Source organism: Paroedura picta, chromosome 8 (genome assembly GCF_049243985.1).
Source record: "Paroedura picta isolate Pp20150507F chromosome 8, Ppicta_v3.0, whole genome shotgun sequence".
Lineage (NCBI taxonomy): Eukaryota > Metazoa > Chordata > Lepidosauria > Squamata > Gekkonidae > Paroedura > Paroedura picta.
This window is the reverse complement of record NC_135376.1, coordinates 63165265-63237353: the sequence shown is the minus strand read 5'-3', so window position 1 is coordinate 63237353 and position 72089 is coordinate 63165265.

Genomic DNA, 72089 nt, shown 5'->3' with positions numbered 1-72089 from the left:
CACCATTCATTGTATTTTATATGCAAACTCTGGGGCCAAGTAAGAATGCAGGCATGCATTTCACTAACTTTTTGTCATCCCACAAAAACTCTTTCTTCCTTTCAGCCTTCTTTGCATCCTTTTCAAAGTACTGCTAAACTGTAAGGGGACAGGTGTTCTGAAAGAAGAGGAAACGTTTCCAAAGCAGCTTCCTCATGAATTGTTCCCCAAGGGGGTCACAGCACGCTCCCCTAGTGAGGAGCTTCCCCATGACATTGTGCTCTTTCCCAGCAAGGTTCATGGCATTTTCTATTTTAAAAGCTCAGTGACAGTTCAGCTGTGAGCCATGGCTTAGCTGTTGGGAGCGCTAGACCACGAGGGGGAGGGGGGTAGGAAATCCTTGTCAAGTCAGCACTTTTGCTCAAGCCCATTGAGGAAGAAAGGGATTGGGAGGGGCAGTATTGGCAACAAGAAGTACAAGAACAGGACATGTGGACACCATATGCCTCTATTTCACTTGCTGCTGCATTCACAATGGGGGTAGATTTTCCCAACCTTATGTGGAACTCATCCCTCACATGCTGAGAAAACTAGGATGATTCTACCTCTTTTCTGTTCAGTAACTCTTCCTTATTTGTAGATATGCAATTGGATTTTAATCAAAATGTGGTTCTCAATTCAGCGCATTATTTTTGATAAGGTGTAAACTTTATGAATGTGTAAGTGTGCATTCCCATCTCATTTTGTCACAACTCACATCTTACGTCACATTGGAGCAGGATAGAGGCCAGTATCTAACCTTGCAGTGTTGTTAGGAAGTGAGTGGCCAGTGCAATGCCACAAGAGAAGCAAAATCCCAGTTACCTTGGCCTCAGGAACACATTCCATCTCCCCTTCCCATTCAGAGTGGGGAGGAGTATGTGAAAGCTTTGTTTGTCTCCAGTGATGTCATCATGAACTCAAATCTAATTGCCGGCATCTGTGTGAAAACATTACATTTATTATGTGATCCCTGATCAGCTTGGATTACAGGGAGATAATGGTTTTTCTAAGTTTTTTTTTTAAGGTGTCAAAAGCTCCAGCAGATCTGGAGGAGAGGGGAATATTTGCAAATAGGCTTGGGGAAAATGTCCAAGTAGATGGTGGAGGAGGGTTTGTAAACACTTTCTCTGATTGAAAAGGCAATTATCTCATCAAAAATCAACCATCACAAAAAAAATCGGCACAGTACCAGTAACAACTCATGTGTGACTTGGTGTTAAATTACATGTCAACCAGACAGCAAAATTTTTAATACAGCAGGACTGCTTTGGACTTTGGACTTTAACCAAGATGAATACCATAAATGGGACAGTACTGACATCATCATACAAAGATTTACCAGTTGTTGGAATGAGTAGTAGCAGCATTCAGCTTGGACTTGTAATGACAGCAAATATTATGCATTTGATTTTTAAAATGTATTTGCTTCCACTTACCTGTATATTTATCAAGAATCCTGGTATAGCTTCAGGGACGCATGGCACATGTCTGCTTCTGCTTCAAACAACCACAATGAATCTTCAACAAAATGGATGAAAAGTTGAGCCAAATGACTCATCCTCCTGTGACAGCTTTTAGAGATCAAAAGATAATCTCAATAAACCAACTAATATTTTTCCAAAGCAAAGTAAATTCTCCCAGCAACAAAGAATGACATCATCTTGGACAATAGACTTTATTATTTCCATATCACTTTCATTGTTTTCCAACAGTATTAAGTTTGGGATTTTGAAAAATCTGTATTCCCTCACCAAAGTCTGGCTTTAGCAATATCAAACATCTTCTAGAACTATGCTTTGCAATTCTGTTGGAGACCTTCAACTTATTATTTCATTAACTTTAAATATTGATAGTTAAAGGTTTATATCCCAATCAATGACCCTTGTTCAGATCTCTAGAGCAGTTTACTAGTATGTTTCAACAAAGTTATTTTCAGTCCTTGCAGTGGTATCCTCTCATGCACGGATCATTCAGAGAAGAAGACATTAGCGCTATGAGCAACTAAACAACCCATCTAAAGCTTACACCCTACAGACTTTGTCTGTTTTCCTGTATGGTCATGAATGAGCTTGCAGAACCATGGATCTTGGGCTGCTGTTTAACCAGCATAACAGGTACTAGGCTAGAATGGAGCTTCCATTGAAAGGAAGGGTGGTGATTTCCACAAATTTCCCTCTTCTATTATAGACCCACATGTTACCTGAACAGAATATCAGAGCACTTTGTAAACTGGAGCAGGCCTAGGGAGATGAAGAAGTCTTCATTCTGCTGGTGGTATTTTAGGTAGGGAGCTTATTTAAAATTTTAGAGCTTGTAGGGTTTTTTTGACTTCACATCCACTCCCCTTTGTTCTCTCCTCACTTGCTGTACGTTGCTCCTGCCCTCCTTGCCAGCTCTCCTTTTTCCCTTTAGCAGCCAGCCCCCATATTCCATCCTTTCTCCTTTCTCTCCCTGCTTCTTCCATCCTAACTCACCTCCTTCTTGTTGTGGCCACAGTGTTGGCACCATTTGTATTACTTCATTCAAGCTTAAATGGGAAGTCTACCTTCTCTTCACAGAAGTCATGCATTGAAAAAAAATGTCTTCCCACAGTCAATTTCTATACTTCATATTTTCAATGTGATTGGGGGGGGGAGAAATAACATCCTCTCAAATGGCATAGCTTCATGATTGCTGTTGACATTCCTGGAGTTCTGAGTACCTCAGGTATGATGGAGATTCTCTACCTTCTAAATTGGGATTCTCTATTCTCATACTTAATTTTCCTTTGAAAGATGATCTCACTGGAAGATGATGTTCAGAGGGATTGGAAAGACAAGCATGGGATCCAGTAAGCAGATTTTTCTCTAACTATACACATCATTTGATGTTTCCTTTCTTTAGTTTGAACTGACTTGTTCCAGAACATCCCCAGAGGTTCAGTACTCTTGCCAAGTAATGCATGACATCATACATTTTATTAATATAGTTTATCCACAGATGGATAAACAGATGGACAAAGGTTTCTCCTAAGCTGAAGGATATTCCTCCATTTTTGTCCCTCTACAAGTGCTTGGCTCAAGAGAGAAACAGACGGATGAAATTAAGAGGTCAACATAAGAAAGCCTCAGGATTATTTGGAACCTTTTTGTCTAAAACAGTACACACTCCAGAACACCAACACCAACACCACCTCACTGAAGCCGTTGAATGGATTCAGAATTCTTAGTATACTGAAACAAGCTCTGTGTCATGCATATTCTTGCTTTATATTCAAAAAGAAGAATCAGTTCTTCTTTGCCACTTTTCTCGACCAGGAGTCCCAAAGCAGCTTACAAGTGCCTTCCCTTTCCTCTCCCCACTATAGATACCCTGTGTGGTGGGTGAAGCTGAGAGAGCCTTGATGTTCCTGCTCAGTCAGTGCTGTGGCGAGCCCAAGGTCAACCATCTGACTACATGTGGGGGAATGGGAAATCAAACCCGACTTGCCAGATTAGAAGTCTGCTCTCTTAACCACTACACCACTATACACAAAAGGATCATAGAATGATAGAATAATAGTGTAGGAAGTTACCTCCTCGGTCATCTAGTCCAATCCCCTGCACTATGCAGGACAGTCACGACCCTAACCATCATCCACTTTAACCTGGCACCCCCTTGAACCTTCTCATCTCCAGACTAAACAGACTAAGCTTCCCCAACCTTTCCTCATATGTCATGGTCTCCAACCCCCTCACCATCTTTGTTGCCCTCCTCTGGACATGCTCTGGTTTGTCTACATCCCTCTTCAACTGTGGGGCCCATAACTGAACATAGTACTCCAAGTGAGGCTAAACCAGAGCAGAGTAAAGTGGTACTATCACCTCCTGTGATTTGGACACGATACTCCATTTGATACAGCCCTACATCCCATTTACCTTTTTAGCCACTGAGTCACACTGCTGACTCATGTTCAATGTACGGCCCACTAAGACTCCTATTATTATTATTAGTAGTAGTAGTAGTAGTAGTAGTAGTAGTAGTAGTAGTAGTAGTAGTAGTAGTATCATCGTCGTCGTCGTCATTATCATATTTCAATTTATTCCCTGCCACACCCGGGTCAACTCATGGTCAGTTACAAAGTCCTATAAACCCCATTAAAAGCTGGGGGAAAATCCAACCAGTGGTGGCGCCCAGCTCGGCATTCCCATGTGTGCTGGGATTTGACTGGCTGCATAAGTATGACTCCAGCGACTGCTGCTCCTATCCCTGTTAACGTTGATAAAGACACACACTATGAAGTAAACAAGATCTTGGACTCTCGCTGGCATAAAGGGAAGCTGCAGTACCTGGTGGACTGGAAAGAGTTTCCCATGGGGACAGGGAGTGGGTGGAGGCGAGTGATGTCTGGGCTCCCAAATTATTAAAGGAATTTCATCGAGAGTTCCCTCACTGCCCATGACCCATTGACGGTGGTTAAGGGGAGGGGGAAGGGGCTCTTGGAATGGCGGAATGTCAGGATCAGTCCCCTGCTCTCTGCCATGTCTGAACCAAGCGAGCCAGAGAGACTCCATCTTTTTGTTCTATTGCTTCAACCATGTAACCATTATTCTTATGACTCTGTAGCCTTCCTTTTGATCCTCTGTCCTCCCTTTGATGTCTCAGCTTTTCACACTGCATGTTCTCCCTGCTGTGATACTTTGTTACCAGTGCCCCTGTAAACATCTTATCTGCAACTGGAGACGCCGAGCTGACCAAGGACGCCCCAACAGACACACTTTGGCAGGAAGCCCAGGATGGCACCTGGGTGGGGGATGGCATCCCTCCACTGGGAACGGGTCTGGGTTAGGCAGGAGAATTGTATTGATAACTGCTTGCTTTCCCGATATCGAACAGTCTTTCTTTCTATAGAAGCCTTGTTGTGAGTTTTGTCTGCCTCTGACAAAAGCCCTGTTAAAAGGTATTTAAAAAATCTCAACATGGCGGAACCCCCCCCCATCCCCCACTACAACAGCGGTGAGGAAGTAGGTCAACAATGTACTACTCATCCCCAGAATGGGGAAGGGCATTGATCTACCTTGCCGACCCCAGCCTCAACCATAAACATGGCGGAAGAGCTCCTAGATCCTTTTCGCACATACTACTACCAAGACAAGTCTCCCCCATCCTATATTGGTATAGATGGTTTTTCTTACCTAAATGCAGAACTTTACATTTGTCCCTATTGAATATCATTTTATTTAGTTTAGCCCAGTTCTCTGGCCTATCAAGATCATCCTATATTCTGTTGTGTCTGCTACCCCTCTCAGTTTAGTATCATCTGCAAATTTAATAAGCACCCCCCTCTAATCCCTCATCTAAATCAATTATAAATATGTTGAACAACACAGGCCCCTGGACAGATCCCTGGGGCACTCCACTTGTCACTCTTCTCCAAGAGGATGTTGAACCATATACAAGTACCCTTTGTGTATGATCTGTCAACCAGTTCTCAATCCACCTGACAGAATTAGGATCCATACCACATTTTATCAACTTGTCAACAAGAATATCTTGTAGAACCTTATCAAAAGCTTTATTGAAATCCAGATAAACTATGTACACAGCATCCCCTTGATCCATCAAGGTAGTCACTTTCTCAAAAAAAGAGATAAGGTTGGTCTGACATGACTTCTTGCAAAACCAGTGCTGAGTCTTATAAATCACAGCTCTCTGTTCCAGCTGCTCAAGGACTGACTGCTTGATGATTTGTCCCAACATTTTGCCAGCTACAGATGTCCAGTTGATGGGTAAGTAGTTACCCAGATCCTCCTTTATCCCTTTCTTGAACATGGGGGCAACAACTCCAATCATCTGGCACCTCACCTGGTCTCCAAGAAGTGTCAAAAATACTAGACAGAGGTTCAGAGATGACATCTGCAAGTTCTTTTAGTACCCTTGGATGCAATTCATCTGGCCCAGAAGACTTTGTTTCATTTAAAGAAACAAGGCGTTTATGGACTTCCCCCACAGTGATCCTAGGCCACCATTCCCATTCCCCTTGTTGTGATATGTTTTTGCCACATTAAGCACTATTTACCTCACTAGAGAAGACTGAGAAGAGTTAAGCAGTTCAGTCATATGACAGTTTGCTTGTCACTTACTCATCTAGGCTACAATTAATCTTACCAACTCTTAGATTATCCCAAAACTGTCTGCACACTTTGCAGGCTAAATGCAAAACCTTCCCTTTTCACTTAGGTCTTACATACCTTGCAGCACAATCTTAAATATCAGAAGTGAACCCCTACTGTGTTCAATGAGATTTTCTCCTAAGTAATTGTGCATACTATCACAGCATTTGTCCCATGTGACAGCAGGATTCCTTTTAGAAGAGGAGCAACTTGTACAGCATCACTAAAAGATAATGAAATTTAACTTTTGCATGGCTGCTATTCTGGCCAGTGAGGTAGGGTGGTAGCTATCTCAAACTGAGTGGAAAGAGACACAATTTAGAATTCCTGCTCAGCCATGAAAAACACACTGGATGAACTTTGGGCATTCTGTCTGAGCCTAATTTATTTCACATAATTGTTGTAAGAATAAAAGGGAAGAGACAAAAAAGCAGTCCTCTCCAAAAAAGTACAGAATAAGCATGTAATAGATAAGGTAGATTTTCACATCACATCACAACATAACATAAAATGGGATAGGTGATTAAGTTGTCAGGTCCTCCTCACCTCTGACATTCATGAGGTAGTGATATCATCTGGCAAATGGGTCCTGGTGATGTCATCTGGCAGAACCTGATGTCACATTGAACTGCAGCACTAAATGTAGTCCTACCTATACCACTCAGAAATGCACTTTAGGTCATCCACAGGAGTGTGTGATCACTGTCTTGTATCTTTGATGAGATGGACTACCAACTACACAACAAACAAAAAAGGATATGGAAAAGAACTCTACACGTAATGTAGTTAAGCTCTTCATGCTAGATTATTGCCTCCTATTTATATGTTCAGTGGCTGCTGCAAGCAGCAGGAATCAATGTCCCAGGATCAAAATACATGATGCAGAGAAGGATTATGAATGATAGGTTGTTGGTGGAGACGTCTCAACCCTATAATGATCCTGATGCCATAACTTGTAGGAAAAGGGAGGCCAAATTCAGAATGGAGCCCAAATTATAATGAATTACTTAAGAATTTGCAAACTTAAATGGACTCCGGGGAATGGTAGAGGACAGGAAGGCCTGGAGGATCATTGTCCATGGGGTCGCGATGGGTCGGACACGATTTCGCACATAACAACAACAACACTTAAGAATTACACAACTTTAATTAATTAATTAATTGTGCCTTTATGCTGCCACTCCTAGCTAGTTAGCCCATGGCAGCTCACAACATAATTTTTGTATGTTTTTTATTTGGATCCTTTCTAAATTGAATAGAATGTAACTTTATTTATCACTAGATAAGCACTTGAGAGCCAGTGTGGTAGAGTAGTTAAGAGCAGTGGACTCTTATCTGGAGAACTGGAGCTGATTCCCCAATCCACATAAAGTCTGTTAGGTGTCCCTGAATCTGACTTTGAGTCAGACTCTCCAGACTTTATCAGCTCCATCTGCTTCAAAAGGTGCCTGCTGTGGGGAGAAGAAAGCTTTGAGACTCCTTAGGGTAGAAAAAAGTGGGGTATGAAGACCAACTCTTCTTCTTCTAGATATGGTCAGAGATAGAAATTTCAGCCTTCAATTTTTTTAAAGTTTCACAGGTTGAAGAGCTTCTCATAAAATTTTCCTTATTGCTTTTGCAAAAAAAAAGGATTTGTTCAGAAACCATATCTCACTTTTTTAAAATACCAAAAAAACAGCTAGCCTTGAGTTCACCTTGGCTTCCTTTCCTTGCATTTATCTTTTGCCTTTGACACTGCGCAAAATCAAACATGTATATCTTTATACTTCTTAAGTGGACAACTTGACAAACTCTTGGTCTTGACTTGACAAAGCTCTTTCCCCCTCGTATTGATAAGCAATCATCATTTATCTCAGAAAAAGGCATTTGCCCTACCACTCCTGGTGCATCTTATATCCACTGAGACTCAGAATAACAAAGAAACTTTTTACCAGCTTTACAGACTTCTGACCTAATCAGTGACAAAGCAGTGCAGTGGACATGATATTCTAGCCAAATATAGGAATTTCAAAACAGACACATCCATTTCAATTTTGGGTGGACATGACTCTGAAAACACAAGCAATGTGAAGAAGGTACACGTGTTGTTGTTGTTTTAATCTCACTTCTACATATCAGAAAAAAATATGGATGCTTTACACTTGAAAGTGTAGAACAATTATATTTTATATGACTATGATAACTCCTTCCACACAGGGCTTCTGTTTCTTTTCTGCGTAGAGAAGTATTCAGAAAGCTGTGGAGATTTTCCTAGTGGAGACACAGAATTTTCCTGTTGGTTTCTGTTTATATGCATCTGAGCCCTCAGTTATTCAATGAACTCATTGCATTGGGGCCAAAGACAAAATTACATTGGTCGTATTTCTGATTTCCCCCATATCTGACTCTTCTAGGGGCATGTTCTACAGTTTGTTTCAGGTCATGTTATCCCAAACAGACAAGTTATTTTCCTCTGTGCCCAGGACCATCAATTTTGTCTGCTTGCACCATTCCTGTAGGGAGAGAGATTGGCATGATATAGCCCAGTCTCATCAGATCTCAGAATGTAAGCAGGATCAGTACTTTTCACGTGCCTGGAAAGCCCCTTGCTGGGGCCACCAAAAGTTGGTTGTGACTTGATGGCACCAACAGACATACTTATGTACCATTTTTGTTGTGAGCCCATGCCCAGGGAAACTGCATTTGATTCTGTCATTCTATTCCTTCAGTCAGTTCTAATTATAAATACTTTGGGCCGAGGACACAGTTGAAAATCCTTATCCATTGTTGTTCCTCTATAGTTGAAAATCCTTATCCATTGTTGTTCCTCTATATATTTCTGAAAGAGCCCAGGGGGTGGGACATGTCCAGCTGTCCAAGTTGGAATAGGGCCTATCAGGGTGCAGCCAGCTTTGCCCTGATTGGCCCTGCCCCTGCGGCTCCCGCCCTCTGCCCCTGGATTCTAGCCTCTTTGCTCTCAGATGCCTCAGTGCCTGGAGCCAGCAGCAGGTAAGGGGAGAGGACCCTGGGCAAAGGGTCATGGTGGAGGGCTTGCTAACGAGGGCATCCTGGACTGCTGGGCTGGTCCTGCTCATGAGGACCTCAACGCCTGCTGACTGCCTGCAAAGGAGCTCTGTCTCAGCCCTGCTAACGAGCTGCCCAGCCCCTGCCCATCCCACTTGATTTGGCTGCGAGCTGCGGCCCAAATCCACCTTAAGCTGCCTGGCCAGGAGCCAGGGGAGGGGACCCTTTCAGGGCCCGTTCTTAGGAATGTTCTTTGAAGCTAGTAGCTTAATAATGCTGAAATAATATTTGCTGAATATTTGTGCATCTCACAAGAAACACTCAGGGCTAACTTTTCTGTATACTATTACCATGTATGGTACTTCTTAGACATGCTACCTGCATGAATTATCTGGCCTCCCAAACCAGAACCAGAATAACAACAACAACAAAAAGTGAAATGTAGGAAAAAATGTCTCTGCTGTTCTTCACTTCTATATTGCTCTAACATGCAGCAAGACCAAATTTGTACTCAGATTGCCACATTGCATTTTAGGAATCTATGAGAAAATGATGGAACTGCTTTAAAAGTTTTTGGGGAAAAAACTGATATTTGATTATAGTAGTAAAAAAATAGTTTAATTGAATGACTATCCCACTATATTTATGCAGCAAGAAAGATATCAAGCACATATAGAACATAAAATGCTAAAAAAGGAAAGGCGACTGTAAGCCACTTTAAGACTCCTTCAGGTAGAGAAAAGCAGCATCTAAGAACCAATTCTTCTTCTAAAATAGAACATACTCCGCTGCCCACAAAATACCCATGTTATGTATAAACTTAGGGGAGAAATTTAGAGAAAGAGAATGCAGACTTGAGGGAAAACAGGGAATTTAGATTAACTCAGGCCCCACCTACATATTATGAGATCCTCATGTTTGTTTGGGAATAATGTGAGCACTTGTGTTTCACGTACAATGGGAGTTTTGTTTTGTTTTGTTTTTTGCCTCCCAGACACACACTGAACCTTCTCTGTTTGTGACCAAATCAAGTAGGGAGAAACAGCTTTTGCCTTTCCTCCTGCTGTTTCCACATCTGCAAAGCACTATTTGGAAACACAATTGGCTCCATTGTAAAAACCACATTACTTTCATGGCTATAGGTAAGCTTCACAATGGACCCCATCGCAGCTTAATTATAACACAGGAATTAATCTAAGAGCATTCAGCATGTAATTCAGTTTTATCTCTGGCTTTTATTTTCTCAGGGAACATCTCTCTAGGTTTATCACACTGCCTGAGAATGCTTCTGTGAGCTGCCACTCAGGGTCATGGTTATGATGGGCTGAGTGTCTCTCTTCCTACCTATTTTTTTGGATTTCTCAACATGTGTTTTTCTGAGACTTGCAATCCAGGCAAAAGACTGGCTGACCAGGCCTCAATAGTGGAATATATAGGGCAGACTCCCAAAAAGTGGCGGCTGAAGGGCCTACATGTGTTACTAAAAAAGACTCATCTCTGGTATATAAAATGGGAGAAAAAGCAATTCTGGGGCAGACTGTGTGTGCTGGGGGATTTTGTTCCCCATGCATACACCAGAAGCAGTGGGGCATGCTGCCCTACCACGAGAAACCCGCAGCAGCCCGTACAGCCACCACCATGCATAATCAATCTGAGTGAGGCTGGATGAATGTTGTGGATCGAAAAGCAGCACACACAAGACTGGTTATGGTATGGTATTTAAATACTCAAAAATATATCCTAGGGCCAGGTTTGTATAATTAGCCCCTAAAACAATGTCTGGACTAAACGCAAACCCAATTTTGTTGCATATGAGCAGACATAACAAATCACATATGGCCAATTTGTAAAATACAACATTTATGCAAAAGAAACGTACAAACCAGGTTATTTCCTAAGGAAGTTACATTTCCAAGTCACCTTTGTGATTGCAAGAATGCTATATGGTTCTCTTTGCACTGAATTGCTTCTTACCCCCAAACAATGGGGAGAAAATATCCAGTCTTCATTGTCTACATGGTGACTCCTCTTCATTATCTACATGGTGACTCCTTTGCACTTTAGGCAGCATCTTGCAACAGCTTAGTACAAGATTGGCTCAGCCCAATATAAAGTATTTATTCAAGAAGCAAACTTGATTCTATGCTCTCATTTTCTTTTAGCAGTTCATTTTATTTACAGGTCTATTCCTTTTCCCATACAATACTGGTATTCTTCAAATGACCTGTGATTTATTTCTGCTGGGTTTTAGTTTAGTTTTATTTTCGGGTTATTTTCTGTTTTTTTTACCCACAATTCCACACTTTTCCTAAGCTGATATGGCCAACTTCATGTGCATACCTACAAAATAATTATAAGTAATTATCTCACTTGCAAATCAATGCACACATAAGTGCACAGAATAATCTATATTCCCCAGTTAGAAACATCAGACAGATGATAATATGCTCTTGACTCTGAAAATAAACCCAACCAGCTGTAGAGGTAAGGGCATATCACTTTGGTTTTGATAAAGAAATTTTACTGAAAGAAACAATGATAACCTTCTGAATCTGGAAAAATGTTAAAATGTGATTAAGCAAGAATTCTTGACTCTCTTGTTTTACCTTCTGACTCTACAGTTCAAACCAGGAAAGATTTTTCAAAGACGGCTGAGTAGACTGTGATTTTGGTGAGTGATCATAAGTTTCCCTGAAGTCTGTTTTATTCATCCCAATGGGGAGAAGATCACCAAGGGCAGCTCTAATTGGTCGAGGGCCATTTATATTAAATACAGATTATCACTTCTCGGTGTAAAAAAGGAAGTCATTGGTTTGTTCCACGGCACTGAGATACAGTAGAAATTATAGGTATGAGGATTCTGAATTTTGGTATTTATATATTAATCCATTCACAGACAGTAAAATAATTACTTAACTAAACAACAACATCTGAAAAACAACAATGTATCTGCAAAGATTCAAATGAGTAGCCGTGTTGGTCTGAAGTAGCACAATAAAATCAGAGTCCAGTAGCACCTTTAAGACTAACAAAGATTTATTCAAGGCGTGAGCTTTTGAGTGCAAGCTTATTGCTGGTCTTAAAGGTGCTACTGGACTCTGATTTTAATGTATCTGCAAGTTATTCAGTTCTATATTAGCCCATAGTCTTAATTGATTACAAGAGTTTAACACAATACAACTTGTTATCCACCAGGTGAAATTCAGCCACAAACCATTAGAACACCATCCTTCCCACTGTTTTTTTGAAAATCTAGTCAAATTCTGTTTATCTAATGAGCCAGGAAACATAATTGGGCCCTAGTATGTCTTGGCTCTACTTGGCTTCTACTTGAACAGGACAGCTTCATCATATTTCAAGTTGCAGCTTTTCAATCCAACTAAAATAGATCAGGGAGCATTTCTTGAATGAATGACAATTGGTAGGGTTCACTGGACAGAGCATGGAGATTAGCCTGATCTGTGTTTGGCCATGGGTTTGCTAGAGGTCCTTAGACCTATAGTGAATGAAACTATAGTAATGATTTTGGATCTTTTGACGCAATTTGCTATTTTGTTTTAAAAAATTGTTCATTTTCACTTCTGGATTTGATTGCCTAAAGAGTAAAATCAAGTTTGATGTCATACTCTAAAGTAACCTAATAGGATATGCATAAACTGAGCTCTGGTGATTAGGATTTACCATGCATAAGAATTAAGAATTAAAATTAAAACAAACCCAAAGCGAAGCTCTTGATTCAGGTTATTGACCCTGGATCAACAGCCTGTGTAACAGTCTCCTATTGTATTTTATAAGCAAGCCTTCACATTCTTATCAAACACCATACTTCTGATTTCATATGTTTTGCTCAGTGGTTAAATTTACTATACTGGTGAGCTTCCATTATCGTATGCACCATGCTATCAACTTTGGGGCATTTTTTTTGGGGGGGGAGGGGGAATTACAATAAATTTGCTTTCTTCTGAATATTCAGATGTTTCAAAAGGTACCCAACTACCCACAGGATGCAATTAGACCCTAGGGAGGTGCACCACTATGTGCATATATCATGTTCAGCATAGACTTTCCATCATCTACATAATTTATGTTTTTCTGCATAATTTCCCCTTTTAATGTTTCCTGTGTGTGTGTGAGATAATACAGAAGTCAGCTTCCTACCACCAAAAATGCAGACAGAACTTAAGTCAGTTTTCTTCCTTCACCCAATCTGCTTTATTTCTTGCAAAATGCTAAGGAAAAAAAAACCCTTGAGGGATCCTTTCATATGCACCAAACATCAATGTGCGAGGGAAAATATGGAAGGTTCAGGAATCCTTCTGAAATTAAGCACAGCCTTGTCCATTCTCACATTCATCTGGGTATTCAGTAGAGTCTCTAATGAATAAAGTTAAAATGTTAAGGCTTTTAAACTGTTTATAATCCCTTCTTTGGTTTGAAATAAACAAAAATAATGCTTAAAATCCTGAGTGGGTTTTTTTTTAAAGCTTCCAATGAAAGTAGCTTAAATATTAGTTTGTCTTTAATTGTTAAAAACAGAAGGATTCGATTAGGGCATATTAAAGGTTTATTTGAACTTTATCATCATTACTATATTGCAAACAGGTTTCATGGGGAAGAGAATGTGCTACTTCACTATTTATTAACAGCTGCGGCATGGAATTGCGGGTGGCCCGTCAAGGGCCTCTGTGCACCAGCCCTCAGACACAGCGACTGACTCACTTCAGAGTGGTCTTTATTTATTTATTTATTTATTTAACCATTTATGTCCCACCTTTTGTCTTGATTCAAGGTGGCTGCTCTAGTTGCTTTACTGCTGCAGTAAACATGGGCAGAACCACTTACCTGGATAGGGGGGAAAGGGGGAAGGGTGTCCTAGGCTCCGGATTCAGAGTCAACCCCCATATGCAAGTAAAACAAAAGGTACAGATTTCCTCATACTGTACCCTTCTAGACTATAGAGGGCATATGTCTTAGCATTCCCCAGCATGAAGTTAGTCTCGCTATCCCATGGGAAGTTGGTCTAGCTGTCCCCTGATAAATTAGCTTCCTATGTGCATGGGACTGACAAAGGGAAATTGCTTCATTTATACCCCACCATTCTCGCCAGTGGAAAGCCAAAGCAGCTTACGCTGTTATTTTTTCTTCAGTTACATCCTGAATTCTACCCTGTAAAGTAGGGAAGGAGGGATAGTATGTGACTCACCCAATATAATTCAGCAAGCTTCCATGGAAGTGTGACAATTTGAAGTTGGGATCCCCATATCCTAATCTGATACTCTAACCATTACACTACATGGCCTGCCCCAGGTATTCTGCACTATTGGTTTTATCTGAATATGACGATTAGCTGCATGTCCCCTTCTGTCCTAGTCCAACAAGCGACTGAAGATGTCACAATAGAACATGCTGATCTAGCAGTTTTGCACAGCCCTGAGCAATGATTGCAAGGTGTGGAAGATTCCCTGAAGCATCATGCTTTAGAACCCTTAGTTCACATCCAGGAAGGGAATTCAAGTGGAGCAACCTGCTTCTGTATGTGGGGATCATCCTTGCTGGATTGGCAAAACTTTTTTTTTTATTGTTCCACCAATTGTTTCACCAGTGTGAAAATTTCTCTTTGTATGACAGTGGCACCTTGTGGTGAGGACTGAACTGTATTTCCTGCTTTTGTAACTCTAAATTATCAGAATTCTAAGGAAGGGAGGATACTTTTCATCCCTCCTGATATGCAATATCTTTCCAGTGTGTTTTGTATGAACCCTTGAAATACAGTCTGAATAGTCTGAGAAAAAAATTAAGTAGATGTCATATCTTGCTTGTCATTCCTTCATATGAGAGAACTAGCAAGAAGAAGATTAGCTGGGCAAGAAGACCTACAACTACACAAAAGCAACTACTGGTTGTGACTATGGCACCAAGGGCTGGAAGTCCCTTGAGCACACACAGCGGTAACTTCCAGAGATGCCACGGAAAATTGCCTCCCCACAATTAACAATGCTGTCCACCCCATAATATTGTCAGTCTCTTGCTAGGTGACTTACACCCATCATACAAAGGTTTTCTGTTTTAGGCCATCGTGTCCCAACAGAGAAGCGGAGCAGGTGCAGGAAACACCCACCGTGATGGAGATTAGATATATACATAGAGCATATTTGTAAGCATTGTAAGTCATGCAAGGATCACTCATTGCTACAGTGCCTCTTTGGGCAGTATCCCAGTTTTCCAAAGTAAGTTTTCCATGCCTAAGCCAAGCATATATATATATAGGGATGGAAAACTGCTGTAGTATGTTATATATGAAATGTGTGGGGACTCTAGGGAATAAGAAAAGCAGTTACTATGGGCCTGATTGGAAGAATTGGGAAACTGCCGGAAAGGATTAAAAAAAAAAAAGAAACAAACAATTCCTTTCCTAGGCCCATTATGCATGGGCCATAATGCCCGCATTGTTGGCAGCAGTGCTTCGGGAGAAATCACAGATAACGATCGCTGCCGCCGCCAGCACAGGCATCTCTGGGCCCAGGGTTACGGAAAGTCCACATTAAGCAAACGTGGGATCTTCCATAGCTTCCTGGGTACGCTGGGGCTGTGACGGGCTGGCATTGTGCATAATCGCTAGGGCCTGGTCTGTCAGCCCGCCCAGCCCTGACCTTACGGTGTCCCTGTGGTCTCCGCAGAGCCCCGGAGCTGGCAGGGGCAACCCCCTGCCCACTGGGCATGCGGAGGGGGACTGGGCCCCCCACTCCCCCTGGGCCATCCAAACCTCCCCCCCCGCTACGGCTTACCTCCTGGCCCCAGCGTTCAGCGTGCGCACACTATGCCAGGGCAGCCCAGCATGCCCCCTGTGCATACACGGGGAATGGCATGGCAGCAGCGCACAGTAGCTGCTGCCGTGCATAAAAGGACCTAGTGTTCCAGCTTGATCCACACTGGGGCACCTCATGGCTAAATGATACATCAAGGGATAATAGGTCTCTAATGTCATATGTACTTTGGCACTTAAAATATAAGTATAATGGCAGTAATTAATTGCTAGCTCAGTCATAAGGGAGAATATATCAGCAAGCCATTATTTGAGCAGAATTTAAGCCTGGGCATTTGGTGAAGTGGGCCTTTTGCACTTTGCTCCGTTGCTACAGCCTGTTTTGCCTAGATAGCTGTTCCAAGAATGGAGAATCACTGACTGTACCCTACCTGCTTTTCAAAAGTAGCCAGATTTCCAGTTAGAGTACATATTTGGGCAATTCCCCCCATAAGAAGAAGAATAGTTGGTTCTTATATGCCACTTGTCTTTACCCGAAGGAGGCTCAAAGTGGCTTACAGTCGCCTTTCCTTTCCTCTCCCCACAACAGACACCCTGTGAGGTGGGTGAGGCTGAGAGAGCCCTGAGATTACTGCTCAGTCAGAACAGTTTTATCAGTGCCATGACGAGCCCAAGGTCACCCAGCTGGTTGCATGTGGGGGAGTGCAGAATCGAACCCGGCATGCCAGATTAGAAGTCCGCACTCCTAACCATGACACCAAACTGGCTTTCCCTCTTCCATACACCCCCGGATTGCTTTCTACTAGGATTCCAGGCTGGGTCTGGAGTTCTCCAGGAATTGCAGCTGAACTACAGACTACCTAGATCAGTTTCCCTGGATCAAGTGGCAGGTTTGGACAGTGTCTTACCCCTGAGGAGCTCACTCCTCTTCAAACTCCACTCCTAAATCACAAGGAATTTCCCAGATGAAGTTAGCAACTGTATTTCCCACAGTACTGAGCCCACAATCTGTGATGCCAGAATCTTGTGGGTTGAGAAAAATTCAACTGGTTCCTCATCCTGGGAACTCAAGAAACTGGTCACCCTTGAGCATTCAGCAAAGCAAATCCAGACCTCGAATTGTGTCTTCATATTTGGTTTAACAAATATAACAAATCTAATTGTATAAAAAGCCCTAGACCTTCAAACTGCCCTTTAGTTTTCACAGGCCACTGCTCCATGACACCAACCCAGACATAATAGGCAGACATAAGTAACTGCCAATCCCGTCCAAGTTCTGTACCTTTTTCAGCCGATAAAGAATTTTTGAAACTCTTCTGACTTTTGTATGTGCCTTTCCTCACCTGTATTTTTCCTACTTATATTTAATTGAAATACAATATTTGAATCCAAATCCCCTTTTTGTCCCAGGACTTAGTGCCAGATCTTCTTTTCAGTTCCAAGCCTTAGTCTGAAGTGTTACACAGTAATAGCCCTGAGTAGTGGTTAGAATGTCAGGTTAAGATCTGAGAGACTCTGGATTCAAATCCCCACTCTTCCTGGGAAACCGGATAAGTGATCTTCAGCCAGGCATATGCTCTCAGCCTATCCTACCTCGCAGGGTTCTTGAGATACTAAAATGAAGGAACGGAATATGGCATAAGCCACTCTTGGTTTAGAAAGGTAGGGTATGAAAGAAGTAATTAAAATAATTAAGGAGAAAATCCCAATATTAGCCTATTGCAAAAAAATAAGTGAGAACCTAGTGGCATCTTAAAGACTAACATATCTTAATCCATTACCTGGTCCATAAGCTTATGTTGCAGTACAAACTTGTCAGTCTTTAAAGTGCCACAAGACTCCTGTTTAAATAGTGAAGTTGCTTTGAACATGATCAGAGCATCTACTCACAGACCTCACAAGCATAGTCTGCTTTACTATGAAAATAATTCCACTGGGATGGGGGGAAGCAACTGAGATAACTAAAATTGTGTGCAATGTGAACAGAATGAATCAAATACACAAATGATTCGTAATTATCCACAATACTGAGAGTGAATAGATTTATGATGAAGTGATTCCCACAATAAAAAGAAAAGAAACTTATCTGTGGGATACTCTGCTAGACAGTGGTGTGATTGTGAACTGAGGGGCAATGGTGGGCACAATAACATAACAACACAACATAATAACACAACCAGTTGGGAGGGGACTCCATCGCAGCTTTATTGAATACAACCACAGGACCACTGAAGCAGCATGGGGTTGATCCTGCCTCTGGCAACCCACCAGCCACCCAATGTAACCCATCCCCCCAGACATCCTGTTAAGGAGGAACCATGGAGTGGCAAGCCCTGGGATGCACATGGGTGCCAATGCCACATTCCTAAGCAATTTTTAAAGGATTGAAAAACTGAATATTCCACAACCCAGCATAGTTGATCTTTATATCAACATGCCATTCCTGTTTGGGCACTACTAATGGACATCCCTATGTTCACATGGACATAAATGAACCTCAGCTCAAAGATGCACTGATATACTTCCTGGACTTGGAAAATGCAATAGCTGTCTATGGGAAAGGTGGAGCAGACAACGAGAAATGGTTATCACAGTTTACCATTTGAGTTGTAGATATCCCTGAGGCTCACAACTGGTTGCTGACTGAAACACAAAGAACTCTATGCATCCATTGGTCCAATCTATCATATATCCTTTGGTGGTCACAGATATAAACAGTATTATTCCCTAACTTCCTAAAGATCCCCATGCAAGCACAGCAGTGAATGTATCTGATGTCTTGCAATATTAACCCTAGGATATTGGACCTTTCACGGTATCATGTGAACAAGGGACTTGCATTCAATGGTAAAGTTAATTGGATGAATAATTATCCATATGATTTTTTTAATGAATTGAAGGAAAGGAAGAAGCTCAGAAGGAAACTGGAATTTTGCCTCTAAGGTGCTATTGAAGCTCATCACAGGTTACCTTTCATCTATTAACCATCTTCCGTCTATCATCCCACATAATAAGACTACTGGGTCAAAAATAATGTGCAGCATCTGAATGCCGAAAGCAGAATATTTTAGCATGTGCTTTCAGTAATTTTGGTTGTAAATGATCCTTGTTGCAGTTTCTACCATATTACACAAATGATTTCAAAACATATGTCAATAGACTTTACAGTGTGTGATTCTGTTCTGATTAATTAATCATATACTTTTTTTTCAACTTCTGATGAACTTTCTAATGAAAAGTGTTCATTATTTCTTCTCTGGTTTGTTTATAATGCATCTGCATGCTCCATGGGTTGAACATTAATTATGATAAATAAAAAATAAGGAGAGTAGCAGGTGTTCTTCTATGCAGTCTGAAAAGAATTTTATTTCATAACTTTCCCCCCCAGATTTGTTTTTTGTCCCTGCTGTTATGTGCTATAGATTTTGTAATATAAATATTTTTTATTTAACCATATTCATAAAACATAGTTCCATTTTTGGGCAGTAATTTGGAAGACATAATTTGGGATAGTATGAAATATGTCTCTGTATTTCAGAGATGCCTGACCTTTTTACAGAGAAATTAATATATGTTATGTAGCAGCCTTATTCTAAAGAGATAGTTTGCACCAGTGCAGCTGAAGCTATAAGCAATGATGCTGCCTTATATTGAGTCAGAATGTTCCACCGTCCACTCGTGTACATTCTGCTCTGAATGGCCACAGCCCCCGAGGTTCTCCATCAGTCTTTTGCCGGCCTTACAAGCTGAGGTCCTTTAAACCGGAGCTGACAGGTTTAAATTGAGACCTTCTGCGTGAAAAGTGTGGCTCTACTATAAAGTTGTGATCATTCTCTAGTAATAAAACTGTGGCTCAGAAACAAAGCATCTTCTTGGCATGCAGGAGATCCCAGGTTCAATCTTCAGCATCTCCATTGAAAAAGATCTGGTAGGAGGTGATGGGAAAGCCCTGTATCCAAAATGCCAAAGAGCCACTGGCAGTCTGAGTAGACAGTACTGGGACCAGTGGTCAGATTGAGTCAAAAGCAGCTTTATCTATTCACAAATTCTGTGGATAAGATACATGGTCCTCACTTTTGGTGAGGGTCTCTATCACTTATAATGACAATAACAAAAAACAGATTGTAAGAAATACAAGAAAATACAAGATTAAAATGACTCACTACTTTAAGTTGTGCTGAGTTTGGACTACTGAACTGGAGACTCTTGTATTTAACTTTCTGTGTATATAACATCACCTGGAGCCTGAATAAGTACTTTGGGACAAGGGTACCAAATTATGCTATTCTTTATGCTATCCAAAAGCAAAAAAATAGAGATGGCAAGATTCCAAACGTAATCACTGATCCTTCACAAGGCTTCAAAATCTCAGCTTGATGCACTAACACAATAATAACCAGTTCCTTTTTGGAACCCTAAGTCTCTATGGTACATGTTCTGTTTCCATAGTCTTGAGAAAGCCATGATAATTAATAGGTTTCTTACTATTCATTTGATGCTGGCTTTTCTTTTTTCCCCTTAAATAGTTAATTACATTTTCAGTGATTCCCGTTATGCCAAAGCCTATTCCATTTTCCACCCTTTACATTACTATGTGAAGCTGATTGTCCAGGACATGTGGACTTCTTCCTGTGGTTCTTCTTCTTGCCTACAGAAAGTCCCATTCTTCTGCGGAACATTAGGCACTTGCTTCATTTATTGCAATCTACAAATGCATTGTTACATTTCTTGATCTGAAATGTGATCTTAAATAACAGCTTGTACAATAATTAAATGTAACCGTGAGAACATTGTTAAAGTCAATGACCCAGTGCATTAGCAGTTTAAACACATTTTAAGTTAAGTGGATTATGGGGAAAGTAATTCAAGAGATGTTAAATAAGCAGAAAGCAATGTACATGGATGTCCAGAAGCAGTCATTTCATTGTTTGCAGTAACTGAAGAAGGTTGAATGCCGTATAATGAATCCTATGTTGGGAACATATCATGGTGGCCTGGGTTCAGATGGTGAGGGGTTTGGAGACCAAGACATATGAGGAAAGGTTGGGGGAGCTTGGTCTGTTAAGCCTGGAGAGGAGATGACTGGGAGAGGGTCTGATAGCCATCTTCAAGTATTTAAAAGGCTGCCATGTAGAGGATGGAGCAGAGTTGTTCTCTATTTCCCCGGAGGGATGGACCAGATCCAATGGGATGAAATTAATACAAAATAAATTCCATCTAAACACCAGGAAGAAGTCCTGACAGTTAGAGTGGTTTCTCAGTGGAACAGGTTTCCTCAGGAGGTGGTGGGTTCTCCATCTTTGGAAATTTTTAAACAGAGGCTGGATAGCCATCTGACAGAAAGGCTGATTCTATGAAGGTTCAAGGGGGTGGCAGGTTAGCATGGATGAGTGATAGAGCTGTGCGTGTCCTACATAGTGCACTAGAATCAGTGGTCTCCAACCTTTTTATCACCGGGGACCAGTCAATGATTGACAATCTTACTGAAGTAGTCTTTTGCTGAGGGACGTCGCCACCGCTGAGTGAGTCCCTGCTCCACTTGCTTTCCCGCCAGTGCCCCTGACTTCCCCCCCCCCACTGGGGGGCGCTGCCAGCAGTACCTGCACAGTGCCATGCCTAGGGGGAGCCACAGCCATGGCAGCCACCAGAGAGCTCCAAAGGTGAGCTGTGGGCAGAGTGGCCGGGCAGCCCCCAAGGCAGCAGCCAGGAAGGAGGAGCTGCAGCCTGGTATTGACTGATCCATGGACCGGCACTGGTCTCCGGACTGCGGATTGGGGACAGCTGGACTAGATGACCCAGGAGGTACCTTCCAACTCTATGATTCTATGGCTGTCAGGGTATGAGGAGGAATGACTGCACAAATTGTGGAGAGGCTGAAGAAGTACAATTGGATGCAATCATTATCTCTTCCACCAATACATATCCACTGAGGAAACAGACTGGTTTCATACTCTCGTCTCTCCTTACTTCAGCACACCAACCATGGCTATTCCTCCATACAAACATTTTTCTCAGGGGCTTAAAGGATCTGCAGGAAGGGGCATAAAACAAGAAAATTCTGTGCTTTCTGTACACAAGGGCTGGAAACATGCCAACAACTTCAAAAAAAACAAATTTGTTCCAAGCATTTTCTTAAAAAAGAAAGAAAAGAGCATTGAAAGACTAACATTATTTTATTAGCTACATGCATGTGTGCAACTGTGAAATTCTTGGACCAAAGATGGAATATACATTTGAGAAATGAATGAACGAACGAACAAACGAATGAATGAATGAGGATCTCTGCTGTTAGTCCAATGGAAATGAAAGAAGTTGCAGAATGGCAAAGTTTGTGTGTCACCCAGTTCAGTGGAATTTTCTTAGGGAAAGTTCTTAAATAGTTGTGTTAGTACCAGATGGTATGGAGTTCTGTAAACTTAGGAAGATTGTGAGTGGGTGGGCAGGAAGGGTTGTGTCATTGCATGGCTCTTGTGGCCCTTTCTTGCATGTCCAGGGAAATGCTGATCAGAATTTTGGGTTCGGAGGCAAATTTCCTTCAGACCAGACTGACCAGGGATTTTATTTTTTTGGAGGGAGGAGAATCATCTCAGCATGAAATTGAGATCACTGCGAGTGGACAGGTAGGTGTGAGTTTCCTGCATTGTGCAGGGGGTTGGCCTAGATAACCCTGGTGATATCTTCCAACTCCATGATTCCATTCTATCCACTCTGCTTGTGCCATAGTAACTGAAGAAACGATGTGTTGAAGGTGCCTATCCAGACTCTGAAAACATTTTTTAAATGTACATGACAATTTTGTACATGCACAAATTATTAGCAGTCAACTTATTACTGAGCTCATTTTAATAATGGAAAGTTAAAGAATCAAAATGAAGCAGCATCTTGTTCCACGGTTGTACAAACTCACCTGATGGAACCAATGAAATGTTGCAGTACAGAATCTGAAATGTTAGAACACCAGGGACATGGTTGATGGTACCACAGATCTGTAGTTTGCTGCACTTGATGGTCTAATCATCTGAGAGCCAGTTTGGTGTAGTGGTTAGGAGTGCGGACTTCTAATCTGGCATGCCAGGTTCGATTCTGCACTCCCCCACATGCAGCCAGCTGGCTGACCTTGGCCTTGCCACGGCACTGATAAAGCTGTTCTGAGCAGTGAATATCAGAGCTCTCTCAGCCTCACCCACCTCACAGGGTGTTTGTTGTGGGGAGAGGAAAGGGAAGGCGACTGTAATCCACTTTGAGCCTCCTTTGGGTAGAGAAAAGTGGCATATAAGAACCAACTCTTCTTCTTCTTCTTCTAATCCTAAACAGACTTAAATCCTTCTAATTCTTGGAAATGCCCTTAGGAATGCATGGTTAATTTATAAACAACTGTTATATCAGTGTGTCTGATTGACCCATTGTTCTGGATAACTATACATAATAATAGCAAATAGTATTTCTAAACTGCCCTTCCATAGCACTCAGGGTGGATAGCAACAGTGTAAGAACCTAATATAATCCTCATAAAATTATTAAAATATTCGTAATCCAATAAAGCCCCCTGAAAATCCAGACAAAGGATTAAAATCAGGAATTATTTTCCATCTCTCCTCCTACTCCCCCCAGTGGGGATATCATCATTTCTGGTGGATGTTACTTTGGGCCCTGACCATAACCTGGTGGAACATCTTTGTTTTACTAGCCCTGTGGAACTGACCATGGTCCTGCAGGGCCCTGATCTTCCTCAGGAGCACATTCCACCAGGCTGGGTCCAGGGCCTTTTTGGTGGAAGCCAATTTCATCTCTTTAGCTTGGGGATTCTCAGCAGGTGTTGATCCAAAGAGCATAGTGCTTTTCGAGGAATAAAGGGGAAAGATGGTCCCACAGATATGCCAGTCCCAGACAGCTTAGGGCTTTAAAGGTTACCACCAGCACATTGAACCTGATTCAGTCTTCAATCTGCAGCCAATGCAGCTGGAACAGCACTAGTGTTATGTGTGCTCTCCAGTGAGTTCCTGTCAGGACTTGGGCTGCTGCATTTTGGACCAGTTGTAGTTTCTGGAGCAGTCACAAGGGCAAGCCCCACACTACTGAAAGCAGGAGGAAGTTAGCTTCATTATGAATGTAAATACCATGGGGTGGTGGTGGTGGTGGTGAAGATTGTTGATATAAACTGGTGAAAAATTCCACTGGGCGAGGGTACAGTAAACCAGGACACAGGCATGTTTCACTCAAGCAATGTTTTCTAAATAACAAGATCTTGAAAGAGACTCCTCTAGCAGTACCCAAAACCAACAGTACTGGTTGTGCTGCATTAATACATAGTTATTCAATACTATTGCTATTTCTTCTTTTCCTATAAAGTCAGCTTGGTTTGGAAGTCTCTAGGATTCATACCAAGTATTCACTGTGATACATTTTTATCCTTCTGGGGGGGAAAGACCTTTGGCAACCCTGTAGGTTAATTAAGGAGCCTCTGGCAACTTTACCTGGCACTTGAGATATGCCAGAAGAATGCTGACTATTCTCATTTTTGTCTCATGAAGGTCTCGAGGAAGACAGATGTCAGCATTAGGGCTGTGCCAGATTTTCAGGATAGAATATTTTCTGTGTAAAAATCCCTCCCAAATGGACCACTTTGAGCCTGTTCACAGTAGTCACAGCATCTATACTGTCACCATTCTAAAAACAAAGCAATGTTATTCTTGCTATCAATACAACTCCAGGCAAATAGGGATCATATTGTCAGGGCTGAGACTCTGTTTGGGACAGCAAAAGTGAGGGGGCACTGTTCCACTTTAGTGTACATTTTGTTTCCAGGCCCAGTCCAAGTTGGGATAGGACAGTCATTTGAATTGGGCCCCAAGATCCAATGGGAACTCCTATTTAGAAACTTGCTGGTTTTGTAGCATGTGAGAAGTTTCACAACTTGTTTTTATGTGCATCTTCATCAGACCAAAAATGACACACTACCTCAGCTTAGAGTTGCAAACAAAAGGTGTGATTTATTAAGAGATGTTCTTCAATTATTTAATGTAGATTTTGTCATATGAAAAGATTTAGAATGTATGCAAAATATTTTTAAAATCAATCTGTTGTTATGGCTTAGGGGCCTCAAATGCTAGTGGTCTAGGCCACTCTGAATCTCTGAGAGGTCCCACTTGTGTTTCTTTTTTTGGGGGGGAGGGTATTCATATAGAGGAAGCCCAAGCAACTATCGAATTTATCATGATCAAAGGTGGCAATTATTTCGCCTATTTGGTTTGGGCCGAACAGATGTGAAAACCTGCCAATTCCACTAGCACTAGATTTTCCCAAAACTGAGTATGTACAAAGATGCTGCCTCTTCAACCTGATAAGTGGGCAATAAAACTGCTCAGATGACTACCAAAGGGTAAGGTTTTATTGAAGCCCATCATTTATTGATGACTGATTGATATGATGGGTGAGGGAAGCAAGAGTAGTTGAACTCTGTTGGGTTGTGTGAGAACACACATGCATGAAAAGCCAAATGCATTCTACTACATAATTAGTAAGGCCCATTATGCACGGGCCATAAGGCCTGCACTCGCGGCAGCAGCACTTCGGTTAAAATCACCGAGAATGCACGCTGCTACCGCAAGTGTGGGCGCCTCCCGGCCCCGGGCTCCAGAAGACCCGCGTTAAGCGAACGTGGGATCATCCGGAGCTTCCCGGGTAAGCCGGGGCTGCGGTGGCCCGGTGCTGTGCATAATCGGCAGTGCCGGGCTTGTTGGGCCATCCAGCCTCGACCCCCTGCCACCCCCCACTCCCCCAGCCCCTCCCCACCTCCCCCGCCCACGGCGCTGCACTTACCTTGGCTGGGCCTCCTAGCCCCGGTGTAAAGCACGCGTGCGCTACGCCGGGGCAACCCAGCATGCCCCGCTCCTGTGCGTTCATGGGAAACAGCGGGGCATTGTACCCTGCCGCAATGGCATGGTGCCAGCGCGCGGAATCTGCAAAATATTTTAAAAATGAAACAAGCAAAGAAGACATGAATTTATCCAGTTTGGAACTCAAGACCCCCTACTGCAAGCGTTGTTGGCTTGGATTCTTACCGCTGCCCTTGAAACACGTTTGGAAAACGTCAATCAGAACAGAATGCTGCAGCCAGGATGTTGACAGGAGTGGATCAGAGGGACCATATCACTCCAGTCTTGGTCCACCTACACTAGCTCCTTATTCGTTTCCAGCCACAACTCCCGGTGCTGGTCTTGATCTTCAAAGCTTATGTAGCTTGGGATCAACATATTTGAAGGACTGCTTACTGTTTTATGAATCCATCAAACTATTACAGTCATCTTCAGAAGCCTGCTTCCATTTTCCCCACTTTCTGAGATTAGGCAAGTGGGCAAACAACCAGTGGCAAACCACCTCTGAACATCTCTTGCCTGGTTATCAGACAATCCTAGGATCTCCTGGCTAAACTACACACATGTAGCAACTAACACCAAATGAATCCATGCAGATTCAATAAACCGTTTAATGAGGGAATCTCCTAACAGGAGAGGGTCTTCTTGGTTACAGCATCAAAGCTATGGAACCCCCTCCCCAGGAGACTCATCTGTCCCCTTCTGTTGCCATCTTCAGCCAATGGGTAAGAACTTTTTTTACTCATTTGGCATTCCCTTGATGATCCCTCCTTCCCAACCAATGTTTTTATGCTTTGTATATATTTTAGCTATTTTCTAGCGCTTACAAAATTGTTTACATAATGTATGTTTGGGAGTTAATTTTAATGATTTCATAATGCAGTTTTGTCACATATATTTTTAAATTGTTAGCCACCTTAGTGACCTTTGTAATGGCAGAAAGATGGGATATATATTTTGTAAATCAATTTGTAAAGAAAAAAGAAGGGAAGGTAATTTTCACCATTTCCTCCTTCGTACTGCAAACTTTTAACTCCCTGAACTTCATGGGGATCTCCTTTACCTCAGGATTAACCTTTGGGGGTGATTTGCAACTGCTGTGCAAAGAGGGAAGTCCTTCTCCATGGACAGATAACCCTTCCATCTTCATAATGCCTAGTGGATCCAGACTAATGGTTTCAGTAAGATATTTAAGAATGTGTTTCTTCCATTGAAATTAAACAGAAGTGCTTGGCTGAATCATGACTTTGGTATACACTGAAAGTGGGGAGGTAATGTGTGAATCATCCTTAAGGATTCAGGTAACCTCTGTGCCTTTGACATGTATCAATACGAGTCCTGTATTGGTACTTGCAGCAGTCTTTACTCTTCACAGCAAAGTGAATGCTGGAGCTGGCACGTCCACGATAGAGCTGTACCAAGAGCATCCACTGCAGCTGGCAGAACAAATAATGATGATATTTGGCATATTCATAAGCTTCTTATTCATTTCACCCATTTGCCTTTAAAATGAAGTTTGATGCTGAACCCAGTCCATGTTCATTTTCTCTCACTGATTGGTGATCATATTTGCTCTCTTGGCAAGCACATCCATGAATGGGGGAGTGTATGTGTGTGTGGGGGGGAGGGGTGAGAATGTTTCTATCTGCAGTCCTTAGGAATTCAGTTCCCTGAAATGAGTGCCAAAATGGATGTTCACTGGCTCAAGCATTGCTATGGTAAATAATAAACATTCGGAAAACTCGTCCATTTTAATATTAACAGCATTCAAGAGTCCAAAGCAAACCAATCAACCAAAAAAGCTCCAACATTTGGATTGGAAATCAAATTATGACAGCCCTCGCTCACTTCTCAAATGCACCATGCTGGGTTATTTCAGTGAATGGCATTTAAAAAACACAGACCATTTGCTGGCTTTCTCCACTTTGGTAGATAAAGTTCCACGCAGATGTTTAATATGCTCGGAAAGTCAGCAATTTTACCTTAGTCCTCTTCTTGGCATTGACCAAAACAGTATCATAAGCCAGCTGTAATAAATGACGGTGGGGTAGGTGGGCGGAAGAGATTCTTGTAATTGATTATTTAGTGCTAAAGAGGAAAAAAATTATCACAGGTGGTGATGGCAGATGTGACAACCCAGGATACTTGGCAAAATACAGTGCATATTTGATTACTAAGATACAAAGTTGGATTTGGAGCTGACCATTGAAAATCTACTTTTATTTGTCCTTTGCATAATAATAAGTTTTTAAAAAACTTTTAGAAATAACGGATTCAGCTAACTTTTTTGTTCTCTCTGTGTTAAATCACTGGCATTGGTAACATCTGCTGTGTGAAATTAGGTGACTGTAAAAATCTCTTTAATGCAACAGTGCCAGCAATTAAATGTTTAAAAACTTATCAACATTGTCAGATCCCCAAATTTCCATTAGGGCCACATGACAGACAAACACCACAGATACATGGTTTGGCACAGGACCACAACTGCTGCAGTTCCAGGCAGGGATTCAAAACATTATCATCATTACAGATAATTAGCACGTACTAATTATTTCTACAATTTTTCCTCCCCCTTTTTAGGCTTTCCCCAGTATTTTTAAATATTTTAGAATCATAACAGGTGTATAATATCACCAGGATCATCTAACTCAAAAAAGTGGTATTTAATCAACCATCGTTGGCTTCCAATTTTTTTTTTGGGGGGGGGGACATATGCAAGTGTTTATAAAATGATAGGTACCCATTTCTGAACAGTTTGTGACACCAAGCACAGATTAGCTACCATGTTCAGCAACCTAGTATGTACTTGAAAATGTCCATTTTTTCCTGACTGAGGTAGGTAGCCAAATTAGAAAATATATTCAGTCCAAGGTTTTGTTGTTCTCTTTGTTGTTCTCTTTGTTGTCAGCCATGCTTCCTCTTTCAGATCTGATATACATTGAAGCTTCTCCCACCCCCCACCCCCCACTCCTGCTGTGTTGCCACCCAAGCAAACATTGTGATTCCCACCTACTTTTTGTGGGTGTCTTTGCAGCATTGTTTAGAAATAACACAATATCACTGTCTTGGTAGAACTCATCTACATGGCACTAAGAATAATGCTCTTCAGGAACTCTTCTGTTTGCTCTATTACTTCCATATCCTTTTGCATTGACCTGCCTTTTCTGCCATTGGCTCAAATAGTTCATTTGCAGAAGCTTTGTTTCATTTTTGAATCACTCGTGTAATAGGTGATGATATACTCAAAGCTACAATATGGGTGGGATGTTTTTTTCCCCTCCCTTCCCTTGATTTCTTCTACATGAACAAAATTTGAGTCCAATGACACTTGCTACTTCAGACCAACACAGCTACCCATCTGAATCTATTCTTCTGCATGATTGAGGTTGTCAACAATATTTGTCAAGGGAGTTTTGAGTACTCTTTCCAACATAAAAATGTGGACCCAAAAGTGGAAGGTATTAACTTATCATATGCCATGCCTGGCCCATGTCAGCCAAGATGTTTCACCCAATCAGGAGTTGGTCGCCACCCTCCGGCCTCCTGTAGCTGCCTATCCTCCCAACCCCCGGCTTTCCTTTGCCTTTTGCTTCAGAGGGACTTTGTAGTGCAAACACTTCTGTCTTGGTTCTTCCTGGCATGCTAAACAATCTTGCTGACTGCCTTATGTTTTCACACTGCATTGGGGATCAAATGGACTGACTGTGGGAATGGAAAATTGGCACTTAAATCTGCATTTGAATCAGGGAGGCTGACTGAGTATATCTCCCCATGTCTTCTATTGTTCCTTGTCTTCAACAGTGCCCATATGTGACACTGTCTACCTGCTGATACCACTTAATAAAGACTACCTTAGGTTTTCCCAGTGCCTGGGACTCCTGCATGTTTGTCTTTAAGGGTATGATTTGGGACTGCACCCCAGGGTTGTGACAAACTAGTCATCAATAGGGAGAATTTTCCTATATATAAAGATGAGCCTTTTCCACATTCTCATTCTCCTGGTTTGTAAATTCCTGATTCTATCAGGGGAGATTTTGATCCTAGTATGTTTTTCTCCCACTCGTGGTTGATTCAATATTACACTGGTCTATATCCAGCATAAAAACTTGAAGTTTAAATCTGCAGGGAGAAATGATAGACATAAACCAGTATGATATAGAATTTATCACAAGAGGAAGCAAAACATATACAGAACAAGAAAAAAAACCCTGAAGAATTGGGAACTTACAAGCAAGGGAAATGAGAACATGGAAAAGCCCATTGTAAGAAAGTCATCATTGTAAGTGTGGGGGTGGGGCTAATGGCAACTAGGGGTGTGCTTTCAGCTAAACCAAGCAGTAAAAAATACCTTAGCGGTATTTTTCAGGTAATATTCAGGTCAATTATACATTCTCTTATCTGATGAGCTACTGGTATAAATGAGCCTGAAAAGAAGCCACCCAGCTCTTATTTGGGGAAATTCAACTATACTGATCAACTGGGGTGGCAGGAGCTAAGAACTCCATACCGCCTCTGCTGGGGCTGGCTCCTCATGTAGAATAAAAGAAAGGTTATAATACCAAAGGTTGTCTCTCGGGGGGGGGGGGAGGATGATACTGGGTGATGAAAGTGCTTGAGGAACATAGATAATGTTTCTAATTATCAACAATAAATAAATTTATGCTATCTTTACATGGTATCGGCCAGTAAGCAGGAGCAGGAGGTTCCGCAAACAGTAACATAGTTGACAATGGAAGGAAATCTTTAACCAGGAGTGAGGAGGGGTTGAGAGTTTTCCCATGCAGAAGAGGAGCACAGCAGCACAGTCTCCCACCCAAGGTGTGTTTGATGGCCCCTTGTGAGCAAAGCTACAATCCTACCTCCTCCAAATCAAAATATTGCTGAATCCTAAAATGACTGCCAAGATGCAAGTTGATTGACCAACCTGGTTTACTTTTTGACCAAGTGACAGGTTTGCTGGATCGTGGAAATTTGGTTGATGTCGTTTACTTGGATTTTAGTAAAGCTTTTGATTAGGTTCCCCACAATGTTCTGATGGATAAATTGAAGGACTGCAATCCGGATTTCCAGATAGTTAAGTGGATAGGGAATTGGTTAGAGAACCACACTCAAAGAGTTGTTGTCAATGGTGTTTCATCAGACTGGAGGGAGGTGAGTAGCAGGGTACCTCAGGGCTTGGTGCTCGGTCTGGTACTTTTTAACATATTTATTAATGATCTAGATGAGGGGGTGGAAGGACTACTCATCAAGTTTGGAGATGACACCAAATTGGGAGGACTGGCAAATACTCCAGAAGATAGAGACAGAGTTCAACGAGATCTGAACACAATGGGAAAATGGGAAAATGAAAACAAGATGCAATTTAATAAAGATAAGTGTAAAGTTCTGCATCTGGGCCAGAAAAATGAAAAGCATGCCTACTGGATGGGGGATACGCTTCTAGGTAACACTGTGTGAGAACGAGACCTTGGGGTACTTGTGGATTGTAAACTAAACATGAGCAGGCAGTGTGATGCAGCGGTAAAAAAGGCAAATGCCATTTTGGGCTGTATCAACAGGGGCATCACATCAAAATCACAAGATGTCATAGTCCCGTTATATACGGCACTGGTCAGACCACATCTGGAGTACTGTGTGCAGTTCTGGAGGCCTCACTTCAAGAAGGACGTAGTTAAAATTGAAAGGGTACAAAGGAGAGCGATGAGGATGATCTGGGGCCAAGGGACCAAGCCCTATGAAGATAGGTTGAGGGATTTGGGAATGTTCAGCCTGGAGAAAAGGAGGTTGAGAGGGGACATGATAGCCCTCTTTAAGTATTTGAAAGGTTGTCATTTGGAGGAGGGTAGGATGCTGTTCCCGTTGGCTGCAGAGGAAAGGACACACAGTAATGGGTTTAAACTACAAGAACAACGATATAAGGAAATGTGACTTATGCATGGGGTAGGTGTTATTTGACCTAGTTTCCAAGAATATGTTCTTGGGCAATGCTTCTGAGAAGGGAAGAAATTGAGGACTGCACAGTTCTGTTTCCTACATACTGGAAATACAAGGGGCACATCTGGTGTACAAACCCAGCAACTCCATACATCCATTGGTGAACCTTTCAAGACAAGAAACAGAAAATAAAAACAAGAGGCAGTTAATACAACAGTAATTTTCTTGCTAGGAAAGATTTTCATGATGATACTAACAGTGCAATCCAATGCACAGCAACTCAGTCTGCGTCTACAACAGACTGCACTGTCAGACGGCTGGATATGAAGATGGCATGCACATCTATGATCAGCCCATGTGGTACGTTTTCATCTTTCCGTTTCACCAAAGGGAAGAATTCCCTTCTTTTTTTGTGACTTTTCCCCAGAAATCCACTTGTCTGCTTTTTACACATCCACCCTATTCCATAGCCCTAGTTGGATGCTTAACAGGTCTCTTTTTTCATCTATCAGCTGTTTTCTCAGACCTGCTTTTTGCCCTTCTGTAGTTATGTGAGAAGTACAATGGCAGAATATGTCCAAAGCAGAACCTGCTCTCTTATTCACCCTGCTGAGGTAGCTGAGGTAGTCAAACTGCGGCCCTCCAGATGTCCATGGACTACAATTCCCATGAGCCCCTGCCAGCATTTGCTGGCAGGGGCTCATGGGAATTGTAGTTTGTGGACATCTGGAGGGCCGCAGTTTGACTACCGTGCTAAAGCATTACAAAGCCAACTAGATCCTAAAGTGGTAATTAGATAAGCAGTCAACAATAATCTTAAATGTAACAAGACAAAGATAAAATTTCAAGAACACAACCAAAAATAAAAGTTAAAGTTTTTTTCTTATTGGAGAATAAAAGAAACATCTTTCATTATTGTATATATCTGGATTTTCCTAAAAGCACTGCAGTTTATACTCATACAATAAGAGAGAAATGTGGGGCTTTGTCTTAAAGGGCACTTCTGCCTTGCTTGCCCTAAAACCTTTTCATTTTTCAGGCATGAGATTAGATTCATCTTTTTTTTTTTTAAAAAAAAGAATGTACTATCACTCTAATCAGCTCCAGTCAAAATCCTCTTATCAACCTCTGGTTCCAAAGACTTGTCCAGAAACTGGGAATGTACAGGTCTCTCTTAGCCAAATGAGATTAGAAAATCAAATCACTCCTGCTCTTCCCAGTGAAAATAGTCCTCTGCAGCCTCAACATGGCCAACATGACAGCTAACCTGTGAAATCAAACTCAAATGTCTATCAGAAAAGGAAGCTTGCCCTTCTCTATAGCTTTCATACAACTCCGCTGCCCTGAGATGTTCACATAAATGTCACCTGTCTCAAAAAAGGACTTGGTCATATTTCTGCATGGCTATGTGGCATGAGCCAAGAGCCTCTTGTGGCACAGAGTGGTAAGGGAGCAGGCATGCTGTCTGAAAGCTCTGCCCATGATTATTATCACCATCATTATCATTATCATATTTCAATTTATTCCCCACCACACCCGGGTCAACTCATGGTCGGTTACAAAGTCCTATAAACCCCATTAAAAGCCCTGTTAAAAGGCATTTTAAAAATCTCAACATGGCAGAAACCCCCCCACCCATCCCCCACTACAACAGGGGTGAGGAAGTAGGTCAACAATGTACTACTCATCCCCAGAATGGGGAAGGGCATTCATCTACCTCGCCGACCCCAGCCTCAACCATAGACCTGGCGGAAGAGCTCCTAGATCCTTTTCGCACATACTACTACCAAGAGAAGTCTCCCCCATCCTATATTGGTATAGATGGTTTTTCTTACCTAAATGCAGAACTTTACATCTGTCCCCATTGAATAGCATTTTATTTAGTTTAGCCCAGTTCTCTAGCCTATCAATATCATCCTATATTCTGTTGTGTTTGCTACCCCTCCCAGTTTAGTATCATCTGCAAATTTAATAAGCACCCCCTTTAATCCCTCATAAAAGCCTCTTGTGGTGCAGAGGGGTAAGGCAGCAGACATGCATGAGGCTGGGAGTTCAGTCACAGCAGCCGGCTCAAGGTTGACTCAGCCTTCCATCCTTCCGAGGTCAGTAAAATGAGTACCCAGCTTGCTGGGGGGTAAATGGTAATGACTGGGGAAGGCACCGGCAAACCACCCCGTATTGAGTCTGCCATGAAAACGCTAGAGGGCATCACCCCAAGGGTCAAACATGACCCAGTGCTTGCACAGGGGATACCTTTATCTTTTTATAGGACATGAAGAAGATTGTGCACTGTTCCTCCCCACTATGCAAGCAAGTATTGAATCTGGGATATCAGGGTAGTCAAGGATGACCAAGACATTTAGGAAGAAGTCCCTGACAGTTAGAGCAGTTTCTCAGTGGAACAGGCTTCCTTGGGAGGTGGTGGGTTCTCCATCTCTGGACATTTTTAAACAGAGGCTGGATAGCCATCTGATGGAGTGGCTGATTCTGTGACGGCTCAAGGGAATGGCAGGTTACAGTACATGAGCGACAGGGATGTGTGTGTCCTGTTTAGTGTAGGGGGTTGGACGAGATGACACGGGAGGTCCCTTCCAACTCTATTATTCTATGATTCCCTCTAGAACAGTGGTCCCTAACCTTTTTATCACCGGGGACCAGTCAACGCTTGACAATTTTACTGAGGCTCAGGGGGGGGTATTCTTTTGTCGAGGGATGTTGCCATCACCTGAGCCCCTGTTCCACTTTTTTCCCGCCGGCGCCCTGACTTCCCGCTGCCTGCTGGAGGGTGCCCCAGCCATGGCAGCCACTGGAGAGCACCAAAGGTGAGCTGGCAGCAGAGTGGCAGGGCAGCCTCCAAGGCAGCTGCCGGGGAGGTGGGCGAGGAGGATCCGTGGCCCGGTACCAACTGATCCACAGGCCGGTACTGGGCCTTGGACCGGAGGTTGGGGACCACTACTCTAGAAGACACCCTCAGCCCTGCTGCTTCTCAGCTCCTTGATGGCTATCCAGGTTTTCCAGACCCAGTCCTGTTTCTAAATGTCTAGTCTGACACGCAGTTTAGTAGTATGTTAGTTATTTGTACCTTTTCCATTAATTTACGGTCAAGCTTGTATGCATTAATTTGAATAACTTGTTGGGTATGTCCAAAACCTCCAGGGATCATCCTCATTTTGCTTTCTTTGTGCAAATATTCTGCTTCCAACGGCATCAGAAGATAAGCATTTTGCAATGGGGGAAAAACAAGAGACAATTTTTGAACAATTTCATAGCAATAAATATTTACTGAAAGTTAAGCAGATGCAATACAAAGAAGGAGCAATCACATTTATGATTTGCTGAGAAAAGGCACAAAATTATACAGCAAGCAAATTGACACTTGAGTTGGTGCCATTATGTATACAGATAAATAATAAGTGGTCACAAACAGAAAAAGAATAGACAGTGACATAGAAAGAAGTCCCTATATATATAACCTGACACATTTTCATTTCTCTTCCTGGAAAACACAAGAAGAAGAAGAGTTGGTTTTTATGCCCCACTTTTCACTGCCCCAAGGAGTCTAAATGTGGTTTATAATCGCCTTCCCTTCCTCTCCCCACAACAGACACGTTGTAAGATAGGTGAGGCTTAGAGAGCCCTGATTTCTCTTCTCAGTCAGAACAGCTTTATCAGTGCTGTGGTGAGCCCAAGGTCACCCAGCTGGCTGCATGTGGAGAAGGAGTGGGGAATCAAACTCAGATCACCATTAGAAGCCATCACTCCTAATCGCTACACTAAGCTGTCTTGAGACAATATATGATGATAGTGGATAATTAACACCAAATATCTAAACAATGATTACAGGGATCACAAAGCTGAGAGGATTTATTTTTTCTTGAGCTTTTTCACAAAGGGAATCCCAATATCCTAAGCAATGTGAACTGAAGAGCAGGGCGCTACAAAAGCTGCTTTGAAGGCCTTAGTAGATAAAACAGTGGAATACATTTTTAAAAAATAAACACTAAGGACAGGAGAGTTTATTAAGGTAACAAAGTAGGACAGTATAAACATTATGGGTCCAATCCGGACAAAATTAAGCACCAATTCAATGTATGTCAGTAATAGAGATAATGATGTGCATAAATTGCTTCCGTTGAATTCAGTGGGAATTAAAATTGCTTAGTTTTCATTGGAACACTTTTTCTTTATATAACTATATTGGACACTATTGATTTGTCCTTTGAATACATGCAAATATAATGAAATTATATAAATTTCATTTAGGGCTATTATGCTTTGAATGCTTATACATCTGTCTTCCCTATTGTTAGTCTGCCCATGCAAAACAAGTCCAACAGACACACAGAAAGAAGATTGAGATCTTATGGACTCTTTCCTGAGAGTAAGCCCCATTGAATAACATGGGACTTACTTATGAAAAGTCCTGCTTTGGCTTGTTCATGAAGGACAGTTATATACTCAATTCCTTTTCATAGCATACTTTCAGGCATCTTGGCAGTTGTCTCAGAGCTTGTCATAAAGGAATTTGCAGTGGGACAAAATAACCAAAGACCATTTTTCTGGTGAGATCCCAAGGTATCTCTTCATGTAACGTTTATAATATAACAGACCCATTATGCAGCAGAATTAAACTATTTTCTTCTAATTTTTATCCTCTCTCTCTCTCTCTCTCTCTCTCTCTCTCTCTCTCTCTCTCTCTCTCTCTCTTTCTCTCTCTCTCTTTCTGTGTGTGTGTGTGTATAAAGAGATGTTGCAAAACAATAGAGATAATATAAATTTTTCTTTCAGTTGCATGTTCTGCCAAGTTCTCTCTTATGTGGGCATTTGTCAGTGGTGGCACTGACTGAGAGAATGTCATGGGACATTTAATTTTGGAAGCGGAAGATGCCTGGAAGTCACTGCTGCTTGGCTCACTTCCAGTAATCCACTAAAAATCAGGATTTGTAAAGTTCACACCACAAGCACTGAGATGTGTTGTGAAATGTAAAGAAAACATGGGAAATCCTACATCTGTTGAGAAGTTATTTCATAAATGTTTCAGAGAACTACTACAGTTTGGAACCCATTTTTCTTTTTAAAATCTGTGAGGACATTGTTCAGTGTGTTTGTTCTAAAACGGCTGTCTCTCTGCATTTGCATGCCCCTATGTGCGTGTTTTTAATCTGTAGACATAATACATAGATGACATGTTGCAAAGTGCTTTGCTTAAAATACTTCCCAAGCCTTTTCTACTGTTCCTCGGGGGAGGGGGGGCATTTTTAAATATATATATATGGACAGAAATAGATTAGAACCATCTAGGAGGTCCTGTTCAAAATTTAAATAGAATTGTAAACTTTCTTAAATGTCACCTTTAGAGGCTCAAACATGCCAGCTCTGATTCCATATATCTATGATAAAAATCAAAACAATATTTGTAATCTCCTAGTAAGGCCTTACCCAAGACTTGCTTTATTCGTTTTAGAGAGTATTGCTTGAACATGCAAGGGACATAATAAGATTCAACTTGTTTTAGAAAGTTCTCATCATCTCAACAAAAGTGTGGGAGAAAATATTTCAGCACCACCCAAATCTGCAATCTTGGTGGTTTTGTGGGATGAGCATGAACTAGAGCTGGATGTGCTTTGAACAACTTATCAAACCTTCAGCTGTGGGCCAGGCATGTAAATTCAAGGAATGGTAAAAGTGGCCCAGTCTTCTTTATCCTCTGAAGTACCTACCATGTAACTTGCATGGAGTACACAAGGTGGTTTCAGACCATTTCTCACTAACCCAGTTGTCCACATCACAGAAACCATTACAGCAACTGACACTAATTGGACCCTGTGTTGGCAGTCTCAGCAGAGAGGTTGAGAATGGGGAATTCCCATTTGATCTCTAACATGTGTTCTTTTGTTAAAGACTTATCACATCCAACTGAATCGATTCCACTGTTAAAAGGAGAAGTGGGACAGACAACCAAATGTGCAGCATAATAAAAACCAGTGGAAGTGGAAGCTTCTGTTTAGAGAGAGAACATAATTTGGCAAAACAGATTTTAATTCAAAGATTGTATAGGGCCCATCAGATGCTTCATGTACAAAAGAGCACCTGTCGGCAAAAGGTCTGACCTTGCAAAAATCAGACCATATGGAAAACATTAGGGTAGCTTTACACATACATCTGGTTCTTTTTTTTATTATTCCTAATGCTCCCCACTAGGTATGGATGCCCATGTGCAAAGGGTGGATTTATTTTTAGTAATATACTTGTGAAACTTGTGAAAAAGCAACCCCACCTCATAGGTTGTTCCCCCCTCTGCAGGGTGGGCATCAGGAAGCAAAGAAAGCAAGCTCAACACGCATATACAAAAATTACCTTGTTTTCAAACCTAGAAACGCCTACATACAGGCAGGTAGATGTGTGATTGGTATAGATAAGCGGGGGGGGGATCAACAAATAGGACCTTACTTGCTCTGCTGATAGTATTTTTAAGCTGCAGTTAACACACATTCCTCCGGGAGTTTTCTGTTTTATTTGAGCATGTGTGGATTGCTCTGTCCTGCTGTTCACAATACATTTTACAAGACATTATAGAATACCTAAAGTGGATGAGGATTTACAAGTGCCTTCTAAAAGATCTTAAGGGCTCTACCATCATTCTTCTCCCTGTATGACTTCATACTTATCGCATATATGCATGTCTGGATAAAGAGATCTGTTCAGCATCTGGTCGGAAACATGCACAGATGTCTGGAACCCTTGTTTGATAAAATAGACATGTGACCTTGTAATCCCCACATAGATTGACTGACAGACAGACAAATATGGTGTCTATGTATCTACGTATAGCCTACATGGAGGGCGGTATATAAATATAAATAAATAAATAAATCTACGGATCAATGAGCATTCAAAGCTGAAGGTGTTGCTAAGCTTTCTACTGTAAAAACCCAGTTAAATCACATCAGCATTTCTAAGAAATAGGTGTTTAATAGCTCTCCCTTCCCCCCCCCCAGCCCAAAATAATTCCCTAGTCCAGTGGTTCTCAACCTTCCTAATGATGCAACTTTTTAAAACGGTTCCTCATGTTGTGGTTCCTCATCTTGCATAAAATTATGCAAGTGTTCTTTCACAGAAATTAAACTGAAACTGACCAACGACGTGAAGATCCATTGATCATGACGGTATATAAATAAATATAAATCCAGGGTTTCCCAGTTCAGTTCTGCCTCTTTTCCCACCATGCCGATCTCGCCTTTTAATCATCGACTACCCACTGAGGTAGACCTAGCCTCTGGATGCCAGTTCTAATGGAGCGTCATGGCAGTATCAGAGCCATGGTCCACTTGGGACATACTTTCCCTCTCCCTCCTCCCCTCAATGCTACTGTTGCCTCTGAGGCATTGCAAATTATATTTTAATTTTGTTTTTAGGCCATGATTTTGGGGTGCTGATATTCCCAGACCTAAACAATGTCCACAAAACAAATTTATGGAATGGTATGAACACTCCCGAAATTTTGAAATAATTAAAATGATGCACTTCCTGAAATCCTAAAATGAAAGTGAAATAGGATTTGAAGTGTACCGCCCTACTGCAAGTGGGGAGTTTCGAGGACAGAGTGCTGCCATGAACATAGCTTTGCACTGTCATTTTGTTTTTTTGGGTGGGAAGAAGATTTCATAAGAATGAAAACTTCCATCACCAATATCTGTTTGTAGTTGAAAGGGGTACAGCCCATGGACAGAATTTTCCATCTCATGGATTACTAGTCTGCAATGCCCCCTTCCATTTTCAAGGAGACCTCCTGAGTATCAACCATTTGTAGCTTTCCTTCTCACAATTTCAGAATCAGGCATGAATTAACCAATCTCTGCAGCTTTCTAGTTGACTTGCAGGTGGCGATTCCCCCCAGTAATGATGCGAACCCTGTTCTTGGCAACAAATTGGCCGCAGCCGTTTAGTAACCCAAATCCCCTCCCAACGGAAGGTTGGCCCGGTGCCGGTAAGGGAGCCTGACCCCCATCAGCCATCCAGCTGCATGATGTGAACCATGGCGCTCAGGCTCCATGCCTCACTCCCAGCTGGGAGGATGGGACATCTTCCACCATGGAAACTCCTGGGAAGCAGCTGTAGTGGGACCAATGGGTGTCCGCCTCAATTGAAGTCCCCAGGCCACTTGGCTCCGGGCCCCTGGCCACCCAGCCGGGTGACCGTGTGCAGTTAATGGCCGGTCTCATTAATGAGACCCCCTACCTTGGGGAGTCCCGTGCGCAAATGGGCTCCCCACCTACAGGCTCCCTACCAGGCATAACCTGCCAGGCATAACACAACTGTGACAAGAGAAATGAAACTGCAACAAAGGCGGGATTGGGAGGGAAGCTGTTCAGGTGGCTACGGAGTGGGGAAGAGGTGGGACCCCTCATGGCCAGCCTATTTAAGGCCGGAGCCCCCACTCTTCCCCTACAAAGGCCGCAGCGCGGCCTTATGACACTGCCGAGTCTGCGTCACTCTGGACACCCCTGCAGCATCAACGGCAGCCGCACTGATTTCGCAGCCGCTATTTATATCTGGAAAACTGTGCTACAGTTTCAAGACCAGTCAAATGCCCACTGTAAGAGAATCTCATCTTCCCACTTTGCCCTTCCAAGTCTATCGCAAAGCAAGATTCGGAAGGCATAAATGGTTCAAAATAGGCATGCTTCAAAGGGCAAACTTTGAAACAATTGACCTGATATTCTGTGGTCATTAAATGTCAATAATCAAGAGGTTTTTAAAACAGGGTTTAATATTAGTCTTCTGGACATACACTGATGCATGGGGGATAAGAGCCAGAGCAGGGCTTTTGTGCTTTTTCAATGCATCCTGCTCTATCTCTCTGTGCACTGTGTAGTAACGCATTTGGCCTCAAGCTCACCTCACTTTGCAGTATGTGAGGGAAATAGTTTGCTGCAGCTCTGGTTATAATCAATCCTTCAAAAGAGAACCTTATAATGGGAATTCTGACAGGCTCTTACCTACAGCAGTGCTAGCAATCTCAGCTAAACACTGGATCACACAAGAGAAAGGAATCTCTTGTATTGGAACTGGACGCTTCTAGTCCTATGGCAGGCTTGAAAAATCACAGTAATCATATAAGTCATTTGGGGGCTGCCCACTCATGAGGGGGAAAAGTCGTGGTCTTTCAAATAAACATTGCAGGATTGCTTATTTCCTCTTTGATTTAATTGAAAGAAAAATGGTCGTAGCCTTGCTACTCCATCTGTATGACCTATCATATTTCTATATCAAATACTAGGAAGGGGGAAATATACATCAGCTATCAGTCACTTTCTTTGAAAACTTCAGCGACTCCTGGGAAGGCTTATCTATCATAGCCAAAAGTTTGAGAAAAACTTTGAGGTTGGGTAATAACTATATTCCAGAAACAGGTGGAGATTTAATTGAAATCATGCCACTGGTTTAAAAATGGGGAGAATCACTTTAAAAAATGACCAAAGTATTGCCCAAGCATTTGTGCAAGTTTAGATGCACAGACAGTGCTCTGGTAAGACATTCATACTTTGGTTTTATACAAGGATTTGAGAAATAAGTGTAAGGTTTCCATTATCTAATTACAGAAACCTTTTCACATTCCCTTGAAACTAATTTTAATATGATGAAACACTGACAACTTGGAAATGGGTTTCATACAGTTTATAGATCATGAACCATTGCCAATATGTTTTCCATATACTACAGATATCAGCACTGGAATTCTGGATTAATAACCAGAGTTCCTTTCTGCTATTTTCACATATGTTTGACCCGCCTAATCATCATCCATCTCCCTTCTTTGTATCTCTCATAACTGGTTTCCTCAGGAAGTAATAGCTATAAAAGGCAGATTTGACAATTTTTTGAGGAAATGAATGTAATGCAAATATAAATAACCTTTCTTGAAGAAATTCAGAGCATTTTTTGCTTCACAATATCCAAGTGAAGTAGGTTATGTTAGAATGGTGACCTAAAGTCCTTACAGTGCTTCATAGTCCAATAAAGGCCAATTCTGCATGGTGGCTGGGCCTCCAGCAGTGTGTTGCTGAGGAGCTCCATGTGTCCCCATGGGAAACAAAACAGCTGGATTAGTTCCACCATGCAAGGGGGGCACAGGGGGTTCTTTATTTTGCAGGAGAGTTGGATTGTATTCCACACAATCCCACCTTCCTGCAAAATAAAAATCAATGTCCCAGTCTGCCCTACAGCATGGCAAAGTGCTGCAAAGCTGACCATGGCATTCTTTGCCTCCTGTGGGCCACAGTAGGGCAAGGAGGACTGGCCCTGTTGGCCCCCACAGCAGCTAAGGAAACACAGATTCTCCTATATCCCCTTAGCCAGGGCCAACTGAGGTCCTGCCACTTTTTGTGGGAAGTAGAAAGTAGGGGGTTCAACTTTAAATGGCACACAAACTGATATAAACCAGTTCATTTCATTAACCAGCATTTCAGTGTGTGGTTAATCCACAAATCACAAACCAAACTGCAGAAATGCAATTAATTCCCATCCCTAGTAACTAAGTGTGATGGATACATTAAAATTCAAGACTGTGCCTTATGTAGACATTAACTATCATCAATATATGGCTTATAAACCCCAAAGGAAAACAAGCCCAAATGTAAACTGACCTCCCCCAAAAAAGTGAAAGAGTCACAATCATGACTCTTAATTCAAGAGGATCCCCATAAAAGAGGAACCTCACAACCCAGCTGAAGGGAGAGGAGTTTACCTCTCTCTCTCCATCTGTACGTTCCGGTTCAGCCAGAACACATGGAAGCAGAGCATGCATGAGTGAGCTAATAGGGGACATGTCAACTCCTCCCTTTCTCACTCACTCAGCAGAACAGGTTGGTACACCCAAGTCAAAGGTTACCCCCTTAAACTTCAGTAGATGTTAGGTTAAAAACCGTATAGAATTTGAATTAATATGGCTTGTTTTAGATCCTTTTATTTGATTCTCTTAAGCCACAAGACTGAACATGTTCAACACACAAACAAGGTTAGTATGAGATCTGTTTCTATTTTTGTCCCCATTAAAAAAAAATCTTTTTGTCTTTGCTCATTGGCCCGTTCATCCAGATTTGTCTTCTCTTTCTTGTGACTCAGTTAAAGGAATAGGCAGAGTGTTTTTTGAAGCAGACAGAAGAAGCTGCATACGGATTTTATTCCTTGAAACATTTTAAATAACTTTTTCTTCTATTGAGAAACCCCTGAAACATTTTTCAGACTTTGAGAACCCCCCAAAATGGTATGATCATGCAGACTGTGGTTGGGAAGCATAACTGTGTACATGACCGTCCAGGGCCCCTCTCCTTCCCACCCCCTCCAGGACCATCATTGGCCATTGGGGGGGGGCAAGTCAAAATGACCATATATGGTCATATCACCTGATAAATGTTTAACAAATATTTAAAATATATGAAAAAATTAATTAATTCCCACCGATTCAGGAAACTCATCAAAACCACAGGGTTTCACAAAACCCTGGTGGAGCAAGCCTGGTTTAAAGGGGCTGGCACCTTCTCCATGCAAAGACTTCACAATTCTGTAATTTGCACTATTTTAATTGCATGAAACCTTGGTTCACACAAAGAATTATATAACCAGACCTCTTTGAGTAAAGAGCAGTATAGCTGCAACCAATACACAAACTCAGCCCAACAAATTAATCCTGTAACTCCTTAGAAAAATTTGCATGGTAAACTACAAGTAAACAAAGAATCTGCCATAGCTAATTCTCCTGTAATGTCAGCATGGAATTACATGTTTGATGATGCAAATCTATCATATCGAATGTACAAGAAGTGCCTTGCTATATGTAGGTCTCAGTCGGGACCTCTGTACGCAGCCACATGTATAGCAGTGACAATGACATTCTATTGCTTACCTTCTAGCCAAGCACATACCAGCTAGTAATAGTAATAAGATGCGAAATTCCATTTTTATGTTAATTGAAATTAATGGGAATTGGTAGATTTCACCTCTGAGAGTGCAATAACAATAAATATAACTATTACACATTCACTTTTTAAAAATCAAGAATCATTGTAAATCTCAAAAAATAGCAAAGCAGCTCAATAATCCGAGTGTTTCATCAGTTTGACTCATCTTACCCTGGCCTTTATTTAGTAAGAAATGAATCTGAAAATAAAGCCTGATTTTTGAGAGGGCAATAAAGATGTGTTTTTAATTTGCCTGCCTAATTGCCTGCCTTTTAATTTTAATATTGGCATTTGGTTGCATGGGAAAACCAAGGTCTTCTGGATCAAATATTGTGGAGGCAGCTGTATTACAAGCTTTTCAATACTGCCTGCCAATGGTTTTAACCTCTAACCTGCAACATTAAGCATAAGAGATCTTTATGCTACCACTGTGCTGAACTAGTCCTGGGCTGCTAAATATGCCAAATTGATGTGTGCTATAGATTGGTGTGCACAACAGACTTAGCAGAAGCGTTGCTACACTGTTTACAAGAAGGGTGCCAAATCACTGTAGAACTGAGGTATTATTATTATTAAAATTGTACATCCTGGCCAGCAGTGGCAGGTTGGTTTCATCACTGCCTTTTGCTCAAAAACTAACGGCAGTTTCCACAGAGCGAAAGCAGCCATTTATATTTTAAACCACCTGCCATGTGAAGTTGTCAAACATTTTCACACACAAGGCTAAATTGGCACTTTGTGCTGAAGTAAAGCCCACACTGTTCAATTCACATCTGATTTCTCCTCTTAATTCTCATCCACAATATTCATGCAGGCAGGGCAAATTCATGCAGAAGAACAGGGAGGCTTAAATGTATAGGTTGGTATACAAAGACTAGAGAAAACTGAATCTTTGCAAAATGTTTAACTGATTTGGCCAAATGTTTCATGAAGCAAAACAGAGCCCAGGCACCGGAAGAGAGAACATGAGAAACAACTAAAAGAGAAAGGAAGTAGAATTACAGTGCTTTGGGAAATGAAGTTTAAATGTTATGCCAAATTTAAATAACATAAGGTACATTGAGTATAAGAATCCATTGTGCTAATGATGGAGTTATTCTCTGGCGGAAGAATATGTTCCTCTAAAGCAGGACTCTTTGGGCCTCCATTAGTCTGATTAAGAACATAACACACAAGCCTAATATTGAAATGATGTTTATCCTCTTCTTCTATTTAGAGGAAATGCTGATCTTGTTCCATGGTCATTAATACCGTGCTAAAGAAAACCTTTACTATGTCTAATGAGTTAAAAGTAGTCAGTAGCAAAGCTAAGGAAATTACAATCATGAAGCAGCAGCATATTCTTACTGACATTGATGATGATGATGTTATTATCCATTCAGTCATGTCCGACCCTCAGCAATTCTATAGGAAAGTTTTCGCCATACGTTTTTAGACAATGACTGCTTCTTTTAATTGCATCATGGCCTGCAACTTTGACTGTGTCAAGCCAGCGGGTCCTTTGGCGACCATGTTTCCTTTTTCCGATGACCATGCCAAGCTTTAATGATTTCTCCAACGTGTAAATATTTTTTGACATAGAAATTTCCCTGTATCCTGGATATATGGGCATTCTGATTTTTTATTAACTTGGATTTTAATCAGAGCTTGCCACAAGAAAAGCATGTTATATCATGTGCTTGACTTATGTGAGTAAAAACTCATTGATATTTCCTCCATGATCTAATTTTCCCCCCAAAATAAAAGTTGTACTGTGCCATTAAGGAGATATGTGGAGCAGTATAGCAAACTAATCTTAATTTGAGTAGCTGATTTACTGTAAAAATATTGAATTTTAGATCTTTCTTTTAGCACAGGTATTGAACAGTATTTGGATATTCAAAACAAATCCCATCTCCCACAGCTCAAATCCTTTCTTGGCTTCTTTCTCAAAGTGTTGGGGTCTCATGCCTTTTGTTACCCACAGCCCAACGCCTGTGTATATGTGGAAATCCATCTGTGGAGGACCTGCCCCACTATGTTATGGCTTGTCCCCTGTATTCCGAACCCAGGGGCAGATTCCTTGCCAAGTTATTACCAAACTCACACCCTATTTCTGTTTTTAACAAACATCTGTTATCAGATGTCGACCCCTATATCTCCTATAGGGTGACACTTTTCACTCTGGGTGCCAGGAAGATCGGAGCCAAAGGTGTTTTACAGAAGCCTCCACCTTGATACACCATTTTATCCCTCTTATTATAACCCAGTAGTCCATGTTTACAATTTTATGTACGCAATATTGGAGAAATATTGTTTTATTCGTATTTGTACCATATTGTTTTAATTGTGCTTTGTAATGGCCTTTGGCTATATACAATAAATGTTATTGTATCATATCATGCCTTTTGTCAGAATCCAAAGGGGTGTGCACTTTTGTTCAATTGTTGCACACTTGTTATAAACACAAACAGTTGAGATCCTGTTAAAAATGGATGTGATCTGTCACACTCGGTATCCAGGTTATATTTTGATCTAGCCACATTGAGTTTCTTGCTGCATTATCAAGAGAATCACTGTCAATGCGTGTAACTCACTGAACTCTAGAATCCCTGTTTTCGCCTTCCTGGAGTGCATGTTTTGCAATTAGCACTTTTTCTCTCTTCATGTCCCCATTTCTGGTACTTTTTACAATGCTTGTCCTGGAACCACAGGTCATTTGCACCCTAGGGACTTGTCTTCCCACAATAACAAGTAATCCCTTTCCCAGCAACATCTTATTTTGGCAATTGATTTGGATTTGATTTTCCTTCTTTTGTAATTAGATGGCATACATTATCCTGCTGTCGATTGTTTTATTGCTGCTTTTGCCTATGGAACAATGCACGTATAGATTAGGAAGTTAGCTGCCACTTGTGCCACTAAACAACTGTGTTATGACTCCTGGGTTTTTTTCTGAAGTATTTTTATATGCCTATCATACTGAAGGAGCAACACCTGTATGTCTTCTGTTGCACAATATGCCTTTCAATATTTTTCTATTTCCACCAAATATATAAACCTTTACTTCTGATAGCAGCATTCCACACACACCAATTTTTTTCTCTTTCTTCATTTCTGACACTAGTGAATAATTTTGGATTTGCAAAATTCAGAAATGATAGATCTGTAGTACAACAGGACTTAATTATAATGTGTTCAGGACTGCAGAATTAGACCAATTTCCCTATGGCGCGGATGAGCAAATCACGGAAAGCCCATTTCAAATATGTTCACTGGGGTGTATACTTAAACATTCATTAATTTTGCACTGCAGATTTGAAGAGGCCATACGTTTTTGTAATTCCCGATTTTTGGAAATACTGTTACTGTTTTGGGAAACCAGGTGAGATACATTTTCAGATTCTGAATCTTCAGGACCATTATTTTTGTTACCCCCCCCCCACACACACACACACACGCATGTGCATGTGCATACTGGCATCATTTTGTCCACTAAATGAAACAGGAACAGGCAGGGATGGAAGGAGAACAATGAAGTATGCCCAGTAAACAGTTATTTAGTTGCATGTGTACCTTTTAAATTTTAAAGTTCTATTATTTTCTATTGGAACACCTTGTCAATGCACTCTGGAGACGGTCTCTAGTCATATAAAATAATGAACCTCTAAAATTTAAAGGGCAGGTTTGCTCCAAACATCTTGGATGGTGGGCCAAATAATGAACAGTTGACCTAGTGTACAGAGTCTGGGGCCAGGTCTATCTTGCACTGAATTAATGTCCATTAAAGAGCAAAGGACCATTATTTTTAGTGGAAGGTAATTTAGCCTCCAGACTCTGAACACCAGGTCTCCTGCCTGTTGAATGTCACTTTTAACCTTATTTTCAGTGGGAGATAGTTCCCCTCCCCAAATCTCTGGAATCTGGAAACGTGTCCATTGGAAGTAATAGAAAGAGGTAAACCTAGGTGTAAACTGCACGGAGCTTTTATTCCAACCCCAGATCGATTCAGTCCCTGCCCTCTACACAGAATGCGATTTCCGTTTGGATTTTGGGCAATTTAAATTTTCCTTCTGCAGGAAGGATTGATCCGGAGTGACCCTACCTTTATTGTGCGATATCTTAGAGTGATTTTAATCCTCAATATCCAGATTGGGAAAGAAAGCTTCATGGTAGAGAACCTCTGATAGGCTACACCTGGTCATGTGACACGCTTGCCTTAAAGGAGAAGCCCCTAATTTCTCTCAACTTCTGTAGGTCCTGGATTTTTTCTCCCTCCTCTGCCTTTTTCGATCTTCTCCCCCCCCCCCTCCAAGAAAAGAAAGAGGCTCCCTGCCTGGCTCCTCTCCCCTCCCCCCCTTCAAGAAAAGAAAGAAAGAGGCTTGGCTCCCCCCCCCTTCTGAACTATCCTAACCACGTGCAGAAGACTTTCCTGTTTCAATGGGGAGGGGGGGAGAGGAAGACCCGAGTTCAAAGCGATCTGAATTCAACAGGATTGACAATGGAATAAAGAAAGTAAGTGCAGACTCTGCCCTAGTCTCCAGAATCTGGGTGCCAAATTTACCATGTAGAGGCTCCTTCAAGCTGTTTGTCATTGTATGTGTCAAGACACACAATATTCAGAGATGGTTGGCCATTCAGAGGTGCCTTTGCATAACAGCCCTGGACTTCCTTGGTGGTCTCCCATCCAAATACAAACCAGGGCCTACCTAGTTTGAGCTGTCCAGGTCAGACATTTCTTCTAGAGAGTGATATAGATTATCTGGGAATGTCAACAGTAAGTGCCATCTTGCCATTACACACACAGTTGTATTCTAGGTGATTTATTGGTTCACTTCTAAGTTAGAATCTTATTCTCCAATATATCAGTGAGAACAGAATGGGGGAAAGTATGGGGGAGTCATGAGGCTCTTCATTCTCTCCAGTTTGAGTGTTTTTAGCTTACCTTTAATTCTACAGCACAATAGCAGTCTTTCCTCCATGACAGAAAGTCCTTTTGGTGAGCTTCCTAACAGCACACATTTTTAATGGTTAGTAAAATATCCCTCTGTATTTCTTTGTTGACATGCTCAATAACTCCAATCTGCTAGTGAGGTAAGAGTTCCTTTTTCAAAAGAAAGTTCATCAGGAAATAATTACTTCTCCCACATATATTTAACAATTATATGTACCCTTCTTCCCTGTTTTTGAAATGAGATTGGCTGCACTCTGGTGCCCTAGAATGGAGCTTAATATTAAGCCAAAAGAGATCAACAACTTCCTCTCCATCCATGTTCACCAGACAACTGTGAAAAACCTTCCCTGTTTTTCATCAGGCCTTCTTTTGTCACTCGATGTCCGTGTTGTTACTCTGGATGCTTTCTTGCTTCTGTTACGTGTAAAGGTTTCATAAAAAATAAAAATACTGTTAATTTCTATACTTTAAGCAATTTTCTTTCTCAAATTCCACCCAAGGAAATGTATAAAACTTTCGTGAAACAAAGGAAAAGGGAGGGGAAGTAAAGAGATATAAAAATTCATAAAACATACTGGATCTGTAACTCATAAAACAAATCAAAATAAATGTGTCACACTCCTATATTTACTTCCTTGTCCCTCTTACACTAGCTGGCTGAGTTATAAATTGAATATGGATGAGGAGAAGGTAGTGCACTTAGGTAACATATCCTAGGATTTCAAACATAAATATGTAGTTGTAAAAGGAGGACAGCCCATAAGCATCCCTCCCCCCACCCTCTACTTTTGATAAGCTAATATGTCCTGTGTTTTTTCCCCCTTTAAGGCAGAAGCTTGTAGCTCTAGTCTGACACCATAATCATTTATAGTTCATGGAGGAAAATGGCACCAATCTTTTTTTTTCACTTCCTTAGGACAAGGCCCACATGTCTCTATAAAAAGCTGGGCTGTCATTGATTATGCTCATGAATTCTTCCATTCCTGCCATAAAGCATGTGCTTGGAAGCCACTGTGAAGTTATTACTCAACAATGTTCTAATAAGAGTGTACATGCCATGCTAACAAGCCACACAGTGACTGTGTTTATTTCTCACTTCCGAGGGATAAAGCTATTGGCAAAAAGCCACAGGTAAAAATGGCTCTCAGGTAAAACTGAATATCAGCATACCAGTGGCTTTATCACAGTTCTGAATGTTTGCCTGGCTGGGTAATATCTTCCTGTCATGAGTTGGACAGAAATGTCCGACTTTGCTAACTTTGGGTCTCATCCAGACAAAATGAAGCAGTTTCAACTCCCAATGATCGACAATGTTAAGTACATGCTTAAATCACTCCAGTAGAAATAATTGGGACAATATCAGACTAAAAAAACAAGCTATGTGGGAGGGGAAGGCAGTTGGGATCAGAAAAACGATGTGGTTTACAAATCAAGATTCTCCTGATTTGCCAATTAAAAAAAAAGAACTTGGAGGAATCCAGTCACAGATCTCCTAGCATCTTGTCTATTGCTTCTGAATGCTTCACTTTTGCTCAAATATGTTCAAAGCATGTTTAATACCATCATTGTTTTAGTTGTTCTCTCAGTAAACCATCACAGCTTGCATATTATTATCATTATCATTGCTGCTGCTGCTGCTGTTGTTGTTGTTGTTAGATTTATTACCCACCCATCTTGCAAAATGTCTCATAGCAGGTTACAAAATAAAACTCCACATCAAGTAGAAATATTATAATGCTCCATTGAGGCGTTCTTGAGGAAAAAATGATATCAGTGCTTTGGAGCTGACTATTCCAAAGAAAGTGTAGTGTCCTCTCACATCTTCCTCCAAATTTCTACCTCAGTTTCCTCACATTCATTTTTGTCAAGTTTCTTTTGGAGGGTGCATCTTTGGCTCACTGTATAGCAATATGCTCCATGCATGTTGGTTTTTATATTTGTATCATTTATAGAATGTGTAAAATTTTACATTTCCATTGGAATGTCAAGTGTCTTGACACTGCAACTAAAATATTTTATATATTTTTTTTTATCCTTCAGTTGAGATAGTCAATGGTTCATTTGAAAAAGTGCCATTAATGAGGTATAGTATTTTGAGAATGGAAGGGGAAATGTTTCAGCACAGAGAAAAATCTTTTGTACCTTCAGGGATCTTCAACTGACATTTTTTTTTCTTTAATAGGAGCCAGTAGAAGGCCACCATGTTATTTAAATTCTCTGGTGAATCCAATTGATTTTTCTTGGTTTTTCTTTTTTACTAAACTGGCCCACAGTCCTTGTCCTGAGCCTTCACACAGGGACTAATGGCTCCTGATGATTTATATTCCATATTCAGTTAGGTCTGCATTTCTAAATATCTTTCCAGATATGGACATGGATAGATGAGAGCCATAAATGCCGAGTAAAAGTCATTAAATGTGAAGCTCAGTCTTTCACACACCTGCAAACACTACTTACTGAGTAAGTTTGGGAGAACAGCTAAAGTCAACTTTCAGCGTTCAAGTGGAAGTCATTAATATTCATGCCAAAATATTATAGCTAGCATTTAAATTGAAAGAAAAGCACTGCAGGCGACTGAAATAATATATTTCACCTTCGTTTCACATATGTTTAAGCCATGTGAAGCTTGAAATGATTCCAGTGTTGGACACAGAAAATCATATTAAAATAGAGGTAAAGTTATCAAACTTTATGGATTAAACATAGTGTTTCATCCTTCAGTTGCATTTGCCAGGCATACAGGATGATGGTTCAACTATAATCTAGTTAATTTTTAATTTCAGTAGAATTTTCTAGTTGTGCAATATTCTGGTAACCTGAATCTCCTGCCCACCATTAGTGTAAGGTCACACTGCAGGAAACTGAGCACAATTCCACAGAAGAAAAGCATGTTCAAGTCCCACTAGAGTCAGAAGAAGAAGCAGCCTCACGTCATGTTTCTCTATGCAATTTTATACCCTGGAATACTCAGGGGTAACTAGTACCGAAAAAAGGTGGACATTTTGCTTATGTGCACCATGCTTTAGCAGTTCTTCTAAATACATCTTATTCTTTTAAATATGTATTCTATTTACACATTTACTGTCATGTTGCAAAAGTAAGTATCCAGTGAAGGATTATTATTCTAATCTGCTTGATAGCATTTCTCCAGTTGATAAGGGTGGCATTTATCATGCTTATAGAAACTGTTTGGCATGGTTTGCTACCCAATATTATCAGAAACAGTTGCTATTTTTTCTTAGATTGCTTCTGTAGTGTCGACCGTTGACCTGTTTGCTATAACTAATACAAAGAATTATCCAGTCCTTGCTAGGGAATTACATGAAACTGGTTTTGTATTCTGTCATTGCATGGGGTTCAGTTTTTCATCCATAGTTTTCCGAAATAAGGAGGCTAAAAGTTATAATTAGATCCCCTAGTGTCTCATTTTTTAAAAAACACTCTCAATTTTTTGCCATATTTTCTAAACTCTTCCTTATGTTCCAAAGTCATTCTTCATAACTTCTGCCATGGGATGGTTCTTGGATGAGCTTTTATGTCTGACACCTTGCAGAGCCCAAGATAGACAAATTATAAAAGGGATGGGGGAGGCCAGGCCGGCACTCACATGGCAGCGGGGCTAAGCCCCACTTATGCATGATGTCACCGCCAGCCTGCCCCCCTCCCCGGACTGACTCCGATTAGGGCCTCTGGTGAATAGTTTCCACCTTCCCTTTTTTTGCTGCAGGCACCATCAGTGGCCAGGCCAGGCCAGGCCCACAAGCACAGGGAAGAGTCGGGCCTTCCAGACCCAGCTCCTCCCCCTCCTGCAGTGTCTCAGGAGTCAAATGGGGCATTGCATTGTGACACAATCATGAAAGTAACCCCCGCCCTCCACCACCATGGAGAAATGCAGCAGAACCTTTCTTCCCTAGCTGGCATGTGTACAGGCTGAAATCTGTGGCAAACTACATCTAGTGGGGGAAATCTCCCCCCATTCATACATTAGAAGCGGCAGGGCATGTTGGCCCGCCGCAAGAAACCAGAAGCAGCCCAGCACAGCTGCCGCCATGCAGCCGTGTTCAAGTAAACAGTGACATTTCTCCTATACTGAAAGGATTATATGGGAGGAAATAAAAGCAACCAGTTTCACTGCATGAGCCAGCACCGTGTGTAAAATAAAACTGATAAGCAGGTCTCAGGCATTGCAAGACTTGTGCTGTTTCATCAACTATTATTTGTAGCCCTGCATCCCAAGGAAGAGACATTTCTTGAACTCTAGAAGATTCTTCCCAACAAAAGATGTTTTTAAAATATATATATATATTATCCCTACTTTTTAACTCTTAATAATTATGGACTGTAATCTCTGGCATCACCTACTGGTAAAAGCAAGTAATGCCTTGGTACGTGCTTTCTATCCCTCAGTACAGATTTCTTCTCTCTCTCTCTCTCTCTCTCTCTCTCTCTCTCTTGTCCCCTGCCCCAAACATTTTTCATGGACAGTCAATCTGTAGTTAAACCAAAAGGTAAAATAAAATTCAGTCTGCGGGAAAAAGCCATTTCTCTGTAGGTCCCCTTTCTGATTGCAATGTTTGTGGTTGTTTGTATTTGAAAATATAATTTAAAACAGTGTTTCCATTTATTTAATTCAGTAGATAAGCAAAGCCTTTCCTTCACTGCATTTAGCAAGAATTTGCAGGTATAGTCAGAAAATTAATCCTTCAGCGCTTAACAAGATTTTTTTGCTATTGTTTAAAAAGAAATGTATGGGATCCATACCTGACTAACACAGCATTGTATTATAGGAGAAAGGTAGTAAATCTGCAGTAACTGAGAAATAACAGAAGGTGCAGTAGCATTCTTTATGTTAGTCTATATTGATCGGCTCTAATGAGCACCAGTGGAGCTGTAGCTAATGGTGGTATGTCTGGTGTTAAGGGCAAATGTGGGAGAAGATTATCAACCCAAGGGGTTTAACAGGAGCTGGACTGCCCTCAGCCCTCAGGGCAATGATGCACTTGAGAGGTCACTGTATCAAATGAGGGGAAAGATTTGGCTTGTGCTGCTGGAAGAAATTCAGCAGGAGCTGCATTTCAGCTGAGACTCAAGGCATCAACAGAACGGTTAGTGTGCTTCAGTCTGCTCCAAACCCTGCACAAATACAAGCCATTGTCTACCTGCTATTGCGTTTCTAATTAAGGACCATCACGGCAGTGACGCTGCAAATGAATAATGTGTTGCTTTTCAGTCTCTGCTAGTTGGGTTCTAATAGACAGATGAGCCAAAAGGTGTGCGTGTTGGGGGAAGTGCCGCAAAGAAATATCCTTCCTTTTAATGAGAAAATTGGGACCATAGAGCGAGGAATTGGTGCTTGGATGTGTGATACGCGATCTGTTTATTATGGGGGAGGAGGCAGAGGGGAGGTGGCAGGCTGCCATTTGATCTGTTTGCTTGATATTTCATTCACTGTGGTCCTCACCGCCCCCCACCAGAGATCTGAAAGGGCCAATGCGAGTGACCACAAGAGACGAGAAGGCCATGGGCGTTCGAGGGAGAGTTAACTGGCAGAGAGTCTAAAATGCTTGCAGTAAAATGTTAGTGTAGAAAGGAAGCTACAGGTATTAGAAAAGATGAAAATGTACTGAGAGATGCCTTGAGGTGGAAGGCATGTTGCACACACTATTCTTTAATAGTGTAATTGAATAAATTTCAGCATGTAAGGCTTCCAAAGATAGCTACACACACACACATACACAAAAGACTCCCTATTTCTCTTTTGAGAGCAGACTAAGGAAATTTCAATCACTTACCACAACAAGGCCAGCTTAAAAAAATAAATAAAAACAATGCTATGTTTAATTTAATGTTATGAATAAACAATTGAAACATAAGCCTGCTTCTTTGACTGGCTGCTTTTTAGAGCTATGGAATACTTAGACATTTTTATTGGATTGTCTGTATGTTTTGCTGGTTTATTATATTCCTGTCCCTCCTGGGAGCTCAGAACAGCACTCACTGACTTCAGCACTGCCTTCACTTGCAAGACCAAGTCCTCCTCATCATCAATGAGGTTACTTAGAAATGTACCCTTAATCTACTCTATTTGTATGTTTGAACACTAACAGGTAGTGCTACCAAATGAAGACCTCGTTTTCTAATCTGAACTTATTGGACGGTGTCACAGACTAAATTAAAACAGTTGTCTCTGGCCAAGTGATAGAAATCACGAATTCTGATTTATGGAGGATGATACACCTAGGGTTGCCAATCCCTGTGTGGCAATATCCATGAGCAGAGTCAGAGCAGAGCCTTCAAAACTGGCATGATGTCACTTCCAGTTCCTAAACTAGAAGTGATGTCACAGCAATCCCAACACTGATTTTTGCTCCTATTTTGTTCAAAAATGCTTAGAAGGAACCCCCTGCAAATTACACTTCACCCTGCTGCCCATTCTGCTACAGTCTTTCCAGATAGTTTATGGAATGATTCAGGAACAAGCCATTGACAACAGATTCACAGGGAAATGTTGCTGGGCTGACCCCGGAAGCAAGGCAAGCATCATTCCAGGACTTGCAACCCCCCTTGCACTCAACCATCACCACTGTGGAGCAGTGCACGGTGGGTAAGACTCATTGGCTCAGAGTACCAGGGAGTCAGGTGTTCCAGCAGCTGATAAAACGCTACATCCTCCATGAGGAAGAAGGATTTTGCTAAAGAGGTGACTGACTGCTTCCTGGGCCCTCCATGTAATCCTTCTGGATTGCACTGGGGAAAAAACTTCTTGGAGGGTGGTCTGCTTTGATGTCCCACCACCCAAGGGACCCTGCATGCAAGGACTCTGTCTTGGAAGGTCAACCTGTTCCCTCCCCACTTCTCCCTGATGAGAGGGAGTAGGCTTCTTCCTCCCACTAGTCCCCGCTCTTTACTTCTGCAGCAACATAGTGGAGTGCACCCTTTGGAGGTACCTCTGTAAGATAGAGGACAATTGTTGGGGGGTTGATCCCCTCTGGATTTGGGTGTAGCACACCTGGGATTCTGCCACACAAGGGTCACCGGGGAGGGTACAGAAATGTTTTCAAAGTGTGGGCTGGAAATAATGCCTGAGGTCTGAAAAAGGTGGGACAGCTGCTTTCTGGGACTGGACTAGAAGATACCACTAAGGGGTATACTGGAGGCAAGAGCAGTAAGAGGGAGCTGTATGGCAGGAGGCGATGCTCCCCCAAATCACTGCTGTCAGAGACTTCTCTAAAGCATCTTATCAACCACTGGTTTGGGGGCAGTGCTAAAAATGCTTTGTTCTCTGTGGAAAGCCCCAAAACAGATCAGGGAACCCTGAGTCTACAACATTCTACAACTTCAGTGGGGAATTCGTTCAGGCCCCTGCGTCCATCTAAGTCCCCCAATCCCCAGCAGGGGAGAGGAACACAATCAAACTGTGGGCCTTCAGCCAATAAACTCACTAGCTAAGCTCCTCTGCTTGGCATGAGCAGAGAGACTGCATGGCTCAGAGTGCTAAGTCCACCTGACATCAAAACCCCAGCAGGGGAGAGGAGTTCCTAATCACAAGTGAATGTGCTGTGCTACTCCAATGTCCTGCTTCTTTGTGTATCTGCAAAAAGCCCAGAGAAGAGAAGCTGTGGTGCCGAGTTGAATGTACATATAGCACTCTGATCCCATAGAGCAGAATGGGGCCAGTGCTATTGGCATCAAGTGGCACCAGTTAAACTTTGGGGGGGCTCCTATTGTTGCTTCCAAAGCTGTAGAATTCTGCTCCTCCCCCTGTTGCCTTGGAGTTTTGTAAACAGTTTTAAATGAAGATAGTACAAAAGAATTATGTGCATTATGCCAGCATCACAGAAAACAGTGAGCTTTAAATTTTCACCCTGAGACACAAGGGAGGGCAGTATTAAAATGTAACAAACAAAAAATAAATTCTAGAATCAACAGTATTATACAACCCAGAAACAATAAGAGGATAAGGAAGGCGTAGATGTCCAGGGGGTCCAATGATAACATTCGGTGAGCATCGCCTTTTTCCACAGCTTACAGAATGTCATGTTGTATAGATGGGAAACAATATGATCTCCCCTGGACACTTTTCTCTGAAGGCCTGGCTTTTCTCCTGCATGGCTTGCTCCTATTGTTTTTAGAACACAGCTCTGTAGGCCACAAACACAAATCCATACTACTTTTGACCCCTCCACTCCTTCTGAAAGTTATCCCTTAATATAATAACACTATAAACTTGCAGGTTTATCTCTGTGATCTCATCAAAAACTAACTCTGTGGCACAGCCCTTTTCACAGGTGAAAGAAGAGACAATTCTTCATTTTCATTATTGTCTCAGTCCACCGATAACTGCTGGATGGCTGTTCAGCATTCCCTCAGTGACTCTTTGAAAAGATAGGGTTAATTCAGAGCTCTACGAAGGTAGAGAACCCTTCCTAGTCTAACTCAAAAATATTGGGGCAGGAAGGGCTGTTTGATCCCTGCAGAAAATAGTCTGGGGATTCTAAGCCATGAGCAGACATAAACATTTAAAGATAAAGTTTGCAGAAATACCAACCAGAGTACAAAAGGATGACACAGAAGGGTATTTTTTTTCCAGTCCATCAGGGTGAGTTTTACAGAGCTTTCAGGTTTGACTGGCGGAAATATTTAGATTGGAAAGCATGCTTAAATTGATTGTGAGAAGCTTGCAAAAATATTGCATCTTTTGGAAAGAAATGTCTAATGTTTGATCAAATCACTCAAATGTTTCAAGGCTTTCTTTTTAGGGACAGGTTTCTTTCTTTTTCAAAAATATTTAAAAAATTGTCTTGCTTTTTTAATGTGAAACTGCTAACGGCTGTCCAGTTCACCTATAACAAAAGCCATGCAAGAATTTCCTCACTCCTCCCTTCCTATCTGCAACTTCGGGAAAAGTGAGATTTGCTTTGTTATTTTCAAGTATCCTTGTCCATCCCGCCAGGACCCAAAGCACAAATCAAATATGCCAACTGAAGGTTCTTCTGACAATGAACTCTTTGACAAAGGAGATACCAGAAATGTTACTCTTGAAAAAAAAGACATATTTTCCTGAAGGATTCCCAGTTCAGTTTTGCCTGTTCTTTTTAAAGCTGCAGCCAGAGCCTTGGTTGTTACAGATCAATGAAGTTCTTTTCATTCAACAAGACACTGGCTGACACCAATGTCCTTAACCCATAATCAATAACCAATAATCTAATTATGTAATACTAGAGGATTGTATTTCATAAGTTGAGAGGAATACTTTTAACGGAAGTGAATTGTTTTCCAGAATTAAACAAGAAACTATAGCATATATACTTGGGAGCTTATCTAAGATGGTCTTGGTGATTTTGTGACTCTGGTCAAAAGTTCTTGATGGGGCACAAGAATCACTGCCCCCCCCCTTACTCCAGGTATGTCTAAGTAAGAGGTGGTATTCACCTAGTGTGAGTTGGATAAGCACCACTGGTGCTGCTGGAAGGTGCCCAAACCCCAGACAGGAAAGGTGAAAATGGCAACAGGAGTTTGATTGCCTTTCCCCTTCCTGGGGAGGTGGGGCCATGAGTGGTTGAGGCCCTGCAATTGTCTTAGTCCCAATTGCCATTGGCTAAAATAACCCCTGAGTTTATCTTAATCTTGAATTTCACTACTAGGTAACAACATAAGTCCAATTTACAAAATAGAATTTTCTCTTGTAGATCTTTTCCCACATTTTTTTACTTAAGTTAAACTAGGCACCATTTTTTCTTAGGAGGTCTCAATTTAGTTTTCAATTTTGTATTACAAATTTTGATCTTGAACCTTTAAAAATATCTATCAAGTTAGGATATACAGAAGGACAGTCATCTAAAACTAAACACAACATAATGCCCTTTGCCAACCAAAACGACCCAAAACAGTGTATTTTCCAGCTTCCTGGGACTGGATGTTTTCAAAAGCATGGGGAGTTACCGCTGACCATAACCTTAAGAACTCAACTTTCAAAAATCTTGTATTGGACACTGAGCAAGTTTGAAACAATACTAGTGCCTAGTAGCATCTTTGACCTTTGGCAGGAACATGGAAAAACAAAAGAAACATCCCACTGAAAACACTAAAATCAACAGATGATCAAATGCATCTAACACTAGACAGGAGACAAAGGAATTATTGCCTTGTGTTGTGTGCAAAATCCATAAGAATATTTTTTCCCAAGACTCCTCATCTCCAGTTGGGTAATCCTTCTGTTTATCAGCTGGGTCCAGGTATTCCCAAAGTAGAAAGAGGTGGTAGGCAAAAGATAATTGCCCTATAATATGACAAAACTGCATGCAAAACTGATGGAAGCAGAAGCCCATCTTATCTGATGTTTCAAAAGTTCTGTTTGAAGTTTTATTGAAACAAGCGTTTTTAATGGGCAACCAGTGCCTAGGTAAAATTTTAACAGCAACAACTGTCATAGTTAAATGGGGAAAGGTTTTATAAGTTTTGGAACTAAGGGATGAGGCACAAAGCATTGGCTCATGCCACTGTTCAAAAGTAAAAAATTGTCTCCCTTAGCACTCTAAGCACTATAAGCATGCCCAAGGGCACTTCTTACTTGGTATCCAAATTTTTGAAAACAAAGCAAAGTCATTTGCAACTGTTATTTGTTTTGTCCTCACAAATAACTGCAGGATTCAAATGGGCCTTGTATAGGATAAGGAGCAGGTACACTGATTTGAAAAGGTTACACCCTTAGCCTTTTGTGAGGAAGATTTAAAAAAAAAAAAACTAACCTGAAGCATCTCGCACAATGAGTCATAGTTATACCCCTTTTCCAGATGGAAATCTGAGGCCAAGAAAAATTGAATTGTCCAAGACCATACTGTGTCAGTGCAGCAAAGGTAATACAGATCCAGGGCTTGCATCTTTCTGTCTGAGGTGACTTAGCATTGATTCCATGCCCATTTCTTCCATGAATCTGGGTTACGACTCTAGGGTTAGTCAAGTGTCAATCAAACTCTTTCTACCCTTCCTAGCCAGCCAATAGGATTTTAAAAGGCAGAAAATCAGAAGAATTCATCTTCTGCATGTTGTAGTCTTCCCATATTCAGCTTAGATGCAGAAATTCTACTGTCTATTATAACATAAATGGAACAATATAAAAACAGAATCTTTGAAGAAACATTAATGACTAACTGTTTTGTTTGGTTTTCTGCAACAAAGATATGTCTTCTGGGGCTTTTGTCTCAAAGAAAGGAGTCTGTATATTTTACAACAATTACAAAAATAATAATTCAGAAAGACTTCTGTGAGCACCAAAACAAATGCTGACTGACCAGTGATGGTGAAAGGTTTTAGAGTTGAAAGGCAATGTTGTGTTGTGTCATTTCAAAAAAGTCATTAATACCACAAGGAGACCAAGGGGAAGAAATAGCCAGCGCACTGCTGAATCATGAAAGAAGACAGCAGATCAAGGTCTTTCATCTGTGAAATCTTTAGTAAAGAAAAAAATGCATCATTCTGATATTATTTCCAATTATTTCTCAAATTGGAACAAAGAAAGGAAAATAAACACACACACACGTGCGCGCGCACACACACACACACACACACACACACTGATTTGGCGTTAGTAGAGTTTGTAGCTGGAAGGAAAGTCCTTGCTTATATTGAAGTAAAGTTCTGAAAATAAGCAAAGAACAGATTTATTGATTTTTGGTGAAGTCTGGGTGTAAAAAAGAGAAAGAATAAAGAAGTGCTCTTTGCCCACTATGTCCAAATGACATCCCATGTGGCCTTCTTAATGGTGGGGGAGGGGAGGGGGCAGGTGTCTACCCCAGCACATGGATAGAACTGCCCTAAGGCTAGGGCTAATGGTATTGGCTGAGCCTGCTGTAAGCCTCTCTTTTCTAATAGCCAACTTTCTGTGTGCAAGAAGACAGACAGGTATTGATTGGTCCAAATGCCCTTGAGTTGACAACATCTGAAATGAAAATCCACAAGGCTAGCACAAACTTTCTGCAAGTTCAATTTCTGGAATCTGATTATGAGACTGGACTGTGAAACCACTCAGACATGTAAAAGGTCTCCTCTTTGTATTTTTCCCTCTTTTGCTCATGTAATTATTAGGAGGTAAGTAACTCCTTCAGATTTGTTACACAAACAGCAATTTTAAGAGGCAATCTAAGGATAATAGTGTTCTGATTAAAAGGAAAGAGAGGGAGAGAATCATCTCCACTGCAAGGTTTAATGACAAAAGGATGTAATTCTCAAAGACACAAGTCACATTGCCTGGCTCTAAGCAGTAATTAGGTAGAAATAAATAAAATATTCATTCCGTTTGCAAGTTGCTTTTTAGAACAAGTGCTTTTAGGACTCATTTGGTGATCATGTGCAGAGTCGTGTACAAATTTAGAAGCTCATCTTTCAGAAGACTGCTTTAACCCCCAGCAAGTGTATGCTTTAAAAACTGACCATTTTCTAATGACTTTGTGAGAATTAAAATGCTGAAGTTACAATTCAAAAATGTTGTGGATTGGGAATTGTTAATGCTGTGGGGGTTTATTTGTATCTTATTAAACATTCTCCTGTATGCTACAAATTCCTCCCTCAATCAATACATTGACTACAGTATAAACCTTAAATAAAGTATTATTAAACTGGATGCAGTGTTCATGTCTTGGTGGGTTATTTGGAGGCATAAAAGATGCACTTAAGAAACAAGCCCACACCCATCTTTTGGTAGATAGAATGCACATTAAATTTATTCAGGCATTGATTTGTAATGTTGATCCTCTATGGCTTCATGTTTCTTTCCTCATTAATCTTAGTTAACCCTCTAAAAACAATGCCAGAGCTGTCATTTGATGTGCTGAAAATCCAGGAGGCAACGGATGCTGCTTATCAGGGCTGCAGATTAGGTCAACTTGGGCTGATTTCAAGTCCCATTTTTGGACAACCTTGCTTAGATTTTGATGTTTCCCCCCAGAATTCCAAAAATCTGCCTATGAGACAACAGATTTCAGATGTCTTAGTTCTGAAATATTACAAGATGTGCAGAAAGGATAACCTTTATGAGGGGGATGTTTTCTGCAGTCTCTATGATCATTTAAGCACTGGGAACTTCACTGTCCCAGCTCCCATAAAGGAGCACAAATCGGGAGCAGATGAGGCACACCAGGCCAAATGCTCCCCCATGTGGGTGCACGAAGAAGAGGAGCAACCTGCTACGACTAAGAGGAGGGGCAACCTGCATGTAGCCCAGCATAAAACCTCCAATGCATAAACGGTCAAAAATAGAAAAATTGCAAGCACACTAAGTTTCATATCCATAAAAAGCTAAGGTATGGAGGGAGGGGTTCCTTTTCCCTCTCAACAGTGAAACTGATTTTTGTAGGTGTTTGTATCAGCATGGTTTTAATTAGAATCAAAATTCAGAGTTTCTGTTGATAGTTTCTTTCATAAATATAGTATATTGATAAATAATATACCTGAGTACAAGAGAGGCTAGTTCATTTCCTAGTGACTGCAGTCACCTCTACAGAAAATAATTTCCATTTCATGACACACAACAGACTGCCTAGAATATTCCTCTGCAATCCACAACTTTCTCAGAAAATAGTGGCACCATGAAAGATGAATGGTTTAACCCCAATCCAAGTCCTCAGAGTTTGACATTTCTCCTTTCTAAAAATATCTTTCTAAAAATATCTATATAAGAAATTTGCTTTGGAAAGACCACAGAAGAGGCTTCAAGGGCTGTTATGCAGATACAAGGAAATGAATCACAAATATCAGGGCCTAGCTTGAGGATTGCCAGGCGCACTGGTCCCCTGTTTTCTGGTTGCACCTTGCCTCCCAAACTTACTCCAAAGTGGAGGAAGGCTGCATTTTCAACAAGACATGCTGACATTATCCAGACGTTATGTCAGCAAGTTCAGGTCATCAGGGGGTGATGTTCTGGCTTTGGGGGAAAACTCTATGGTCAGAAGCAAATTGTAATATACAGTTTTGTTGAAAAGCCAAGGCATCAACTCCAACATCTCCAACATGCTGACATCATTTCTAGGTTATGTCAATACATCGTATCATTCCTGGAAAGCTCCCTCAGCCCCCAGCAGCAGCACCAGTGGATCTGGCAACCCGACTACCATCTTGCCAATGCTGAAGAGAGAATCATTTATTTGTGGGGGCACAGCACATCATGTGTTCCAGTCTCATGGTTTCTTTATTGCTTTTATACTGGACATCCAGTGCCAAGATATGGCAGTGAACAACTGATGTTTATTCTAATTAAAAGTATACCGAGATTCTTGACAGATGAGGGAGAGCTTCCCAGATATTCACAAACCTCCTATACATTTCTTATTGCATCACTCAGACCAATAAATGAAGACCAGACCTCGTTTTCCAGATGTGGTCTAATTTTCTGTTCCCCCAAATGAAGCCTTGCTTCAAGAACCTGTGAAGAAGGTAAGGAACTCTGTTCTCTTTGCATTTAGTGTGTGTAACTTGCAATGAGCTCAATTCTATATACTTTTGAACCTGTGCTTGACATTTCCCCAAAAGGACTTTCCTGGCTTGACCTTAGTACAATTGGGCTTGCACTGCCACAGTGACACTGGTTCTGCCAGGCCTCCAAAAATACATATACACACATACCCCAACACCTTCAGTTTCTACTGCAGAGAATCTTGGGGACTTGGATTCTGTTCTGCTGGACTTCTATTGTCCTTGCTTTTTTCCCTTCTCCATTGCAAACAATGGAGGATAAGGATACCTTCTTTGGGAAGCCATAATTTGGATCTCATAAATGCCATCCTCACCACACTTGGATGGAATGTCATTTGGAGATCTTCTGCAAGTTTGGTGTCTCTAGCTTGCACAGGATCCATTGGGTACACTCTTAGACCTTCATCACTTCCACAGAAAGAACTTTCCTAGGAACACCTTCCTTGGAGGTGCTGTAACTCGGTCCACATAAATCCAGTCCTCACCAAAAGAGGTCAGGGTAGAGGAGAGTCATCTGAAGACCCCTGCAACTTCGGTATCTCTAGAACACGAGGGGGTGCTTTATGGCATAATGAACCTCACCAACTGAATCAGTCCATCTAATGTAAAAAAGTGAGTGACCATTCATGGTTTGCAAACTGCACATGCCACAACCCAAACAGCATGTTCCCAGTTTGTGCCCATCCTAAACCCATCTTCTAGTTTTTGGAATGAAAGCACTGGGAACATTGCCTACTGTACTCAGAAGGGCATGGGAGCTTTGCTTCTCCCACATGACCTGTTTATGGCAAACTGTTTCCACCTTTCCACAAGTACAATGTTTATTTCCCTCATGTGAATGAATCCACAGCCTTTCACTTATATAAAAGAAAGTAAATACATTCATCTAGGGGACATTTTTGTGCTGGTTAAAGTTTCCTCTGCTGCTTTCTGCACCTCTCTATTATAGAGCCATTCAGTTAGTATAATGGACAAAACCCTCAGCAATTAAAGAGATAACATGTGGGTGTGGAGTGGAAAGGTAATGTTCCACCCTTTCTTGTCCTGGTCTTTATCATTTATGACCACAGGTGGAATATAGATGGGGCCAAGGCTGGTCTTCTATCAAATCTTGGCCTCTAAAGCCTGAGCTGTAGATAAGGAAAGCTTCCTCTTCCCAAAGCAGAAAGCTGTGCTTGGGATGTGAGGTGAAGTGAGCAATAGAAACAGAGCCCCTTTGCTACACAGAAATCTCACTAATATTTCTGCACCACACACAGAGCTCATCAACCACAGCCAGGTTCTAAGTGCATTGATGTTTCAAGCTAATGGAAAATACCCTAAGTTTGCCTGGTTTCAGATCGTGGAATCCTCTAGTTAGATAAAAGCACTGTAAATATTGAGCATTTAATTCTGAAAAAATAACAGAAGGAAAGCAATTCTTTTCCACTTGCTAAGATCTGTAGTCGCCTATACATGATTGTACCATGCAGGGTTTTAAAATTGTTGTTTTTGTACCACCAAAAAGACTAGATAGAAAGTTATTTTTTTCACAGTCAGAGTAGTTCAGCAGTGGAATAGGCTGCCTCAGGAGGTGGTGAGCTTCCCCTCTTCAGTGGCTGGACAGATACTTCTCATGGACACTTTAGTCTGAACCTGCACTGAGGGGTTAGACTAGATGGCCTCTATGTCTCCTTCCAACTCTATGATTCTCTGATTATATAATTCATTCTAGACCTTTTGAGATACTATAATTTTGGCGATAGAGATCAGCAAATGGAGAACTCAGGGCCAAACCGGATCATTAGGAATACCAATTTTCCTTCCAGTTACCATCTCAGAGAAAACCTGTGTGGAAGGGCTGGCAACTTGTGGTGGTGACATTCAGGCAAACTACAGCCTGAGGTACTACTTTCTCAGCATCCATACCAGCCCTTTCGTCAAACAAGTTTCAGGGATAAAAGCCAGGACAACTGAAGAAGGCCACACAAATAAAGACAATATGTAAATAAACAAGCAAACTATGCATTATTGTGAATTTATCCTATATTATCCTATGGAGATGGCCTGTGTGACACCCCTGGGGAGGGACGGAAGAATTGTAATGTGTCTTATAAAGTGTAGATATCTCCTTAATGGGTCACCCAGATGAAGCAAGGGAACCAAGTTATATGTGTGTGATGATGAAACTGGATTCTGAATGGGGCAAGTAGATAGGCACAGCTATGAGTTGTCTGGTGACCCTTGGGACTGCAAAACCTCTGGAGATCTGCTGATCTGCTGCCTTGTAAAAGTGATCTGTCTCTGCTCTGTCGATATATTTGCAAATAAAGAAAACCCTTCCAAAATGCCAAAAGTATCCAGTATGCCTGTCCCCAAAGGGAGCTAGCCCAGGTAAATCCTATCCCTGGAGTTTCTCAGTATGCAGAGAAGTGGGCAATGTTTAACACTATGCACACATGATTATATTTATTTCACTTACAAGCAGGTGCAGAGCAGCTTGATTTGGAGCAGTTGCATTGATCGGTAGCTCTGATCTAAATAACCCCTCTGGCACCATTGTCACAAACCTGCTGTTTAGCTGGCTGGGGAGAAATACATGTATCCATTCTTCATCAGAAAAATCTGGGGGGGGAGAGCACAATTTAAATTGAGAAAACACCACAGCAGAAAGAGTTAAACACTCATACACACACCCCTCCACAACATCCCTGTTCCAACCAAGTTGATTCCTTCCATAGAACAAACATATTGGAAGACCTGAACACAAATCTCCCATCAAATGTGAAGTTGGCCCTGAAACTCTTATTCATTACAGCACAATCTCTTATGCCAGGAATGCTATAAGGAATATTTTTCATACCAGAAACACAGATCCACATAAACTGCTGTGGATGTACCACCATTTTACTCTCTCCCTCTCCCTCTCCCTCTCCCTCTCTCTCTCTCTCTCTCTCACACACACACACACACGCACACTTTAAATTCTCTCACATGGAAAACTCAATGAATGCTATCTTGTTTCTATTCTTTATCTTTATTATTACTACAATACAGCAGCACTTTCTCTACCATTATAAAGGATGATAGGGGAGACAGCCTGCCATAGCTGCAGGGGATCCTGTGCCTGTTGACTGCTAACGCTGCTTACTGCTTAAGAACTGATCAACTGGCCCCCAAGGCAACAGCTTAACAAGCCCCAGTAGAAGAGGGCTCGAGATTTCTTCCTCAGCTAAGAAAATGAAACCATTTACCTGGCATGACCAATACCTAGAAATCAAGAGAAACAATATCAGCTTGCCTGGTTTCTTTTACAGTGGAAGGGGGAAGTGTGGCTTAGAGCACTTTATAATACAGAGGCAACATGAATGACACAATAGGTTGTGACCCTCAGTGGATGCACCGCACATTGTGTGGTGGGGACATTGGTGAAACATCTATGCCTATTTTTAAGAATCTAGACTATTGAAAGTGGGTGCTCAGCAGACCTGCATTTTCAAAGGCTGCAGAGGAGGTGTGATTTTGAGACTTAAGCCCTTTTCAGACTTAAACCCATGCATAACAGGGGGCTGGCAACTGCAGCTAGATCTTCTCAAGATGCTCAGTCACCATGATGTCTGAATTAGGGCAATAGTAATATGTTACATATATATGTACAGATTGGGTATGTGTAAAGCTAACACTGGGTTTTTCAGAGTTGGGGTTTGGATGTATATACTGTTATATCCATGCAAAATATGCACATTGTTCAAACAACATGGCAACTGCCCATATCAGGAGCATCATGTCTAGTATGTGTTCCTGACATATATGTTTGCCAGGCTCCCTGTAGACATGAATGCAACATCTGAAAGGGATATAGTTATTGCAGGGTGCAAACCGCTTCCTTTCTGTCTTTCTGTATATAATACTGATAGCTACTGAAATGCTGCTTCTTACAGGGGAAATGGGGCAGCTGCTTAACAGCACAAAGCAATCCTAGACAACAGTTTAGGACAGGAAATGAAGAACACCACAGTGAGTTGGAACTACATAAGGGAAGAGAGGAATTTAGAAAAGCAGAATTTAATTACTCAAACTTGGAATTTGTCCAGGACTCCACAGCTAACACCTTAACTCATAAAAAAGTGTTAGGGGATCTTTAATGGCAACAAATGGTCAGGACCTTGATTTTAAGCACCATCTGTAAGATCACATTTCCTCCAGCTATTCTTCCTACTACCCAAATTGCTTTTGTCTCCAAATGAGGGAAATTTCACAAGAGTGGGTTCTTGTCTTATGGGAATCTCAGCCCAATCCTCAACTGGTTTACTTTGAAGTGAGTACTACTGTATTCAAGGGGTCTTGTTCTGAGGTAACTATACCCTAGACTATTTTAGCCTGAAATTACAATTACAAGAACATCTTGCAACATGAAAAACAAGTGAGAAAAAATTATTTCAGAATTTTCAGATATATTTCCATTGGTCCAAATGAAAAAGGCTGCCAAACCTTAGATAGGCCCTATACTGGCTGGAGTTCTCCTGGAATTACAATTGATTTATGTAATATAGAAATCAGTTTTCTCTGGAAGGATGGAAGGAAGAGGGTCTATGACATCATATATCTACTGATATATCTTCTTCAGATTTTAATCTCTCCAAGCTCTGCCTCCAGATCTCTAGAAATTTTATTTAGTTATTTGATTTGGTTTGTTTGTTTGTTTCTCATATTTCTAGGCCATCACTCTCAACCAGTTGGCTCATGGTGGCTAACAACATATAAAATATCAGTAAAACTACAGAAAAACAATGCCCTAACCCCACTCAGCCCTCCTGTGCCAGTTGCCCCCCCCCCGATTCTTGATATGACTCCAGAGCAATGGAGTAGGCTGCACTACTGGTCTAGTACTGTAATAATAAAGACTTGACTTGACTTGGAGTAGGCTGCTTGCTGGAAGTGCTGGAGGAGGGGCAGATCTCCCTTCTCCATCCGTCTGGCCTCAACCAAATGACTGGTGGAAGAGTTCCATCTTCCCTAGTACTTGTTTCCCAGTTAGCATTGGTAACCTTAAATTAGTAATGTTTAATTCAAGCATGACTCTGTAGTTTTTAACATAAGTTATGCTGTTTAGTTACATAAAGGGATCTTTCCCCCACCCACCCATATACCTGATCGTGGGACTGATACTGATGAACCACACTAGGAAAAACAGTGCTTCTCCAAAAATATTTCCAGCCAAAGAGTCACCAATTCAACAACACCAAGACACACACACACACAAACACACACGTTCTGAATCCAAACCTTACTTTCCATTTCTGATTTGTTTAAAGCAAATATAATAACTAAACATTGCAAAGCTGTCAGGGAAATTCCTGGGGATTCAGTGGATGGAGTCTGGACAGGATGGGGTTTGGGGGACATCATAATGCCATAGAGTGTACATTCCATAGTGGCCATTTTCTCCAAGCTGATTTCCAAGCATCACTGATGCCTGGAAATCAGCTGTAATCCCTGGAGATCTCCAGGTACCACCCTAGAAACTTTCCTTTTAGATTTTGAATGTGATTCGTTGAAGAGGAAAGGATTAAGGGCTGCTGCTGACAAAAAATAGCTCAACACCCAATTTTGTACACTCAAGTAGTCACAAAAGGCTCAGAGTATCAAAAACTCTCAGGGGATCCAGAACTCTCAGGATTCAGGCTAAGAAGTTTAAGCTGTGTGACTCATTAGCTCATCCTTGGTGATACAGTTTGATTGTCTGGCATGACATGACCCAGATGTACAGATTTATCCCCAATTGAATTTCACCTTACATGTGAGATGTCCACCACTTTCTAGGCTCTAAAGAGTTGCCTGATTCCCACTTCCAGCTGAAGGTATAATATACAGTTCAGCTTCTGGAGATAATCAGGTTTTACAATCTGCCTGGACTAAAGCAAGTCACTCTGGGTATAAGACACTGTGAGTTCTTCCAAGGAAAAACAGTGCATAAGAGTCATAAAAATGATACAGGTAGCCAACCAGGTACACAGTCCCCTAAAAACTGACAAATTTAAATGAACAACAATTGAAAGAATATTCTCTGTGTGTTTTAGCTGAGCATTAAACTTGGAGACACCTGTTTAGTCTCCCTAACAAAAACCACTTTAACATGAAATTCTAGGCTTGCTAGCTGTCTGACTACTGTGACAGTAAATGAAATGTGAACTCTGTGTCTGCTTGCACCAGGAGGAATTCCTTATCACAAGCCCTAATGATTTCTATTGCTTCATTGCAGGAACCTCTGTAAGAAGACACAACAATGGATCAATGTAGTCATTGACTAACTCACTCTGTGGATAAAAAAAGGGTTGTGCATTAATACAGCTTAAACCTACATGGAGGGTTCCTAATAGCATAACAATCTGACCTCCAAATTTAACCTTTAGCAACAGCTGTGTTAACTTTTCGGCTACAAAATAAGGAAGAAGTATGGATCTTCCTGGCCCTGCATTCATTCCTCGTCCTACATGAACCATCAATCACATGGAGAAAAGCTTCAACCTTGTAGGCTTGGAGATGGGCAGAAATTGATATAAGCACTCAAGCCATTCCTGCTTCAATTATAAGAAAGGTGTTGCTCACACAGAGGACCTCTCCAAATAATCCCATATACAAGGTTACTGATCTGGACTAATGATAAAAAGTTTTATGGTCCTCTGTCTTGCTTTCAAAAAATTAACAGATTAAACTTCTGATTAAAATAAATGATTCAATATCTCACTACAATACAGTATTAAATTATGATTGTATGTACTTCCGACTAGGGTGATGATTCTGTGCACACCTATTGAGGTTTAAGCGCTGTGAGATTCATTACAAAGGAGCAGCCTGTACATTTTTATTTTTAACAATATTATTTATAATTTGATTTTTAGACCGACCTTCCCCAATGATGGGCTTGGATCAGTTTCCAGCAATAATATACATTTAAAACTATAAAGCTCTAAAAACATAATAAAAAGCAATTTGTTTCACAATAGAGCCAGCAAATATAGTAGTCATTGTGGTAGTGAAAATATCCCCTACATATATTGATTAGGATCGTAACACACATTATATGAGTACAAAGATCCAGAGGGACTCTTTAACACATTGTATCCAAAAAACCCTTAATTCTAATTTTAATGTAGATTAATTTATAGATTGAAAGCAATCAATTGATGCATTATTAGAGGTGCACTATAGTTTTCCATATCTGGAATTCTGAGGGACCATATTTACCATGTAAATATTTACTGTGGAAAAAAGGGAGGAAGAATGACCCGGGAAACTACAGACCAGTGAGTCTGACCTCTGTTGTGGGGAAGATAATGGAGCAGATATTAAAGAGAGCGATCTGCAAACATCTGGAGGACAATTTGGTGATCCAAGGAAGTCAGCATGGATTTGTCTCCAACAGGTCCTGTCAGACCAACCTGGTTTCCTTTTTTGACCAAGTAACAGGTTTGCTAGATCATGGAAATTCGATTAATGTCGTTTACTTGGATTTTAGTAAAGCTTTTGATAAGGTTCCCCATGATGTTCTGATGGATAAATGGAAGGACTGCAATCTGGATTTTCAGATAGTTAGGTGGATAGGGAATTGGTTAGAGCAGTGGTCTCCAACCTTTTTATCACCGGGGACCACTCAATGCCGGGGACCACTCAATGCCTTTTACTGAGGTCTGGTGGGGGGGGGGGTAATTCTCTACTCTCAACCAGTGCCCTAGCGCTCTCTGATCACTATGGTAATGTTTAAACATCCCTTCAAAATAAGATACAGACATGCCACAACAATGAAGTGTGTTGTAAAGAGCTGGGGGGGGGGGGTGAAGTAAAGGGCCGGGGGGGGGGGAGAAGGCATCCTTCGGGGCCCACCTCCAATTAGTCAAAGGACCACATGTGGTCCGCGTACCTACTGGATGGGGGATACGCTTCTGGGTAACACTGTGTATGAACGAGACCTTGGGGTACTTGTGGATTGTAAACTAAACATGAGCAGGCAGTGTGATGCAGCAGTAAAAAAGGCGAATGCCATTTTGGGCTGTATCAACAGGGGCATCACATCAAAATCACAAGATGTCATAGTCCCCTTGTATACGGCACTGGTATGACCACACCTGGAGTACTGTGTGCAGTTCTGGAGGCCTCACTTCAAGAAGGACGTAGATAAATTTGAAAGGGTACAGAGGAGAGTGACTAGGATGATCTGGGGCCAAGGGACCAAGCCCTATGAAGATAGGTTGAGGGACTTGGGAATGTTCAGCCTGGAGAAAAGGTGGTTTAGAGGGGACATGATATAAGCCCTCTTTAAGTATTTGAAAGGTTGTCACTTTGAGGAGGGCAGGAAGCTGTTCCCATTGGCTGCAGAGGAAAGGATGCGAAGTAATGGGTTTAAACTACAAGTACAAGTACAACGATATAGGCTAGATATCAGGGGGGGGGGAATTTCACAGTCAAAGTAGTTCAGCAGTGGAATAGGCTGCCTAAGGAGGTGGTGAACTCCCCCTCACTGGCAGTCTTCAAGCAAAGGTTGGATACACAATTTTCTTGGATGCTTTAGGATGCATACTTTCCCCCCCACCACCACCACCTTTCCAATGAATACACTGAGTTTACCATGCTTCCTTGTTGTGCCACATTGTCTCCATTCACATATAAAGGCTTCCTTTGCCCAACCTTCTCCCTGCCTTGTAAGTGCAATCTTTGGAAATTGTACCAATGGGCAGGGCCCATATGTGTGTGACTGCAGGTGATGAATCAACCATTTCTACAAGACATCTCCATGCTGGGGGTCCACTGTAAGGCTACTTTAATTACTACTACTGCAGCAGCTGTAGGCCTTCGCGTTCCTTCTCTGACGTTTATCTTCAGTGGTGAGTGGCTGTGAAGTCTTCTGATTCCTTGCAAGACTCCAACTAGAAGGAATAGTAAGCTCCCAAACATTTTTTTTTAAACAGGGATTTTTCAGGGGGTATTTTTTGTAAATACCTAAGACTCCCATCTAAGTCAGCATCC